This window comes from Rattus rattus, chromosome 7 (genome assembly GCF_011064425.1).
Source record: "Rattus rattus isolate New Zealand chromosome 7, Rrattus_CSIRO_v1, whole genome shotgun sequence".
In the NCBI taxonomy this organism is placed as follows: Eukaryota; Metazoa; Chordata; class Mammalia; order Rodentia; family Muridae; genus Rattus; species Rattus rattus.
In genome coordinates, this window is record NC_046160.1 from 29,124,401 (window position 1) to 29,185,348 (window position 60,948).

The following is a 60,948-nucleotide window of genomic DNA, read 5'->3' on the forward strand; positions in this document are numbered from 1 at the left end:
ACTTTGCCGAATCGGTGTGACGCCGAGATTCTTTATACCTAGGATTATGGTGATGGAAGGGTCTGAGACAGCATACAAAGATGACACGTAGGAACTGCCTTCCGTCAACAATGATAACCGATTTGTCGAATATCCATTCATTTCTGGGCACTACCAAAGGTCACGTGTACATACTGGTTTATTTGATGGTCGTCACTGTGAGTTAAGACATCCCAGTGGGAGCTGGCAGAGCTCAGGGGGTAAAGACACTTGCCAAGCCTGGGGACCCGAGTTTGATTCTCAGGAGCCACATGGAGACATGAGAGGGCTGTGAGTTGTCCTTTGTCTTCTACGTATGCACTGTGGGGTATGCATCACACAGAGAGAGAGAGAGAGAGAGAGAGAGAGAGAGAGAGAGAGAGAGAGAGAGGAAATTTTTATTTATTTAATCACTTGTGACCCCCATTTTACAGAGCGGGAACCCGGCGATGTTAAATCACTTTCTCTAGATTACACAACTAACAAAAGCAGAGATGGAATTTGAACCCAGGAAGTTTATCCACTGTGCCACACTGACTCTGGGTAAACGTTTAACTCTTGAGTTATGGGTGCTCATGGCACGAGTGCTCAGCCCAGCCCGTCCCTGAGGAGACCGAGTGGATAAACCAACAAGAATGGAACCGGTGGTTGCTAGCTCTGAAACAGGCTGATAAGAAAAGAGGATGGGGCCGAGCTTGCTGGCCTAGGGGCAGTGGGCAGTGGAGCAGGGCGGACCTCTGAGGAAGATGATTCCTTGCAGTATCAGGATAGAGGCCCTCGTCTGGTGGTCTAAGTCAGCCTGGGCAGAGGTAGACATGTGGTGTTACTAGATGGCAAGACACTTGACATTAACCCCTGATCTTTTCCTGATCCCCAGTGAGTCATCTGCCTTCATCCCTAAAATGCTAATAACATGGGCAACTCCTATATAAGAACACACAGAGAGTATTTGGGGAACCAGAAATAAATGCTTTAGTTAAGTTTTCCAGTTGACAAAGGGTTTATTATTTTGTTTCCTTTAGATAATTTTGTAGAGAGACATTTATTTACAAAGATTAAATTACTTCTCCTTTTTTAAAAAAATGTTTACTTATTTGTTTAGTGTATGTATGTATGTATGTATGTGGGTACATGTGTGCCATTGTGCATGTGTGGAGGTCAGAGGACAACTTTCGGGACCAGGCAGGTCTCAGAGAACAAATCGGGTTGTCAGGCTTGGTGCCAGGTACCTTGATTCTCTGGCCCTTCTTTCTCCTCCTCATATCTTTTTTAAGGATTTATTTATTTTATATATGTGAGTACACTGTCACTCTCTTCAGACACACCAGAAGAGGGCATCAAATCCCATTACAGATGGTTGTGAGCCACCACGTGGTTGCTGAGAATTGAACTCAGGACCTCCGGAAGAGCAGTCAGTGCTCTTAACCTCTGAGCCATGATATGGGGCTGGCATTTACCTCTGTTTCATTCTCTATTCTATTGGCTTGCAAAACGATGACAGATTTCAAAGCTCTGCCCTGTCGAGGTGTGGCCCTTGTCCCCATGTGGGACAGCTACTGAGATTTTCGGGTCCTCGGTATAGGGCTGCAGAGATCAGCAGTCCCATCTACCACTAAGGAGGGCGACTGTCACCTGTAGGGTGCTCTCGGGTCATTGGCTTCAAGGAGTTGAACACCACCTTGGTTTGTCTCTCTAGTCTACTTCAGACTTACAATGCAGATGTAGTATTTGTAGTGTTTGCAAAGGCAGGAATTCCTGAGTCTGAAACAGGGGACTGTGGCTTGGGTGAAATGCCTGGTGTTTGTGACATCTGTAGATGGCTCCCTCTGCTGGCTTCAATGACTCCGGATGAGAGGGACATGGTGGAGGTGAGTGGCCCGTAAGATCTCTCTTCTTTTGCTTATGTTTTTACATATCTGTTTCTCTCCCTTCCTACTCCTGGCATTTGTTGCCTTCCCAAAACCTCTGGTGTTCCGAAACTGTAGTCCAGCTCTCGAGAAGTGGAGACCAGAGGGACATGAATTCGAGGCCAGCCTGGGCTACAAGAGACTTGTCTCAAAACCACGACACTATTCTAGAGAGAGGGCTCAGAGGTTAAAAGCACTTGTTACTCTTGCAGAGGCGCTGAGGTCAATTCCCAGTACCTACCCTGTGATTCGCAACCACCTATAACCTTAATTTTAGGAGGTCTGATGCCCTCTTCTGACTTCTGTGGGCATCAAGTATGCATATAGGGCACACACATATGTGCAGGCAATGTGTGTGTGTGTGTGTGTGTGTAAAATAAATAAATCTAATAAAAATTGTAAAACCCCAAAGCTAAAACAAACACCCATCCCCATCCCCCAAATTCCAATAAACTCATTACCAGCTCAGGTCATTGTCAAACACTGCCACTTCTGTCCCTTCAGCCTCACAGCCTCTGCCCACATTTTCCTCCCCATCCTGAGGCTACACTGGCAAGCATTCTCCAAGTGTTCCTGAGAGCCCAGCAAATGGCCAGGCTCTCAATGAGGACAGTTAGAACACAAGCTGAAGCCAAGGTCAGAGTCTGGCCACATGGCCGAGGAAGTGAGGCCAATATATAGAACCAGTTAAGGACACAGCCAGGGTGACAAGGCATAGACAGTTTGGTGTGAGCTGTGTTTCAGTTTAAAACAAAACACTGGTAGTTGTGAGGCCAGACTCTCCTGAGAGTAATGAGGCTGAAGAACATGGCTGGAGGCCTAAGGCTGATGGAGAAATCTTGGGTCCCTTTAAAAGACTTGGAGATGTCTACGCGGCAGGGAGAAGAACACAAGGGAAAAAACATTGGGCAGAAGATGAATCCAGGAGGGGGCGGACCCTTAAGAGCAAGCAGGTCCTGGGAAAGCAGTGGAGATTCTCCTAAGGGTGAAGGGAGTTGTCACTTGGGGGTGGTAACGACCACAACCGAACCCTCAGTATCCCTGAGGGGCTGCCTAGGCTGTTGGCAAAGAAGGCCTATTCCGAGCTCTCCAGCAGACACCCAGGCTCCCCAGGGGTTCTGACCTAAGGGTCCTGGAAACCGTTGAAAAGCGCAATTAACAAAGTAAAGGGTAAACAGAAACCGGAAGCCTTTTCACTCAATCACCTTGAAGTGGTTTCCAGCATATTAACTAGGAACATACACTCCCTGGCTGGCCTCAGGAACACACCATGCCACAAAAGGAAGTTTCCTTTGCAAATTTGCAAGGGGCGGGGAAGCATGGCAGGCACAGAAACTGTAGTCCAGTGACTATATTCTCACCAAGCAAGCTGGTATGAATGCAGATGCACTCCAGGAAACAGGGCCCTGAAGAGTGTGGGGAGCCCCCTCCCAACGGCCCCCCTCCTGCCCTTAACCCTGACATTGTTAAACCAGAATCTGGGCATAGCCCACACCCGTCCTTGCACTGCTCCAGCACGCCTGGTGTCCCTGCTCTGAAGACTCACAAAGAAGCAACTGCGCTGGCAGGGTTGGGTTCCAAAGAGTAATAATGACAGGGGCAGGAACAGTGTGGGACTCTGGTCTTTGGCCCAGAGGCCCCAGGAATTGGAGTAGGGTGACTGCGTAACTAGCATACCGCTTGAACACTAGCATCTACATTTAGTACAGCTAGTTGGCCAAGGTCCCAGAGCTGGTGACAGCAAAGCAGGGGTTCCTTGCAGTTTTTAGGCCTGTTCAAAATGACCTAGGGAGGAGCCTGGGGTAAGGGGTCAGAGGATGGCGATGGTGGTTCTCACTATTTTGTCATGCAGAGAGACCCCGTGCCTGGAAACCACCCACAAGACTTGAGCACCTCTGGTCAGCTGATATGTTGATCCTGTGAACCGCTCCTCCAGCTGGGTCCCAGCCTGGAAGGACCCTCAATTTAGGGACTCTGCTTCCTCGCTGCGTCCCATTCAGTCCGGCAGGCCCCTCCTCAAAGCTCAGTGTCAGGGTATACAGGACAGTGTTGTTGAGAGGTGGGTGACCTGGGATTCAGCCAGGGCTGGGGTAGGTGACCAGTATCTCAGAGGCAAAGCTGGAGCTGACCTCGTGGCTCGCAGCACATGGCGGGATCAGGACTGTGGAAGTAGGTGCTTTACAACACCTCTGGACCCCAGGGGTCAGAAGACTCCAGCGAGTGTGCCTTTGAGCATCATCGGGATTAGACAATCAACCTCCTTTCCCACTGAGTATCCTCTACCAGGACACAAGGCAGGAAGGAGTTAAGAGACCAAATGAGTGATGGAGGCCAAATGGGGCAGTGGCAAGGGTGTACGAGAAGGAAGACATCAGAGCATGTGATACTGGGACTTCCCGGAAGAGATGAGCAAGGATGTATTGAGATTGGATGGACGGATGAAGTTCCAAGGGTTCGGGGTCCTGTGATGGAGAGCAGTTACAATGCCCCCTAAAGAGCTGAGACCTCCCCTGGAGGATAATCTTTCTCAAACAGAGAGGGACAATGAAGGAAAAATGGCGCCCCTCTTCCCAGAGGTATTTGAGATGTGCAAAGAAATCCCCAAATACAAGTGGGCGTTAGTGGGCTCTAAGACTACCTCACTGAAGATGAGGCTTAATCGTTTTTTTTCAAGACAGGGTTTCTCTGTGTGGCCCTGTCTGTCCTAGAACTTGCTCTTAAAACCAGGCTGGTCTCAAACTCACAGAGATCCTCCTGCCTCTGCCTTCCAAGTGCTAGGATTAAAGGCCTGTGCCACAGCCACTTGGTGAGGCTTGATACCAAGGTTTAAAGTTGGATATATCGTGGGAACTAAAATGCAAAATCTCCTTGCATGTTTCAGTTCACACAGGAGTGTTCTCTCTCAGTTAAGGCCAGTAGCTGCTTCAGACTGTGTCCACACACCGAGGGCCGCCGGTCCCCTGCCATATCCAGCAAGGCCTGGAAAGAGCTTTGATGGCAACAGATAGAGTTAGTGGCATTCTATAGAAGTCACTCAAGCTGCTCCAATGGAGGCTAGGGGCCAGGAAGGAAACGAAATGATCTGGAGACTGCTGTCACCCTTACGAAGAGAGCAGTTAGTGTGAGACCTGAGCGCTCAACTTGGGCTCCCTTGGGAGTCTACTGCTCAGCCCGGCACCCACCCCCAAGGAATCTCAGACGACTGGAGTGGAGCAGCAGTTCCTGGACGTGACAGAACTCATGGACCCCCAGCAGCTGTGGCTGCCTGTACAAGACCTGCACAAAACCACACCATTCAGCAGTAAATGGAGCAGAAGGGGTTTGCGAGCCCCCACACCTGATGCTGGGGATGGGGAGATGGCTCAGCAGTTAAGAGTACTTGTTGCTCTTGCAGATGACCTGGATGTGGTTCCTAGTATAGACATGGCGGTTCACAACCCTCCACAACTCCAGTTTTAGGGGATCAGTGTCTTCTGCTGAACTCCATGAGCAGCAGGACACCCACACAGGCAAACATTCTCATACATTAAAAAAAAAAAAAAGTAAGTGATGGCTGCTGACTTGGGCCAAGGTGGCAGAGAACAGAGGCATGGCATGACTGAAACAGAGTCTGGGTATGTCAAGAAGTCAATGTCTAGCTATGAGGACTGTGCCCAGGTCGCAGCTGACTGTGGGGAACAAGTTATCCTCAGGTGAAGCTTGCGGATGGCAGGCAATGCCCAGTGCAGTTCACAGGGCCAGGGAGCTGGTGGCCAGGCCCTCAGGCCCTCGCAGAGGTGTTCTGGGGACTGGGTTGGGAACAAGATTGCTTCTGGGTACAGTGCAGACACCAGCCTCCATGTGTTAGCAGGGAGAACTGCTGTCCCAGCTTCTGCTGATGGGTCAAAAAGATCTCTAATCTGCATCAGAGCTGAGGGACCAGGTGCATGGAACAGAACAGTGGGTGAGGGAAGTTCTGGAAGGCTGAAAGGTAGTTGGCCAGCAAGAGGTGGCTGAGATGCGGCCCATGAACAGTACCCTCTGCCTGCGATGGACACCAAGGGACAGAGAGTGGTTGCTTATGGAATCCCCCCCGCCCCCCGAGCATAGACTAGCACAGGATCGGTGTATATCTTGTCCTTCTTCAGAGTCCGATAGCTTCTTTGGTTGGGGAAAGACATGAGACTTCAAACACCAAGACAGTCACTTAAAAAATATTTTTAAGGCTGTGCAAATGGCACTGCTCATCGGGTTAAGGGCCTGCAATGCAAGTCAAGGGTCCAAGTTTGGGTCTGCAGCTCCCAAATAAAAAAGTCAGGGTGTGGCCATTTGTGCCTGCAATTCTAGCACTTGGAGCATAAGACAGAAAGATCTAGGTGAATGGGGTGGCTCACCAGCCAGACTGTCTAGTCAGTCGATATGCTCCAGTTTCAGTGGAAGAGCCGGCCTCTAAATAATCTTAAATAAAATAAATATGGAAAGCAATAGAGGATGATAATGGACAGTGACCTCTGACCCACACATACTCATGCAATTGCTCCTGCATCAGTGAGCTAGCGCTCTCTCTCTCTCTCTCTCTCTCTCTCTCTCTCTCTCTCTCTCTCTCTCTCTCTTGCTATTAGACTAGACTGGCTAACCAGCAAGCGCCCCCTGGGGGGTCCTCCTGACTCTGCCTTATCAGCATTGGGATTACAAGTAAGCAACATTTCACAGGGGTACTGGGGATTCAACTCAGCTAGGTCCTCACACACGCACAGCAGGCACATTACCCACAAAGTTGTCATCCTCCAGACACTCCCCCGTGTGTCTACATCCTTAATTAGCAGTTCTCAAAACAATCTGCCCCCATCCCCCTCAGTTTCCCAAGACCATCTCAGGGGAATCCCAAGGTCAAAATGTCTCCATAATAACATGTAGTCTTTGCTTGCCCCTTTCACTCTCGCTGTCAGCACAGAGTTTCCCAGAGGCTATGTGACCTAATATGGCAAGGGATTAGGGGCAGAAGCGAACGTGAGAATCAGCTGTCTTCTGTTAATCCAGACACTAAAGAGAGATTTGCAAACACATAAAATAATGCTGGCTTTGTGATGAATGTACTTACTTTAGGAAATTAAGCGCTCTCTCTCTCTCTCTCTCTCTCTCTGTGTCTCTCTCTGTGTGTGTGTGTGTGTGTGTGTGTGTGTGTGTGTGTGTGTGTGTAGAGGTCTGAAAGCAATCTGGAGAGTTACCCTCAGGAACATTGATCATCTCCTTTGAAACAGAACCCAGAGCTCACTGATAAGGTTAGGCTGGCTGGCCAGGGAGCCTCAGGGAGTCTCCTGTCTCTATTTCTCCAGCACTGAGATTGCAAGCGTGCATTTGCCATGTACAGCATTTTCATGCGGTTTCTGCGGATCAAGCTCAGACCATATCCTCTCAGTCTCAAGGCAAATGCTTTACCAACTAAGTCATCCTTACAGTACCCCCCCCCATTTTCATAAAAATGTTTTGCTGTTACAAAATGCTATTTTAAGTATATTAAGTGAATAAGCAATTTTCAAAAATAGTTTCAGTGCTAGATCCTAACGCGGGATTAATCTACAGATAGGAGCCACGTAAACACATTGGGATCGCCAGTCATTTATAAGACTGTAACTGTGCAATGCTGAGGTCAGAAACCCCCTGATGCTAGTCCTCCAAAGGGCTGGCTGAAGCCTCATGGTTAAGAGTCTTCAAAGTTCTGACAGGTTTGCTTGATGAAAAATGATGAGAGAGGAAGCCTGTTTTGAAGCCAACTCAAGTGAACATTCCTCCACTCGGACACAGGAGGGCGCTCCTACCAACCAGCTGATTTCTTGCCGCACTTGAAACAACGTTGCTGACAGGCCCTTTAGTTTTATTTACTACATTAACAAAGAAAGATGTATCTCTTGTCCACGGTGATGTATTTTCAATTTCTCCGTGTCCATCTATTATTAATCAATCCCATGCAGGCCTCCTGGTCTGAGGTCCTCCATTCCTTAGTCACAACTTAATGGTCCCTTAGGTGATGCCCCGTAGGAAGGGCAGGGCATGAAGCACTTATCGCTGTTTCTGGAGGTGGCTGCTGACCTTGGATTCTGTAGACTGACGAGGACAGAGGGATCTTTCTTTTCATTAGGTGCAGTAGTCTAGTTAACCACCCCCAGCTCTGGCGCATGGCACACTTGTCTGTGATAGTTTGCAAAACTGTCTAGAAGGTGGCTTTTTCTTTCTGTCCCATCACTAGAGTTCCTTATATCTATGTCATCCACAGGAAATAACCATATCTAGTGTTCAGTGGGAGAGTTAGGGCAGGGGTAGCAGCTGGGGGCACTGGCTGGGTTGGTGCCTAGCTTTTATTAATGGTCTTTTCCAAAACATCACACCATGTTTTTACCTCTGGGAGACACATCTTTTTATGTTTTGAAGGGAGTTCTTCATGGTCACTCAGCTGCTACGGACTAAGGAGGCCCTGGCCATGGCATGACTATAGTCAGCTATGACACTAGAGTCTGAGTACCTATGGAAGGTTCTTCTTTTCTACTTTGGGATTAAAGACTGGGTGAATTACAGGTTTGTAATAGGTGCAGTCTGTTGTATGCCTTATGGTGGTTCTCCAACTTCCTTACGCCGCAGCCCTTGAATACAGTTCCTCATGTTGGGGTGACCACCAACCATAAAATGTTTTTGATGCTCCATTACTGTAATTTTCCTACTGTTATGAATTGTGATGTTCCTCAAGGCGGCACAAGGTCTGTGTCCAGGAGCCCCAGAGGGCCGTTGCTGTGGCATCAGTGGCTCCAGCTGGCACTTCAGCGACTGAAGTCTCCTAACCTGGGACTGACACATTTTCCCATGATCAGAGGTCCCTTAACTATGCTAATCAGCCTAAGTAGGCAGACACAAGCTTACAGGCCCTACTGTATTCTTTTATAAGTCATTTTTCTTTTCTTTGATTTTTTTTTTTTTGAGACAGGGTTTCTCTGTGTAGCCCTGGCTCTCCTGGTTCTCACTCTGTAGACCAGGCTGGCCTTGAACTCACAGAGCCCTGCCAGCCTCTCCCTCCTGAGTGCCGAGATTAAATGTGTGTGCTGCCACCACCACCACCTATTACATGTCATTTTTAATATTGACATAAATAGAGTTTTGGAACGTAAGAGCTCATAGAGGCTTTGAAATGAGGGTCTCTTTTCTCATCTTCTACAAGGTCAGTTTAGTGAACCACACTGATAGTGGAGAGATCTCAGAGCATAGCGGCACATACCTGTAATCCCAGCACTCCGGATGCTAAGGCAGGAGGATCATGAGTTTGAGGCCATCTTCGTCTACATTATAAGCCCTTGGTAATAGGAAAATTTACCAATACTGTGAATGTGCTACTTAGAGACCATTACGCAAACAAGTTGGTACTAAAATACTGATATGAGTGCCTATAGAAACTCAATCCCCAGGCTGTGACTGCCCTGACTGACTTTCTCCTGACCCTCAAGACCAGGCAAGCTCCCCTCACTCCCAGCATTCCGCAAGTGTGCTAGTTCTAAGAAGCCTCTGCCATTGGCTAGTCCCAACAGTGTCACATCCAGGTTCATACCCAGACTCCAGGCACTCCTTAAAAGGCAAGCTAGTTCTGGACTCAGATTTCCTGGAAAGGCGGTGTCCTTATTAATTTGATGTCACCTTGACCCAAACTAGAGTCATCTGAAAGAGGGAAGCTCAGTTGAGAAAACGTCTCCCTAAGATCTAGCTGGAGGCATTTTCTTATTTGGTGATTGATGGGGGAGGCACAGCCCATCCCTGGGCTGGTGGTCCTGGGTTCTATCAATAAGCAGCCTGAGCAAGCCACGAGGAGCAAGTCGGTCAGCAACACCCCTCCATGATCTGTGCATCAGCTCCTACCTTCGGGTTTCTGTACTGTTTGAATTGCTGTCCTGGCTTCCTTCAGTGATAGCTTGCAATGTGGAATTGTAAGCCAGATAAACCCTTTCCTGCCAAGTTACTTTCTGGTCATGGTATTTCATAGTAGCAATAGGAACCTTAACTAAGACAGCGGAGTGATAGTTAATTGAGATGTTACTGTGTCTTCTAGTGTTTTTTTCTTCCCACAGTGGACAGGTAGCCAGCCCTCAGCTTGTTTTGCAAAGCAGGCGTGGTTTCTCTAATAAACACCCAGGTTCACTGGAGAGAGGGTATTAACATCCAGCACTGTTGAGAGGGGCGCGGTGAGATGTTTTTCTTTTCCCTGACTGGAAAGGAGAATGCTGGAAGCTTGTCAGCCAATGGCATACTGGTGAGGCCCCAGGGCCACTTGGAACCTCGGTCTCAGAGCCAGGCTTGCTAGATGATTCTGTACAAGGAGTGCCACACAAGAGCATAGACCCTCCTGGCCTGAAGGACACGAGTAAAGCCACCTCCACCAGCAGGTACTCAAACAGCAAATGAACGGAGAAGGAGGAGATGGGACCCACAACCTTAAAGTTATTTTTGTTGCTACTTTGTAACTGTAATTTTGCTACTGTTATGAATTATACATAACTGTGTTTTGGATGGTTTTATGTGACCCCCTGTGGAAGGATTGTTTGATCCTCAAAGGGGTTGAGAACCACTGGTTGAGAACCACTGTTCTAGATGCTTCCAGCTAAACTTAAGTTGACAGAGGAATACAGGCTGAGAGTCAGCTAAGCGTTGGCATGTAATGGTTCTCAGAACCCACAGTACCTACAGCCATGTATGGTGCTGGGCCATGTGCTGACCTTCTATCAAGGGAGAGAAAGGCCCAAAGGGGTCAGGGGTCAACCTCAAGGCTCTTACCCCTCCCTTTTTTTTAAAAACGTTTGTGCATTTACTTAGAGAAAGCGTGTTTGTTTACTTATTTACATATGAGCACATGTTAGGTGGTTAGAGACTAGCTGACTCGTGGGAGTTCTTCTCTCCTACGATATGGGTCCTGGGGAACAAACGGAGGTTACTAAACTGAAGGGTTACCTCCCGGGACCGTCTCCCGCCTTGGCTGTGAGATAGATGTTCATTTATACTCAACTCACTTTTTTATTGCAAGTCTCGATAGCCAAACAAACTGGGGCCCTTCCCAGTTACTGGAGCCAGCTGCTCCCTTACTGGGCTGCAGCCTGCACCTGCGAGGACCTGAGGTATCATTTACAAGAAAAGCTCTGCTTCTTCTGCAGCCCAGACTTGAGAATGGGTTTTCCTTTTCTCTTCCTGAGAGTCAGTAGGTAAGATTTCCCTGGCTCTCAGCTGCTGGGACTCCTCCAAGCTCTAGATAAACGATTTAAAAGTCACTCTTTCGAGACTATTTCTTGACACCCTTCTCTGTCCCATCCATAGGCTCAGGGGGGAAAATCATGGTCGAAAAAGATTTAAAAAAATGCCTTGAAGGCTCCCTTTACACAGTCTACACGGGCCAGCTCCACTAATCCCTGCAGCTGTCCCTTCTCAAGAGAGCCAGGCCTCCCTTTGGCCCTGCCTACCCTGAGATTTTCAGCTGCTCCCTTCTCTATCCACACGGGTCCATCTTAGGTTTTCTTTCCTGTGGCCCCTCCCAGTAGTGGCCCTTCACATACACCTCCTGCCCTTGCTTTAAAGGATGTACAACCCCTGATAGAAAGCAATTGCCGTGGGTCTGGACTGGGATGTCAGCTAAAGCTTCAAGGATCTGAAGGTTGTAAGAGGTAGAAGATATGGTCCTGGGGGACAAACTGAGGTTGCTAACCTGGGGGTAACCTCCCAAGAGGCTGTTTTAGGTTCCATTGGTAGCATTAAGCCAACAAGGATGGAAAGGCCAGTTTAACTCTATAATGCTTCACCACATCCAAATACCACAAACAGGCAAACCTCACAGCCTGCATGTTCTTGCCTGCACGGAAGGGCTCAACCTCAAGCTGAACCCTAAGAACTAAACAGGAGAGAGGGTACAATTTCTGACCCCAGCCACAAATGCTTCAATTCCCTGAAGAGGAGATTTTCCTTCCTTTCATCTTTTTCCCTTTTCCCTTCCTCCGACCCTTCCTGCCTCTCTCTTTCATCACCAGAAAGGACACTAGAGAACCACGGTATAATGGAACCATTGTTCTTGGGGTAAACGGTAACTCATTAAGTATAAAGAATTATGTTCAAATGCGTCTGAACTGTGTCTCCAGAGTTAATGGGATTTTTAAGGGCTTGGGGCACAGGGTAGGAAGTGCCTGGAAGTAATAGGGTAGAATGATGATCCTATGCCTTAAGTATTGCTTTCCCTGGGGTAGCTGGTAATTACTGGGAAAGCATGTTGCTCTGAGCGACCATGTGCTCAAGAACTCAGTGAATTGTCTTATGGTTTAGACGTGAAATGTCCCCAGAGGCTCATACGCATGAACCTTTCGTCCCCTGTTGATCATGCCTTTTGGAGACATTTGGGAAAGGAAGGGTAGCTGGTAGGGGCCAATGGGGCTGGCTTTTGAGGATTACAGCCCAGCCCCACTTCCTGCCTATACTCTCTCTGCTTCCAAATCCTCTGTGATATAACAAGCACACCCTATGCTCCCACTGTCACCGTGCCTTCCTACCACAATGGACCGGAACCCCTGAACCAAGAGCCAAAATAAACTCTTCTTTCCGTGCTTCCGTTAGGCATGTGGTTAGAGCAATAAGAAAATTAACCAATACAGGCCCCTTTTAGGAGACTCCCAGTAAAAGAGTTGATAAATCAAATCCGTAGTCCATGGGGACCTTATGTGGGCACTGACTTCAGGGTCCTCCCTTTTCATGCATATGTGTGTGGTGTATGTGCACATGAGCTTAATGTGCTTATGTTTGTGGAGGCCCAAGACTGATGTTAGGAATCTTATTCAATCTTCTTTGTTCTTTGATAAGCATAGTGTGCCTCAGTCAGATCTAGAGTTCCCCAATATAGCTAGGTTCACTAGCGATCTTGTTCCTGGGATCTCCTGTCTCTGCCTTCCAATGTGGGAATTACAGGCTAGTTGACACATCCACCTAGCATTTACATGGATCCTGGGGATTTGAACTCTGGTCTTTTTGCTTATTGCTGAAAACACTTTAACCCCTGAGCCATTTCCCCAGGTCCCAGAGGAATCTTTATAATAGTCTGTGTTGCTAAAAATAGGAGACGGCATGCATGTTTTATAACATGCACATATATATATATATATGTGCATCATATATATATATATATGTGCATCACTAAACACACATAGGAAATGCCTCTCACAATTATGAATGAACAAAATCTTTTCTGGGTTCCATGGTCCATGGGGACCCTAAGGTTCTGTCTTGGTTCCACAGATACCAGCAAAGAGAGGCTGCCTGCTGTGGGGAAAAGCCATTTATTGAGGGTGCTTCAGCTCTGCCCCCAGCACATGAACTAATCAGGATACATATCTACATAAAGTAGTAAAAGGTCCCAGGTGTCCAGAGATCCCAGTCCCCACATTCCTTAGGGTGGTCAGAGACCTACCCTCAGGCCAGGCACAGGAGTGGGAGTCTAGTGTCTTTGCTCATCGAACTGTACAAGGAGAGCTATCTCTCAGTGAGGTGATGAGGCCAGTGCTCTCAGTTCTCCTAGCCTAGATGTCTGTTTGACCTGGGCCATTGGTAGTAGGATAGTTGGTAAAACATTCTGGATACTAATTTGAAGGAGCTTTTGAGGCCAACATGATGGCAAGTGCTTTTCATCCCAGCACTTGGAAGGCAGAAGCAGGCTGATCTCTGTGAGTTCAAGTACAGCCAGAGCTCTGTAAACAGAGGCTGTCTCAAACAAACAAACAAACAAACACCGCAGTGGAGTTTTTTGGGGGGGGCAAGACTTACTTTGAAATTAGTGGACTTGAAAAAAAGAACGCAGTTTTCCCACCATGGACTGTGTTCTGGAACTATCCTACTACCAATGGCCCTGTTCCACCTGAAGTCAGGAAGTAGGAAGAAATGACTGCTCTTGCTTTTTCCAAAAATAATTTTATCCTTATTATTAATGTATGTGTATGTGCATATGTCTGTGTGTTAGTATGTGCACGAGAATGCCTGAGGGGGCCAGATGAGAACATTGGATCCCCTGTAGCTGGACTTACAGCGAGTTGTGAGCCTTCTGAGGTAGGTGGTGAGGCCAAACTCAGGACCTCTGGAGGAGCAGAAAGATATGTTAGCTGCTGAGCTAGCCATATTTTCTTCTCTTAAAGCAATCCGGGATTGCAGCCTGTGGAATGGCGTTGCTCACTGTTAAGATCTCCCCAATTGAATTAACCTGATCTGGAAATAGAACACCCTCACCAGGCGTGCCCAGAGGCTTTGTCTATTAGTAGGTCCTGTCAAGTTGATAACATTAACGTTTACATCAGGTTTCATAATTGCATGGGCATGTACTTTTAAAGACGTCTCTTTATATATACATATCCTTTGGTTCCGTGTCACTGGAATACGCTGGGGTTTCTCCGATCCACCTATGTGCACTTCCATATCAGATCCAGACAGTGGGTTTCATAGTCAGCCATCAGGCGGAGGATGTGTGTAATCTCTCACTGTTAGGGGATGGTTGCATTTCAAAAAAGGGGCAGGGGGCAAGCCCAAATTTGCTTTATATGTCTTACATTGGCTAGAAAGCCTCTGCTTTTGTACTAGGTATTATAGTATTTCCCCCACATGTTTGAACAAGGCAGCATAGCCTGTGGAATTGTGGGGCACATCTCTGCTCCTTTACGACTTTAGGACATGACCTACCCTCAGATTCTTCAGCTGCTTTGAATTCCAGGGCTACGAAGACCAAAAATAGCTGCTTTGAATTCCAGGGCTACGAAGACCAAAAATAGCGCCAAGGAATCAGGACTGACTGAGCTAGGGAGGCGAGCGCTTACCTTTGGGTCATAATCAGTACAAATAATGACGGCAAGACAGAGCCAGACACAACGGTGGCAGGACTTCTCTACTCTACACCCAGCTCCATGGAGTTACAAAGCTCAGTGTCAACTCACAGCACCAGCTGAGGGAGGTGGAGCATGTGCCAATATACACGTATCCAGAGGGTGCCTCGTACTTGCTTGGGAGTTCAAGGCCTGCCACATTTCGGGAGCTATGACAGCTATCTATGTGAAACCTTCAACAGTAGGAGAAACTTCATCAGAGACTCAGACTACAGCAAGGAGAAGGCACTGATGGGCCCAGCTAGAGGGACCCAATATGCTCGACACTGATGTACTTCTTCTTTGAGGGTCAAGGTGAGGATCCCCGAGTCCGAAGACAGGTGACAGTCTAAACTGTAGAGCACATCATATTCATTTGGAGGGCTGACCGGAAAAATCAAGTTTCTGGGTCTTAGCTCAGGGTTTGTAAGCAAGGAGCTCTGAAGTAGATATGAAGAATGTTCCTGTGTAGAAAGTTCCAGGGTGGGGCTGATGCTACTTTTATTAGGTACTAACTAAATATCTCAACTTGAAAACAGAAATGGGCTGTTTGGGTTTCAGAAGTTTCAACTCATCGTCATTCGGCTCCATTGATTTGGGCCCTCTGTTGAGACACTGCATCATAGGGTGTGGGGGATGTGGGAAGAGGGTGCTCATTTCACCGTGAGTGGGAAGGGAGAGAGATAGAGGCTTGAGCCCTAACTGTCCCTCCAAGCACATACTCTCAATGATCTGCCTTCCACTAGGCCCGCCCCTTAAATGTTCTAATACCTTCTGATAATGTAACGAGCTGGAGGTCAGACCTTTACGACACAGACATTTACCACGTCCTTTAAAGACTACAGATTCTTGGGCTTCTCTACCAACACCTAAGACCAGTGCACTCTACATGGAGTCTGGCACCTCTGCTTTGAAATGCCTTTCAGGTTGCTTTGAGCTTTGATTTGAGAAACACATCCTAGATGTGTGGTTCTTCATGTTTAAATCTACACATTGGGGTATATGCATATGCATGAGTTTGTGTACATGTGTGTGCACACATATGTATGCACATGTGGAGACCAGGGATCAACATCAGGTGTCATCCTGGATCTCTCTCCACCTTATTTTAAAATGTTTACTTTATATGAATGAGCATTGTCTTAGTAAGGGTTTCTGTTGATGTGATAAACACTGTGACCGAAAAACAAACAACAACAACAACAACAAACAAAAACCACTGGGACCAAAAGCAAGTTGGGAAGGACAGGTTTTATTTGGCTTACACTTCCAGATCATAGTCCGTCATTGAAGCAAGGCAGGGCAGGAACCTGGAGGCAAGAGCTGATGCAGAAGTCACAGAGGGGGTGGGGGTGCTGTTTCCTGGCCTGCTCATCATGGCTTGCTCAGCCACCAAGCCTAGGGATGGCACTACTCACAATGGGCTGGGCCCTCCCCCATCAATCACTAATTAAGAAAATACCCTGCAGGCCTGCCTACAGCTTCATTGTATGGAAGTATTTTCTTTTTTTTTTTTATTTTTATTTTATTTATTTATTTATTTTTTTTTATTAACTTGAGTATTTCTTATATACATTTCGAGTGTTATTCCCTTTCCCGGTTCCGGGCAAACATCCCCCTCCCCCTCCCCTTCCTTATGGGTGGTCCCCTCCCAACCCTCCCCCCATTGCCACCCTCCCCCCAACAGTCTAGTTCACTGGGGGTTCAGTCTTGGCAGGGCCAAGGGCTTCCCCTTCCACTGGTGCTCTTACTAGGATATTCATTGCTACCTATGAGGTCAGAGTCCAGGGTCAGTCCATGTATAGTGGAAGTATTTTCTTAACTGAAGTTCCTTCCTCTCAGAGGACTTTAGCTTGGGTCAAGTTGACATAACACTAGCCAGCACAAGTGTTTTGCCTGCACGCATGTGTGCATACATGGGTGCCTGGTGTTCCCAGAAGTCAGTCAGAAGGAGGCACTGGGTTCTCTGGGGCCACAGTTACAGAGGGTTGTGGACTGCCATGTGCATGCTGGAAATCAAATCTTAGTCCTCATCCAGAGTCATTTCTCTAACTCCTTCTATCTCATTCTTGGGACAGGGTGTCTCAGTAAACCAGGAGCTCATGGGTTTGGCTAGACTGAACTGCAGGGGTCCTCCTGTCTCCTCCTCACCAGTGCTGGGATAACAGATGCAGCTGCCATGTCGGTCTGACTTGTTAAAAAGGTGGTAAGGAAGGATCTGAACTTAGGTCCCTCATGCTTGTGGAAGCACTTTATCACTCGAGATCTAGCTCTCTATTGAAAATCTGTGTGTGTGTGTGTGTGTGTGTGTGTGTGTGTGTGTGTGTGTGTGTGTACTCCCATAGCCAGGCAAGGCCTCCAGTGGAAGAAGGGGGACATCACAACCACCCACCCCCAATTCCTTCTATTCAAAATTTGTCCTGCCTATAAGATGTGCAGGGTTAAAGGGGGAAGAGATTGAATGAATGGCCAACCAATGACTGGTCCAACCTGAGACCCATCCCATGGGTGAGAGCCAAACCCTGACACTGTTAATAATACTGTGCTCTGCTTGCAGACGGGAGCCTAGCATAACTGTCTCCTGCTTGGCTTCATCCAGTATCAGATGGAAACAGATTTAGAGACTTACAGCCAGACATCAGGAAGAGCTCAAGTCTGATGGAAGAGTCAGGGAGAGGGATGAGTGAGCACAGGGGTCAAAGACACCACAAGACCTAAAGAGTCAAGTACGGACCCATGCAGGCTCACAGAGACTGAGCCACCAACTAAAGAGCATGCAGGGGCTGGACCTAGGCCCTACACTTTTGCAGTGGATTTGCAGCTTGGTCCTCTTGTGGGCTCCCTAACAACCGGAGCTGTCTCTGACTCTGTTGGCTGCTGTTGGGTCCCCATCATGGATCCTTTACATTTTTTGTAATAACTACTTGTCTTGCTTCTTTCTTAGAAGTGTCCAAACGAGTCTGATTAAAGAGTTCAAAGGCATCCTTCTGCATTCTCAGTAGACCAGTGAGCAGGGACAGCCTCAGTATGCAGAACGATGCCGGCGAGTTTGTGGCCCCGTACGTACTGCGGAAATGCTCTGAGAGCAACCGCATCACTGCCGCCAAGGACCACGCGTCCATCCAGATGAATGGTTGACAGGGGCCCAGCCCGGTTTAATAGCCGGTTTAAAATCTACAGCATCTGCAGGATGAGCGAGTCAGATGATTCCATTCTCCGATTGGCTAAGGCTGATGGAATTGTCTAAAGAACTTCTGAGGCAGAAGAAATCGGGAATAATTTGTTATAAATAAAAGTGGTAAGTTTTCTATGACAAAAAGAATAAAGAGTTCAGAGGCTTCTAGAACTTGAGCAGGGACCTCAGGTGGGGACCAACAAAGCTGAGAAAGATATGCTTGGTATCCCAATTTTAATGTAAAAATTAAGCTTTAGTGAGACGTCCTCATTCTGGTTCTAATGCTAATGAGGCCTAGAGGAAGACACTCAGTAGTTTAAACAACTGTCAGACATCTCCTCACTGTGGCAGAGCAGGTCCCTTGGCCCCCCAGTCTACTCACACACTTCCAGCCACAGAGATTTTTTTTTAACCGGAGTGAATCCAACAGAGGTTTTGTTTAATATGTAAACAGGCCCCGGCTGTTTCCAGAGACCGTGTACGTTTGCTCCGCCCCTGTTATACCACAAGTCTCAAGCTAGGCAGCTCTTTAATAACTATAATTAAATTGTTGAACTATAATCAACGGATGTAATTTCAAAACAAAATTGCTGCACTCAGATTCCCAGAACTGTGCTGAAGGGAAATCGAAGAGAAAGCACCTTGTATGCTGGCCAGGGAAGAGAGCTTGGTGAAGAACCAAGGGCAGTTTAGCTTCATGCTTCACACCCAAACACAGACCCAGAAGCCCTTGGTGGCTCCATGCTGAGCTGGACCTGGGACTTTCCAAGGAGGGGCCATCGGTTGAAGGAGTCTCTTGGATTGAATCCTTTCTCTTGCCAAGTCTGAGGTTCAGGTGCAGTCATAAGGGGTGAGAACAAATCTCCCAGAAGCCCCTCCAGTCCCACATCTCCAGGCCGTCCTGAAGAGCACCATAAGTATTGAGCTACAGTGAGTTTTATCCAGGAACCCTGTCTCCTAGGGGACAGTGACTGCATTCCAGGGACTTAGAGAGCAAAGACTCTTCTCATGCTGAGACTGTCAGACTTGCTGCGCAGTGGGAGCCACTGTAGACCCTGGAGGACAGAGGTAACCACATGCTGAGGGCCAAGTAAGGAGAAGACAGACCTCTGTAAGCTGGCTCTCCTGAACATTTTCTGCTTCTCTCTCTGCCTGGATCTACTGCCAAGGCCCCTCTCCCCTTGCTAAGGGAGGTCCCACAGGAGAGAAGGGGGTAAGAAGGTGAGATGTTTAGTGTTTCCTTGCTCATTTTCTTTCTGCCATGCTGAGCTGGATCTTTCCTCTGGGGAACTGAGGATCTACCACCTTCTGGTGGGCAGCGCCCAGTAACCACCCACCCTGGCTAACTTCCTACTGTAGCTAATTCTCATGAGTTGTTTCCCAGAAGAAAATACAGGCTGAATTTCAAATGATATAACTTTTTAGTATGACTATGTTTCAAATAGTATAGCTTTAAGAATAACTTAAAGGGAAAAAAAAGAATAAATTAAAAGGATATACCTTAGGGTGTTTATTTATTGTTTGTATGTAATACAAATTGAGCTTGGCATATGTCTGAGAACAAGATGAACCTCTCCTGACCTTCCCCATGGGCCTCGATGAGTGGGCAGAAACTCTCAGGGCGGACAGCAGAATATTCTCTCTGGAGGCAGCACATTGCTTCATCACGGGGCTGTTTTATGCTCTGGGCTCTGATATGCCCTGGTGGGTGGTGGCTTTGTCTGCTCTGAGGTTAAGTTTCTCAATCAGTAGCTGTAGATTATACTTGTTCCATGCCCCAAGTTTTGGAGCGGAATAGAGATAATCAGTGTAAAAATGTTACATGTGGACAACTGTCTCCTTTAAGGCTGAGCCCCGCCCCCACCCCCCAAGGCCAGGAAGACAGAAGTCTTTTCCGTATTATGACTTCAGAGGATCTGCTCCATGGGCTGGGCCTGGGGAGGTGCTCCTAAATGTCATTCAAGTGGAGCTAAACTGAGAGGAGCATCTGACAAAGGTCACAAAACCAGCAGAGGGATTGTCACTTCGTTGAGCTGCTGGGAAGAGAGAGCTGATGTAGAGGAGGCAGATTGAGTATCAAAGGTCCTACTAGAGCCCCGGAGCCTAAGGTCACATTTCAGAAGGCAAAGCATGACTCTCTTGATGAGGTTTTTAAACTATCCTTCCTAGCTTTCTCTATATAGGTAACCAAGCTTTGCTAGACCTTTAGATATGAGCGACGCCATTTGTTTTATGACCCTGCATGACAGCGGATGAAACTAGGGAATGTTTAGGGCAGTGACCTCCCTCCAGATGCCATTTCAGACCCATGCATGGCCTTCCACAGTTTCTGCCCCTTTGAAGCTGTGGGACTGCTTCTTCCATTGTTTTTCTTTGGGCCACGGCTCCGTCTCAGCTCTGAGTTGCCTTGGCCGGCAGCCCAGGGTTTTCGAGGTACATTGCAAAAGGGGGAGTCAAGAAGCTCATTTAGGAATCCTCAAGATACAGCTCATGCACACGTGTGTGTGCACACACACGTGCGCACACACACACTGACTCCCAGTTGACAAGGGCCTTCTAAGGCCCCCCAGGCCTGCCACTGAAGCTAGTTGCCTCTGGTTTGGTATAAGGCTCGGTGCAGCCTCTATTCGAGGCCACCCAGCCAGACAGACCTCATGTGGGTTTTGCAAAATAAACATAGTAGCACCTGGACACACAGAGGCCAGAGCCCTCCCCGGCCTCAGATCTCCAGAGCACCCCATGTTCCCAGGGCCTGGGAGTCAGAGGCTAGGATTCAGGCCAGGAGTGAGCACAGGGAGGACAGGGAGAGTGAGAACTGCCTTATAAATCCATGAGCTCACTGCCTTGAGGACACAAGCACCGCCCCCTTTCTCAGATGCTACTCTGTGGAGAGGCAGGAGGAGGATTTCAAAGGTGAGGTGAAGCCTGGATAACCTGTCAGCTGCTGAGCAGATTGTGCAGACAGCTCCAGGGGACAGCTTTCCTAAGTCACTGAGGTGGCCTTACATTTCGAGTTGCCGATGCTTCTGTAATCAACCCCAATAAGTTCGTCAGCTGAACTCCATAGAATTGTTTGTTTTGGTTTCGGTTTGGGGTGTTAGGTTTTTCATGACGTTTTCTCTTTTTAGCCTTGGCTGTCCTGTAAGTAGATATGTAGAACAGGTTGACAGACAACCGCCTGCCTCTGCCTCCCGAGTACTGGGATTAAAGGGGTGCCCCACCACTACCCAGCCCTTGGTTTGTTTTGATGTCCTATTTCAGGACAAACATATTTGAAAAGCATACAGTACCAGGGCCCCTGCTCCCTGAAGTCTGCCTTGCTTTTCACTTGGCAAAGTCATTCTAGAACCAGCTAAGTTCTCCTGTGTGGCTTCCTTCCTTTGGCAGAATTAATTGTGGATTGTGTTTTCTTGGGTTTGGGGAATATAGTACAGAGTCAGGGGTTCACCTGACAGACCCCGTCTTCATCTTCCTACCTCACTGCCAACGCTGACTAACAAGACTGGGGACCCCTCAGGAACAGAGACTGTGTTAAATGAAAGAAGTGACTGGGTGAGGAAGTAAATGTTTTCACTTTCTAGATGGAAAAAAACTAAGCCAAAGGTAGACTGGATCAGGCCCCTCAATGTTAGGGATTTTTTTTTTTATCACAAAACATAAAACATGCTTCAAATTGAATCAGTTAAGATCAAGGTGAGGCTAAACATTTGCTCAGTTACTTTCTATCTTTTGTTTATTGGAAATGGAGAGAAGGGCATTTGAGGCAAAAGAGAGGACAGAAATCACATAGAGCGATAGTTCTCAACCTGTGGGTCGCAACCCCTCTTTGGGAAGTGGTGGTGGAATGACCCTTTCACAGATCACCAAAAAGACACAGAGATTTACACTACAATCCATAGCAGTAGTAAAGTTGCAGTTTGGAAGTAGCAACAAAAATAGCTTTATGAATGGGGGGGGTGGTCACCACAACACAAGGAACTATATATTAAAGGACCACAACATTAGGAAGGTTGAGACCACTGTTTTAGTGGACTGGTGATTGGAGAATTTGCTTTCTTAACTTACCTCGGCAGGGTGATGAATGAGAAACACTAAATCAAAGACCCTGGAGGAAACCCAGGTTCTTAGGCTTGCTGCTAGGGAGAGCTCGGCCACTGACGTCAGTTTCATTTGCCAGAGGAACTAAACACTATAATGCAGAATATCTCTAATGGTGAAGAGCACATACCCAGGAGAAATCTGGGAAGAGGAACCCAGCTAAGTGCATCGTCTACCTGCTTGCTTTTCCGCCAAGTTTCAAAGCAACACTAAGCCCCTTACCGGAGGCTGGCACATGAGCTGAAGCTACTCTGCCTAAGGTACTTTTCCTTTAGAATGTACTAGTCTGTGGTGTTCTGTTATAAAAGAAGTCCTGTGATTGGTTGCGGACATGTTGTACCCAGTCCACCAATTTCATTGCTAATGTCTTCTGGGAAAACTTTTAGATCTATCCAGAAATAATTGTGAACCAGCTATCTGGGTCTCCTGTGGTCAAGTTGACCTGTCAAATCAATTATGGGAGGTCTGTGCTGATTGAGAAGTGTGCTCATTGTCTAGAGAACAGGCAACAGATCTTCCTCCTTAGACACACAGCCTGACTCAGACACCCCTCTTCGATGGAGTTATGGTAACAAGGATAGAACACCTCAAATCTTTTGTAGATTCACAGTACGTTTTCTCCCAGGAGATCCAACTTCAGTTTGCCGGGAATGTGCCTTTAGGAGTAGGACTGCGTTAGACAGTTCCCCAGAGGATCAAAGCCAATCGAATGGGGATGGAGCATAAAAGGCAATTTATTAGATTGTTCAGGAGAAGCCAACGATGGCTGCTGATGTGCTAAAGAGGGAGCCAGTCAACCTAGACTCCTCAGCGATTAAAATCTAAAGACTTAGAATTTCCCCGAGAGCTTCTTGTATCATGTCAATATTGAAAAACCAGAGAAGCTGGAGTCCGATGCTGGAAGACAATGGCAACTTCGAGAAACACCTTCACTCAGCTGGGGTCTTGCCAGTGCAAGCCTACTACTGCCTTCCTCCGATTTCATCCAAGATGTCAGCCCGTTGGAAGATTCTATCTAAATCCACACTGGGTCTCTCCCAGCTTGGTCATTGTGCAGTTATCAGTCTTTTCTGGAACACCCCTGCAGATACATAGGTATATTTCATCATTCCATCACTCTCTTAATCAAGTTGACAGCCAAGACTGGTGATTGCAGACCGGGACCTAACACACCTGAATTCTTTCTCTCTATGAATATTTGGATGGTGTGGGAAAAGAAAGAAAAAAAAAACTCGGTTTCATTTAAAAATAGATATAGAATGACAGTTAATCTTGAGTGTCAACTTCATCAGATTAAGAAATGACAAGGAGATTATAAAGTGCACCTTTGGGGTGTGTCTGCGATGGTGTTTTCAGAGGCAGAGCATGAGGGTGCCAAGCCATGGCAGGATTAATCTCTTGATGTAGTCACAATATGATGGCATTATTGGGAAGTGTCAGAAGCTAGGAGATGGGGTGTAGCTGGATGGAGTGGCTGATTAGTGCATTGTCTAGGGCTGTACCTTACCCATGCACCTTCTGCACTCCTCCTTGTTCTCCCCTGGCGTCCATGATGAAAACTGTTCTCTTCTGCCATGCCCCATCCCCAAACATGGCGAGACCTGTAGAACTGTGAACCCACATAAAGAATTCCTCCCTTTAAGCAGTTTTCAGGTAATTTTGGTGACAGTGTCACAAGGCTAAGGAAGAAAAGAACTAATCTAAGAGCCATTCGGCTTTTCTAGCTCTGGGAGCAAGCAATGAAGAAATGTCAGGATTTCGGAGTGTCCTTCAAACATGCACTAAGAATAGTTTAATTAGCCGGGTTGCTGCTGACTCTGTAGTCCGAGGCTCTTCACTATAGAAGCTTCCTTGAACAGTTGCCTAGTCTAGAGCAAAATCTATACTCACAAGGCGTGCAGAAACACAGAAGCCAACGGAAACCTGTCTACCAGGACTGGAGTGTATTAAATTCACCTTTGCCAATTTAAGTTTTTGCCATACATAACAGATTGATGTCAAAGGTTCTCGTAATTATTTTGGTTTCACTATGTATATTCTCAAAGTTACTTAAATAACTTTTATGTAAGTTGATTGAACTATTTGCCCCTAACTGTGATTCTCTTAGTTCCTGGGAATGCTTTATTTTTAAAAAATGTATTTTGTCTGAGGTCAACTTGTACTGGTTACTGTTTGCCTAATTTATATCCTCCCATTTGATATTTTTTTCTAGGCGGTATCTCAGGTCAACAGAAGATTGTTGAGTTAAAAAAAAAAAGAAAGAAAGACTAAGTTAAAAAAGTATTTTTTGAGACAGGGTATCTTAGCCAGTGTTCTACTGCTGTGAAGAGATACCATGACCAAGGCAACTCTCAAAAGTTGAGGGCCGGCTTATAGTCTCAGAGGTTTAGTTCATTACCGTCATGGCAGGGAGCATGGTGGGAGCATGGAAATACTCATGATGTTGGAGCAGTAGCTGATACGCAGACTGAGGGAGATGCACGCAGAGGGGGGTGGAAGAGACCGGGCCTGACCTGGGCTTTCTAACCTCAAAGCCCACTCTCAGTGACACACCTCAAATAGTACCACTCCCTCCCTAGTGACTAAGCATTCAAATAGATGAGCCTGTAGTGGGTCCCCTGTTTCTGCCTCAGAAGAGCGGACATTAAAGGTGTGTGCTACAGTGTCCAACCAAGAGCCTTTATTAGGAAACTTAAGAAAAAAAAAAGATGACCAGCTCTGGGGGTTGGATGGATGGTTCAGTTGGTAGAGTATTTTCTTTGCAAATGTAAGGACCCAAGTTTGACTCCCAGTACCCATTTGAAAACTGGGTATGCCAATGTACCTGAAATCCAAATGCTGCAGATGCAGAGCCAAGAGGAGCCCTGGAGCTCACTACCCAGTCATCTTAGCTGACTGAGTGAGCCCCGGATCTCGGTGAGGAATCCTGTCTCAAACTACAAGGTACATGAACACCTGAGGACAACACCCAATGTGTACCTCTGGCCCCTTCACATGCATATGCACCCATATGTACACATTGTATACACATGCACCCACACATTAACATGCACATACACCTGCATATAATACACACCACTATATATAAGTACGAAAAAGAGAAAATGAAGAAATCTGTGAGCCAAGGTGCTAGATGAATTCCAGGTCCACCTGTCTCATCCATGCTAAAGGAGAGACAGACAAGTATATGATAAAGTTAATTCTGTAGGCGACTAAGTTCCATAAGTCAACTAAAGAGGATGTGACCTGGTTTAATTTCAGTTGCTGTGATAAGAATCATGACCACAAGCAACTTGGGGGAGTGTGGTGCTTCCAATGAAAATGGACTCCAGAGATTCATGTATTTGAATGCTTGGTCCCCAGTTGATGGAACTGTTTGAAAAGGATTAGGAGGCATGGCCTTGTTGGGAGGAGTATGTCACTTTAAAAGCCCATGCCATTATCAGTTAGTTCTTTCTCTGCCTTGTGCTTGGGATAAGGATATAAACTCCCAGGTACTGCTCCAGTACCATGGCTACTTGCCTGCTGCCATAATTCTGGCTGGCCCTGGTGGTCATAAATTCACCCTCTGAAACTATAAGCCTCCAATACACTTTCTTTACTATAAATTGCTCTTGGGATCTTAGTACAGCAATAGAAAAGTAACTAAGACAGGGATGAAAGGGTTTATTTGGTTTATAGGTTACAAGTCATTATTAAAGGAAACCAAGGCGGGAACTCAAGGCATGGATTGAGGTAAGAACTGAAACAGAGCCCACAGAGCAGTGGCTCTCAACCTTCTTAAACCTGTGACCCTTTAATACAGTTCCTCATGTTGTGGTGACCCCCCCAACCATAAAATTGTTTCATCATTTTGCTACTGTTATGAATCATAATGCAAATACATGTGTTTTTGGATGGTCTTAGGTAACCCAGTGAAAGGGTCATTTGACCCTCAAAGGGTTCGAGACTCACAGGTTAAGAACCACTGCCGTGGAGGAGGGCTGCTTACTGGCTTGCCTCCCCAATGCCTGCTCAGCTACCTTTCTTACACATCCTAGGTCCACGTGCCTTTGGAATGGTACTGCCCGCAGTGTGCCGGGCCTCCTCTACCAATTAGCAATCAAGAAAATATTCCACAGACATGGCCACAGGTCAGTCTGATGGTGATGATTCCTCAACTGAGGTTGAATTGACAACCAAGATTAGCTGTCACAGAGCGATGATACTGTTGGAAAGAGGCTCGAAAGCTACTTTAGGGAGGAAGGTAAGAGGTGGTTTATCTAAAATGAGACAGGGAGATGGTGGTGCTCTTGGGAAGGACTGGGAGAAAGAGCCGAAGGTCCCTGCAGAAGGAACCCCAGACCACAGTCCGAGACAGCTATAAACCTGGCCTGTTGGAGGCAGAGTAGCTGGGTGGGGAGGAATGGAGCAGAAGACCACACCAGGAAAACAAAGAGAGGAGGGGGATGGATCCCAAAGGTTTCAAGACTCTGATGAGGAATTTATATTTGAATAAAGAACATAGCATGATCTGAAATTTCAAAACTTTACCACTCTGTAAGCTGAACAACCTGTCCCAGATTGCTTAGAACTTTAATGTTAGCACCGAAAGTCGCATGTCACATTGGACACATGAGATAGGTAGTCACCATAAGTGTGTAACAGGTATGAATCTGGGCCTACTTTCCCCAGGAAATATCACTTTCTTCCCAGGAGCTCAGCCTAAATCTATCCTCAGAACCTCTCCTACCTAAAAGCTCACTCAAGACCGTGTCAGTCGTGGGTTCATCTCTATAACAAAACGCCTCACATAAGGGGAGGTAAGAGTTATTTTGGCTCAGGTCTCAGAGGTTTCAGGTCCCTTAGTCTTGGGTTCTTAGTCTATGTTGAAGCTCAGCATCATAGCAGCAAGAATGTGTGGCAAAGGCACAGAGGGGGAAACATTGGGAACCAGGGCTAGCCGTGAATGGTGCCTCTCCGGAGATTTAACTCCTTCAGCTAGGCCACGCCTCTTAAATGCTCCATCACCTTCCATAATAACACCACCATCTGGGGAACCAGCAGGTCAATGCATAGGCCTGTAAGAGAAATTTCACATTCCAACGGAAACAGAGACCCTCTTTTCTTTAAAGATCACACAGGATTTGGAACTCAGAAAACAGCAAGAAGAACCTCAAGTTGGCACAGTTACCATGGGTGCCCTGATTGGTCAAGACTATCCCATTCCCACTATGGCTGCCCTCCACTGCAAGTGACACCCCCTTCCATTGCTCCATAGCTAGCCCTCTCTCTAATCTACACACTCCCAAGGCCCCCTTTTTAAGACCTGGGCTGGGCTCCTCAGTGCTCTCAGGAATTGCAGCACTCCCCTTTCCCAGGCTGGGGAGGCAGAGGCAGATTCCCCGGGCTTGGTAGCCAGCTAGCCTAGGTCAGTGAGAGACCTAGCCTCACATGGGCATTTGTGCATACAGGACACATACTCACATACAGACACACGCACACAGTTTTTTAGAATACCATCCTGACCTAACGTCTGCAAATGCAGAGACACCATAAAGCTGATTTATGGTATGTCTATAACTCAGGAATTAGTTGTTCCTGAGTTAAAATAATGACAGAAAATATGACTTATTTAAAAAAAATGAGAAAAGGGAAGGGGGTTTGAAGAAAGGATCTGACACAAAATAATTGCCCTCAAGAATAAACTTTATTAGGAGAGAGATCCTCACGACCTTGGACAGGCAGGATCCAGCCATGATTGGGTTTTAAAGCTGGAGAGTGAGTGTTAGGAGAGATGGCCACCGTACATAAGGTCCTGAGGGGAGAGTCAGAGCTCTCAGTTCTAGGGAACAAGAGGATTCTCATAACTGTTCAGGGGATGGACAAGTCCACGCTATGCCATCTAGTCTGCCCTGGCTTGGCCTGGCCCACATGTTAGGAGACAGGAAGGCACTGATAAAGGTAGTTCTTGGTCTAAATATCAGGGGGACCTGAGCTTGCTCTCAGACACGAAAGTGAGAGGGGGAGAGCTAGCTGTACAGAATGTTTTCTCAACAGTCTGCCCCAGAGGGAGAGCAGCACAGGAATGAGGCCTGCTTTGTGGGAGAGATAGGCAGCTAGAGTCTGTGTTCTAACAGTAAGGCCGACCTTCCTGCCTGAGAAATGACTTGTGAGGAGGAAGTGAACCCCGGGAGGAAGAACAGAGACCCTTTCAACAAACGTTTCTGCCATGAGCAAGAGCAAAGGATGGGTAGTAGAAAATGGTGCCCTGAGTCAGACCGCAGACAGCACTGGAGATGGAGATGGAGAGGCAGGACACTTGTGGAACATTCATTGGAGGTGATGAGTGCCGACCGAGGGAGGCCCGAGCAACAGACATAGGAATACCTATGAAGGCCTTGCCTTGTGCTCACACACCAGACAGGACTGAGGAGGCACACTTGCCTTGGACGAGAAAGTTTTGATGAGATTTGGAATTGAATCACCCATCTAACCCAGAGGTTCCCAACCTTCCTAATCCTGTGACCCTTTAATTCAGTTCCTTGTAGGGTACTGACCCACAACCATAAAATTATTTTGTTTCTACTTCATGACTGTAACATTGCTACTGTTATAAACTGTAATATAAATGTCTGATATGCAGGATAGCTGATATGTGACCTTTCCCCCCAAAGGGGTCATGATCCATAGGTTGAGAACTGTTGGTCTAGGGGATCCCTCTGTGAGTTACTAGGTATAGAGTTGTGAGTCCTATGTCCACTCTGCCACAGGGCATGGCCGCTCAGTGCGGCGGGAAGTGGGAAGTTGACCGCGCTTACCCACACCGTTGTTACGACAGGGAAGCCCTGGGACACAGCTCTGGGTGTGGGGAAGCACAATCTGAGGCTTGGGACAACCGAAGCTGGTTTGGGGGTCCCCAGGCCTGTGATGAAGCTGGGGCCATCTGGTTCTCAGACTCTTGGACACCTAGGCACTGCTGGAAACCTCAGAAGAGCTGAGAACGGATTAGGGGCCCATGGGCTGGATCTAGCCCAGGGCCAGAGGGAAAAGGGGTGGGGGTAGGGTCCCACAGGGAAAGTCCTTGGCTTGACAGTGGTGGTGGGCTTGAGCTTGGTGGCAGTCCTGGCTGAAAGCACAAAGAGGCCTTCTACCAGAGATTAGACAGTGGCTCTCTAGGCAAAGGCCTTATCTGTGGCTCCCCACCGCAGATCCTGATGAAAAGAGGCACTCCATGGTTTTAAGGCATTTATTGTCATGGTGAAAAGCAGATATGTAGAACCATAGCCCACTTCTCAGGGTGGGCCTGAGATTAAATACCTTTTGCAGGGAAGGAAAGCTTATTGGCTAAGCCCTCTAGGCTTCTAATTATTTACTTATTATATATATTACTATCTTCAGACACACCAGAAGAGGGGATCAGATCCCATTACAGATGGTTGTGAGCCACCATGTAGTTGTTGGGAATTGAACTCAGGACCTCTGGAAGAGCAGTCAGTGTTCTTAACCACTGAGCCATCTCTCCAGCCCTGCCTCTAGGACTCTATGTACCTCATTAGCATAGAGATCTGTCTTGAGCTTACATTACCACAGCTCACGTCCTTTTCTTTATCTATGTGTGGAGGGGTGTTGCCCTTACATGACCAATGGCTACAAAGCTAAGGGGGGCTGTGACTAGTGACAGGGGCCTGGTGCCCTGGAGCAGGCAAAGCTCCTACTGTCCCTTCAAGTTCTCCAGGGCATCTAGCCTTAGCTCAACCAGGAACCAGGCTACCTTTCATGGTCCCACAACTAGGAAAACTGGGGTTCCTTTAGGGGGCCCATATTTTCATTAATAAAATAAAATCATCTTTTTAAGGGGCTTAAAAGAAAACTTAAGGATCCTCTTTATTAGAGTTTGGGATGGAGGAAAAAAAAAAACAGTCCTGAGGAACTGAAAACCCCAGCAGCCACGGGGGAGAGAAGACGGAGAAAAGGGCTTGCCTTTTAATTTAGCTATGGAGATCAGAGAAACAGAGAAAGCCCAGAGGGTCAGGAAAAGCATGCTTAGGAGAGCTGGGCCAGGGATCTCAGTTCCAAAGATGGCTAATTCTAGGCTCTTGTGCCCCAGGGCAGAGATTGCACAGGGACAAGGTGGCTAGAAGCAGAAGTAGAGATGTTTGCTAAGACAATTAGACTCACGAATGGAGTGGGGTGAAGAAACAAACAAGCACTAAAACATCTATTCCAGCTGTGTATAGACTTTCCACACAACCTTTCTGGTCCCCGCCTCTTCCTTTTGTATTGCTTGTTATCCACAGGTAAGGGAGGGCTTCTAGTCTTCCTCTGCAAACTGGTTTCATACGTTATCGCTTCAGTTCAGTCCCTGTTGTGCCACAAGAGCATCCCTCACACCATCTGAGGATGGGGCCAGGAAGAAGCCCAAAGGAAGGATGGTCAGCTCTAACATCTGTTAGTGGGGCTGGCTTGGCTGGAGTGCATGGGTGTGCTGCAGCGTGGCTCCCTCCTGAAGGTCAGTGAGAGGGAGGGAGGCTCCACCCAGGGATGGCTGCTACCAGGGGTCAGAACGTGAAGTTTACAGTAAGGGTTAAAGAATGTGGGCTCTGGGCCAGAACCTGTTCAATGTTTTAAGCAACAGCCTAATGGTCTTTATCAGTGCCTGGGAATGTTCAAGGCCCCGGATTAGGCCTGAGTCTGCTGGGAGCAGCCTGCACTGGCTAGTCACGGAACAGTCAGAGCACTCTGATTTTTTTTTTCCTTTCTTTCTTTCTTTTGCCTGGGATACAGGAAGAAAAAGAAACAGGGGCAACCAGGGGACACTGCACTTGTCACATGAGTCGGGCTTGCACACAACCACTGGCATTTTCATATTTTGGAGGCATAGAGGTTTTGGTGGCATTTATCTTCCAGAATGTGGTTTATATTGACATTGTGGGAACAAAGGAAGATACAAACTGTGCTTTCTCACAACTACACGAAAATGTGCTTAAGCTCCTGAAAAGGGGACAGGAAATGAACAAGAATGGAGTTTTTGGTTACAATGAAGAAAAAAAAAAGGGGGGCTGTTACATTTTTCAAGTCAATAATTCCCACGGGACAAACTTTCATTAACTTTTTTCTTTTGTATTAACCCGGAATCAGTGGCTGATTCTTTACTGGGTCCTGAACCATGAAGCGGCCTTCCAAAAGGAAAAGGGAAATAGATGAATTCCCCACCCTCCGGATGATAAACTTCAACAAAGCACACAGAAATCTAAAGGCCTCCTTAAAAGTGAGCCCTGGGATGAGAGAGGGAGAGGCATTTGGCCTTGGCTTTGGACACAGCCATCCAAGCGTGGGCAGGCATCAAGGCCAGGTTGGCATGGGGGAGGGCCAGCCTGGAGCTTGGGGAAAGTGAGGGGAAGAGGGAGAAGGCAGGAGGGCGGTAGAACTTGGAGGAGGACAGAGGGCTGCAGGAATTTGGAATTATATAGTAGATGTACCGCATCTCCTAACTACTACCATATGTGAGCCTGAACTGCATCCTGTGCTGCCCCCTTTTCTCCTCCTAAAGCAAATCCCTATTACTGTGTAATCAGAACCTTAAAGACTTGAGAAGCAGCAGGAGTTCAACCGTCTGTCCCCCACATCGTAAACTCCACTGCAGGAACCCTCTAGCTCCCAGGTTGGAAGAAGTCCCTGGACACAGATCTGTAAATCCCTAAGGTCAAAGCAAAGAGTAGTCCCTGGGGCCAAAGAGGTTTCGGTCGGGGAGACGTAGGGCCTGGGAATCTATGCCATTCTTCCCTCCCCAGCCCAGGGGCCAGCAGCCGGAACTTAACTGAGGAGCAAAGGGCACTGGATGGCTTTGCCTCACCCCGGCTCACTCAGCTCTCTTCCTCAGTCCTCTCTGACAGAAGGATGTGTCGTGTGTGGCTCCTACACAGGTCACTCTAGAGCACATCTCCAGCCTCCCTCTCTCCCAGACCCCAATCACTGCCTCCCTTGCTACGGACGGTTGTTTCCATCCGGCAGCATTTGGGAGCAGAGACTGGGACACGCCTCTTAGGTATGGATGCCAAACAGAGGCTATGTGCTCATGCCTGCTCCCGGCCTCTCACTTTGTCTTTTTTTGAAGCAAGTTTCTCCTCCTCCACAGCAATTCAACACAACCAAGGTGACCACATATATTATTTTTAAAATGTGTGTGTGTGTGTGTGTGTGTGTGTTTTTTTACACTGACAGCATATGCCCTATGTTGTCTTATATCTGGCTTTTTTCCTACTCACTGTATCTTGGGTCATCTCAGTAAATCCACACTCGTCTTTCGTTAGATGGTTGCCTAGTATTCCATACATAAACCGGATGGTTAATTCTGTACCATCTTGGCTGGGCTACTAGATGCGTGGATACTGTGTTCGCTCAAGTTCTATTATGGAAGCGCCTATGTAGGTATCCTGGGTGGGGTTTACATTTAAGACGGTAAACTTTAAGTAAGCAGATTGTCTTCCATATTGTGGAGGCACCTCATTCAATCACTTTAAAGCCAGAATAGAACAAAAAAGAAGTTGCATTCTTTTGTCCAAGAGAGAATTCTGCCAGCAGATAACCTACAAACCTGAAAGCAACATTACCAGGCTCGTGGATATACAGAGGGAATATCTTTGGCTCTGAATTGCAATTCTTTCCTTAGGGTCCAACCTGCTGGCTAACCTATCAGATTTAAGGCTGCCAAATATGAACAGGAGAGCATTCCTTATAATACCCGCACATATAAACATATACACATGCATGCATATCCTATGTATATGTAACTGTGGTACCATAATCTATTTACCTAGGAGTACATTAGTGGACACTTGTGTTTTCATCTTTCTGCTCTTACGGGGGTACAACGAGTTAATCCTTCAAACCTGGCATCATGCACGTGGCATGGCCATGTTCAACCCCCTATGCGATTCTGCTTCATTTAAGAAAATTGTCTATCCAAGCCGCAGCCAGACTGTTGTGGGTATGTCTCTCTTTAAGTCCCATTTTGAAAGTCACAAGTCACTAGAGAAGTACAAAATGTGATTTTCCTATCCATTTTCCAAACTGGCTGAAACTATACCTCGGCCATAGGAAGTGAGGACAGGAGGTGAAGCTTTTAGAACTTGAATGCCTGGCTGATGGGAGTGTTAAATGGCAGTCCATCTTTGTAAAACAGTTTGGCACCTCCTTACAAACAAACAAATGAATCTAGGCTGTGAGCCAGGCATCATCGCATTCGTAAAGCTGGAAACCGAAGTGTAAGTCCACACAAAGGATGCTTTGCCCTGGTCCATGGCGGCTTTATTTGTAATAGTCAATAAAGCAATGAGCAAAAGTTCATTGGCTGACCAGTAACCTGTGCTCCTATGCGTATTGCACTCCTGCAGGACAAAGCTGAGTCTCAAATTGATTATACGCAGTCAAAATGAATAATTAGAAAAGCCACGTTATACTATAAGATATATACCAGCTTAGAAAATGCACATTTATGTACAGTGACCAAAAGCTTATTAGGGTTGCCTGGGAACCATGGTGAGTGAGTGTGTGTGTGTGTGTGTGTGTGTGTGTGTGTGTGTGTGTGCATGCGTGCGTGTTGAAGGGGGTCAAGGAAAATTTTGGGAATGACAGGTGTGTTAACCGTCTTGATTTTCGCGGTCATTTCACAGACATGTAACCTGACCCAAATTCATCAGATTGTAAACTTTACTGCATCTCCATTATAAATTAACGAAGCTATAAAACTCTTACTTCGAATGTACGGAGGTAAATTTTGATGCTTTCTTTTTGAAGTCTTTCTAGAACGGTCTTGATCTTCATGTAAACGAAACTGTCGTGCAGATTTCAGAGACCGATGTCACACTCTAGAGCAAAAGCATAGTAATGTTTTCTGAGGATTATCACCCAGTTGCAAGCTTATATCTGTATAGGACCCTAACTTTCCTTTGCCTTTACCTCAGTTTCCAGTGCTTCTTTTCAAGCAGTCAGCTAGGCTGCCCCATACAGAACTATCAGTTTTCCAGACACACCAGCCTGTTACCATGAGACCAGTTGCAACGGCTCTAGCATGGGCTCCCCTCCCTGCCCAGAGTCCAGCTTGCCTGGCCTAAGTGAGGAGGCAAAAGATGAGTGTGTAGCAGTGTGCACAGCAGAGCGCCAAGGGAGAGGCCAGACACTCCTCGTCTTTGAGCAGCCCGAGCAGATGCCATCCAACATGCCCAGACAGAACCTTGGCAACTGCCCAGGGCCTGGGACTGAGTGCTGAGGTGGCCAGTGGGAAGCTCCTTTATGAAGCCGCTGGTGCCTGGTATTGTGAGCACTGGTCAGAGGCCAGAAGAGGGGTGGACCGATGGAAGAAGCTGCTGCACCCTACAGGCTGAGGCTGAGTCAGCCTTCCTTCCTGGCTGTAGACCAGCGATGCTGGCCCTTTCCACATTTTTATATTAACTAGAACTCTGACCCTCAGGCCTGGTACTCTCCAGAACAAAGTCCTAGGTAAACTCTGACATCTTCCATGTCCTTTTTACAGACACCCACTCTTTCTCATTCCAGCCCACTTGCTCCTCATTTCCCTGCTCCCGGGGTCCCAGCAGAAGGAGCTCCACATGCTTGCATCAAGATGAGATTATTTTTCATCCAGACAAACAGAGATGGAACAGATCCTGCCCCTCCCCTGCTTACCCAGTGGGAACAAAGCTTCATGTGACCCGCAGTATTTATTATTTTTAAGAATTAGAGTCCAGATGTTTGGCAAGTCTGTATTTGTAGAGGGACGAGAGAGGTGCTTTAAAGCTGAAATCTTTAAAAACAAAAAGGCAAGTGATTCTGTGTTCTTTGATTTCACTTGCCCAAAAGTCACACACCGTTAATTTGCAGGCTTGAGTTAGCTCAGGACACAGGGTCTTCCTGTTCATGGACGGTGTCTACAGCTCATTAAACCTTGCTGTTTGTTTTGATTTTAGATACTCAACAATAATGTAAAATGAACGTTGATTTTGGTGAGCTGTTTCATTCTCATTAAGATGTACTTAGAAGGGGAAGTGGTAGAGCACTTGCCTAGCAAGCGCAAGGCCCTGGGTTTGGTCCCCAGCTCTGAAAAAAAGAAAAGAAAAAAAAAAGATGTACTTAGAAGATTCCAGCATTATAAACAGCACCAAATACGCTAGATGTACAAAGAAACCCTAAATGGAGGTTGTGTGCAGTACTAAAACAAAACAAAAAACCTTCAGTTAAGTGTATCCTGGAGCTTCCTTTTCAAAGTAGGAGCAAATTTATCCTCCCCAATTAAAAAAATATTTGACTCCCTGTTGTCTGGGTCATGAAGACACGGACTAGAGAAGCAGAGGGTGGCATGTTTAATATTTTCTGCTAATGCCTTGTAGAGTATATATCATGTGAGGAGTTAGGTACCTACGTCTAACAGTTAAAATTCCAAAAGAGATAGAACCAGAAGTGGGGTTGTATATTAAGAGATGATTTGGGCTGGTGAGCTGGCTCAGCGGTTTAGAACACTGACTGCTCTTCCGGAGTTCAATTCCCAGTAACCACATGGTGGCCGGATCTGATGCCCTCTTCTGGTGTGTCTGAAGAGAATGACAGTGTACCCACATACATGAAATAAATAAATCCTTTTTAAAAAGAGAGATGATTATGAGGAACTGGCCTGCAGTGGTGTGGACTGGCTGGGTGAATGTGAATCCTCAGGCAGCTGTCAGGAAGAGGAGGATGGAAAGGTACAGCACGGAGTTGAAGGTGCTGTCCCAGGAAGGGTATTCTCCTCCTCAGAGGGAGCCTCTGCTTTGACATTTCAACTGGCAGAATCAGACCCACCCTGATAACCTAGAACAAACAATCTTATTTAAAGTCAGAGCTTTACGAGGTTTTAATCCCATCCACAAAACACCCACAAAGCAGCACCCAGGTTAGTGTTTAAACACGAGAACTATCTGGTCACTTGACACATAAAAAAGCCATTACAACAGATTCTCCCGTGGCTTCTGAGAAGGCTGGTAGGTCTCTGGTGAGGTCGTAGCTGCGCAATTGAGGGACAAGTCTCCTAGGATGGTGAAGGGAAGAGCCCTGACTGAGATCACCCAGCACCACTTAGTTGTCTTGTAGGCAGGGCTTTATACCACACATATCTCGGAAGGCCAGGCCATCAGAGCGGATGAGCTGCTAGGTGCACTTTGTTAAAACTCTATATTGAAGAAATGTGTGGCAGATCAATGACCAGCCAAGCAAGGCCAGCTAGAAACAAAGTTGTAGTCGCAATCTTCAAGAATGGAGAGGAACCAGAGAATTGAGAGGAAGGAAAAAGACTTGTTAGGATGTACCCTCAAAGCTCAGATCTGGAAGGAACTCTAGGCCCTTCGAGACACCCTCTTCCTGCAGACTTAGAAAAACTGTAACTTTAGTAGAGGCTAGAATCAACAGGCTCAAGGGTCATTCTGTGGAGAGAGGATGAGTTTGAACTTCTCCCAGTCCCAACCTCTTGGGGAAAGCAGTATGGGCCTCCCACAGCCAATGGGGCCCTCTTGCTCACCCACTTCAGGAGCTGGGTATGGTAAAGGCTTCCTATACCCCTCCACCCCCAGGTTTTGAAGTTTGGTCTGTACTTCAGCTCTCTCAGAAGAATCAAGAGCACCTATCTTTTTGGCTTCTCTTAGCCACTCTGGATAAAGCCACACACTGGATCATTAATCCAAAAATCAAAAGGACTTGAAGACTATGCCATTAGAATGATTCTAATCTCAGACTCTAGCTTGGGCTCATGGACTATACTGGTGTTGGGCCATTTTTTATTGCTATAACAAAATATGTGTGACTGGTGACTTGGAACCGGCACAGTTCTGGAAGTCCAAGAGCATGGCACCAGTCTTGCCTGGTTCCGGTAAGGACCTTTAGCAGGGACATTGCAATGGCAGGGATAAGATTGATCATATGATGAAATGGGAAACCAGTGAGCATCTTTTCTAACAATTCTCTCTCAGGAACTAATCAGCGTCCCATAAAACCAATATCTTTCAATGGCAGTCCTTCCAACGACTCAGTAGGTCACATCTCTTATAAGTACTATTACACCTTGACATTGCCACACTGGGAACCAAATGTCTGGGACATGAACCTTTGGGGAGACACATAAGCCATACTGTAGCACATTGATTGTCCATGCCTACAGCACTGAGAATGGCTAAGGCTCTGAACACACCACTCCTGTCCCACCCTCTAGATTCCCAACCTAGGGGAAGAGACATGGATCAAGACAGGGATCTTGTGGATGGCAGGGGCAGGACACCCCCTTTTTTCTCTTATGTGTTTTAGAAGGGACAAGTTGAGCATGGAGAAACAGTCTGCTCATAGCCATCTTACTAGCTTCTGGTAGTAAGTTCAGTCCTTCATTTTCAAGCCTTTTGCTTGTGAGTTGTTTCCATTGTTTTGTTGGGAGGTCTTTGCATTCATGTTAAAGTTGCTTCCAGCAGGGAGCTTAGTACATAGGTAACTCTGTCCCAAGAGTCATTCTTGGTTATTGGTGACTGTTTGGAAGGTAGACAGGTTTGTGAGGATCCTGCCTATAATTCAGCTATTTAAAACCTTACATTAAAGAAGCCTTCCAAGTATAGGCTTCAGATATTAATGCTTAAAATATTTCAGAGAACACCAGGGCCTCTGGGAGACATCCAGGTAAACCTGGGTGGCTCTGAGGCTACGTAAACAGTGCTCAGTCATGACCATGACTAATCCAACTGTAGGCTTTACAGACTCATTCGGTGCTTGTGGCTCTTGAAATCCCCTCATTACCAAACTCCTTGAGGGCAAAGCTGACCCGGGAGCAGATGCACAGATACTGGACGTCTTGTCATGTAGCTGGAAGAGACATTTTGTGTCACAGAAGGTCACATTTTTAAACGGTCAGTGTTAGCACCAAATACATAAGCCAAGCAGAGTCAGGCATGGGGAACTCTATAAAATAAATGCTATGATGAGTCTGAATGGTCCATTTGTTTTTCTGTCACTCAGGGCTACTGACCCCATTTCTGGATTGCCCATCCATCAGCAACTATTTATCAAGTGGGTCTTAGGTCTAAGTGGTCTGTTAAATAAAAAGATGTACAAACATGTCCATTTCATCCAGAAGTTTTCTCTAGATAGGCAGGAAGGCAGCTCAAACAAACACCGAGCAAAACCAGCCTCGGTTGCTAGTGACAAGCCATAGATGTGAACTGTGTCCATACGTGGAGTGCCACCTGAAGGATGCCCATTGTGAAGCACTAACTTTGCATTTATAGAGGGCATTTCCATTAAAATGCCGTAGTGTAGAAACAGTTGGACCTGGAGATACAGCTCAATTGGTAGAGTGCTCGACGAACATGCATAAAGCCCTGAGTTTTATCCACAACCCCAAACCTGACCCTAACATAGCACTCTATAAAAATGGGCATATAACACAGGCCTGTATGTGAGAAGTGTAGGTGAGGGGATTAGAAGGTCAAGGTATTCCTTGACATTAAGTTAAAGATACCGTCCCTGCATGTGATTCTGTCTCACCTCGGTCCCTAAGATGATAGATAGATAGATAGATAGATAGATAGATAGATAGATAGATAGATAGATAGATAGAACCAATGTAGATGATGGGTGAATAGGTATACAAATGGATGGAAAGAGAGATGGATGGACCCACAAATAATAAGTCACGGTCTGTTAGGGATTTGACCTGTGTATCAATTCAACATCTCATTCTGCTCTGTAAATTTTAGATTTTAAAACGTGTATGTGTGTGGTGGTTTGAATAAGAACCCCCCCATAGGCTCATATACTTGAATGCTTTGTTATGAGGGAGTGTAACTCTGATAGAATTACAAGGATTAGGAGGTGTGGCCTTGTTGGGGTAGGCTTTGAGGTTTCAAAACCTCATTCCAGGCTGGTCTCTCTCTCTCTCTCTCTCTCTCTCTCTCTCTATATATATATATATATATATATATATATATATATATATATATGTGTGTGTGTGTGTGTGTATGTGTATATATATATATATATATGGTGTATCAGGAATATATATATATATATGTATATATATATATATATGATCAGGATGTATCTCTCAGCTACTTCTCCAGCACCATGCCTAGCTGCTACCATGCTCCCTGTCATAATGATAATGGACTAAGCCTCTGAAACTGTAAGCCAGCCCCAATGAGATGTTTTCTTTTAGAGTTGCCTCGGTCACGGTGTGTCGTCACAGCAATGGAATAGTGACTAAGACAATATGTGTGTTTGTGTGAATGTATGAATATGTGCTTGTCCTCTGACTTTCACATAACCTGTGGCATGTGCATGCTGAAACTTTTATGAAGAGATACCCACATATATAAACATACAGATTGAAGTGGAGGGGTATGTGTGTAGCTAGATTGCTTAACAGGTAGAAGTACTTGTTCCTCGATCCTCAGAGCTCACAGTAGAAGAAGAGAACCAACTCCCACATGCTGTCCTCCGACTTCCACATACACGTCTGCACTCACTCATACATCACACACACAATGTCTATAATGGTAATAAGAACAATATGGAAGTGTATAAAGTTTAAAGGGAAAAGCTGGATGTGTTGCATTAGCCGTTGCTTAGTGATAAGCCACTTAGAAACTCTGGGCTTCAAATAATGTTTATTTATTTATTTTTCTCATAACCAGATAAACTGGACATCTGTTCTGGTTTGAATCAGTTCAGTTGAATTCTGTGGTCAGCCGGTAAACTGACCTGAGAATGATGGTCTAGAATATGTACACATCTGGTCGTGGGTTTGGTGTTCCTGGAGACAGCTCATCCTGTTTCTCCCTCACTGTGTAATAAGCTACCACAGGCTCTTCCAGAGTTTCTGTGGGTTTTGTAAAAGGACGGAAATGGCAAGGCCAAGGCACTACCGTTTCCCAGTGCTTGGTTTGTTGTTCCACATTAGTGGAAATAGTGAAAGGGATTAAAGGGATGAGAACCTGGGTTCTTTCTTCCTTGTGGGAACTACGGAGGCTCATAGGAAAGACAAATGCAAAGATGGGAAGAATGGTTGGCCGTAAGCATCAGAGGTAGCCTTGAAATAAAGGAAGTACACAAGGGCCTGTGGGGTGGCAGGCAAGATAAATAAGGGGGCCCGAGAAGGTAGCCTTATGGACACAGCCTGTACGCTGTGATAAGCCTGTCAGAATGAAGAGGATGAGGTGATGGATAGATTCTCAGGAGGATATGACAAAGGTTGGGTATGGCAAAGCTCAACCTCGTGAGGCTTTCAGGGTTATTAGGCTAGGTTTAACAGAGCGATGGCATGGGGGAGTGGTAGATTAAAGGGGAAACTAAGAAAGGTAGGAACCAAGCATAAATATTTTTTAAACAAGTAATGATTGTTAAATGCTGGAGAGGTAGCTCAGTGCCATGTTTACCTAGCATGTACAGATCCCTGAGTTTGTGGCAGAGGTAGGGGGATCAGGAGACAGAAGCAAGGGGGTCAGAACTGAAGCTCATCCTAAGCTCCATAGTGAGTGGAGGCTAGTTGGGGATCATGTCACAAAACAAAAATAGAAAGGGAAAGAGAAAGAACGGGAAGAGAAAGTGGGGCTATAAATTAAAGAGGGGCTGGGGAGATAACTCAGTTAAGAACATTTGAGGATCTGGTTCCCTAGTGCCAACATGGAGGCTCACAACCATCCATAACTACAGTTCCAGGGGATCCAGAACCCTTTTCTTGTCCCCAAGCACTTTACCTTCTGAGTCATCTCCTTATGCCCAGTCCATAGTCTTAACAGATATATATCTATATATATAGATATACATATATATCTCTATATATATAGTATATTTTCATTAATAAACTTCTAGCATTGTCAACTGGCTTCCATTATGGTAGGCAAAGCACTCATATACATAAAATACAATCTTAAAACCCCAAGGCAAGTGTTTTCTGTTCTTTTGGATGCCTAGAGTTCAGTTCCCACGACCCACATCAGGCAGCCTGCAATTCCAGTTCCAGGGGGATCTGATGTATTCTTCTGCCTTCCTCTAGCAACTGCTACACATGTGGCATTTGCTCACACACATATCTTAGGAGTCTTAAAAACCAACAAATCCTGCATTCCCCTTATTTGCTTCCTCATACACTAGGATAACTGACCAGTGAGCTTCCAAGGATGTCTCCTCACTCAGACATCTGTCTGGCTCTAACAGCTGGGTTTTATAAAAAGGTACAGTGCCTGCCTTTGGGTTCTCAAAATTGTTTGGCAAGCACTTTACCCAGAGCCATCTCTTCATGCCTGGCCCATATACAGTATATTTTCATTAATAAACAACTAGCATTATCCCATATACACCCCACCAAACCCAGACAGTATTGGGGATACCAAGAAGTGCATGCTGACAGGAGCCTGATATAGCTGTCTGCTGAGAGGCTCTGCCAGAGCCTTACAAATACAGAGGCAGATGCTAGCAGTCAACCATTGGACTGAGTATGAGGACCCCAATGGATGAGTTAAAGAAGGGACTGAGTAGCTGAAGGGGTTTGCAACCCCATAAGAAGAACAACAATATCAACCAACCAGACCGACCAGAGCTTCCAGGGACTAAACCACCATCCAAAGAGTATATACACAAGGAGGGACCCATGACTCTAGCTGCATATGTAGCAGAGGATGGCTTTGTTGGGCATCAATGGGAGGAGAGGCCCTTGGTCCTGTCAAGGCTCGATGCCCCAGTGTAGGGGAATATCAGGGCAGGGAGGTGGGAGGGAGTGGGTGGGTGGGTGAGGGAGCACCCTCAGAGAAGCCAGGTGGGATGGGGTGGGGTGGGATGGGGTATCGGGGGAAACTGGGAAATGGGATAACATTTAAAATGTAAAGAAAAAATTCAATTAAAAAATAAACAACTAGCATTGTCTACTGGCTTAAATTATGGTAGGTAAAGATATGGGTTTGGATAATGTCATCTCTTCTTTTTCTCTTTACAAAATACTTTTGAGGTTTGGAAATTAATATTCAGTGCTTATTTGATTATGCCTATCCACAGCTGCACACTGTGGTACACTGTTACAGGCCTTAAACAAATACAAAATTAATTCAGTCAAAAAACTTGACTCAGTTAATGAGGATCCTAAGGTGCTAGAAGGAATTATAGAGTGAAGCACCCATTGTTGAAGTAAAAGTGACAGATGAATTACCCAATCTACATCAAACGGCTTTCTCTGAGAAGAGGTAAGATTCAGTGAGTCTGGTGAACGTGCTTTAGGGATGTCCAGCATTCCACAAAAAGCTGGGGTTCACTCTGGAATCAGCAAGCAGAAAAGTGTGGCTGGTTTCTCACTTAAGATACCCTATTTTGTTTTGCTCGTTTTTCTGTCGTATTTCAATGTACCTTATAATCTTTCTCTTCAAAAGAAAAATCACTATTATCTGTATAAACCCAACAGCTAAGCGGTTTTTCCACTTTATCGTGCTGTCATTTTCCCTAATCCCTTGGCCTTTGGCAGAGTCCAGTGGTATTTCTTGGCTCCCTCCAAGTAGGCTTCAGAGAGAAGGGGGAAGGGCAGAAACCCAATCCTTTATCCTACGGCGAGCCCTCCTTTCTAGTGGAGCCTAGAGGACCAAGCCAGAAGGGTAGCCACGCCCCTTCCCCTCAGGCACGCCCGGACAGGCCCAACAATAGAGCACGAATACGTCACGTGGGCATCGCAGTGACAAAGACAACGTGGCAGAAGACAGCGCCAAATATCTCCGTGCCCACTGCCTGCCACCAACCCCATCTTGTTTCTCCCTTCTCTGATTAAAAGTCTCGTTGCCGAGCTCGTCTCGGGTAGGGTAAACTACGGAGTTAGCCTCAATCCATACAGCCCCAGACAGCGAGTCTAGCCACGCGCACCGCGTCCAAACAGCACCAGAGAGAGTTGAACTTTTGATTGGGCGTGAGCTATTTCAATCTCCACATATTCTCCAATCAGAAGCCAGGTAACCCGGCTTTCTGCGCTTCATTGGTCTGTATGTGCCAGAAGGCGGAGGGAGAGAGCCCGAGTCGAGGTCCCGCGAGAGCGGCGCCCAGCGCTCAGAGCGCAGGCGCACAGGAGTTGGCAGGGGCCCGGGCCGAGGGCGGGCCAGAAGACGCGTCGTTTGGCTTTGGACAGCGTCGCAGAGTCGTCTGGGTTGAACCGCTGGGCCGAAAGCTTTTGTCAGGGGCCTGGGCGAGAGCGAGGCCCACGAGGTTCCCGATGGTGTCCATGACTTTCAAACGGAGCCGCAGCGACCGGTTCTACAGCACCCGGTGCTGCGGCTGTTGCCATGTCCGCACCGGGACGATCATCCTGGGGACCTGGTACATGGTAAGGGATGGCTGGTAGGGCCGCTCCACAGGCCAGTGCGCCTGCGCGACAAGTGAGCCTGGGGGGCAGGGGGCGGGGACGTGAAAGTTATTGGGGCGCTACTTTTTGGGGTGCTTTTAACTGTGAACTGAGGCCGGGGACTTTACGAGACGGGGCTCACCAGGATTTGGGAGGGGACGGGAATAGGATCATTATTTCGGGTTCGGGAAGTGCACAACCCTCACCCCACCTCCTCCATCATTGTCCTGAGTTATGCAGCCGGTTCGGACATTGTTTTGTCCGAATGGAAAGCGAAATCCAGTTCCGATGATTTCTAGAGTTTTTGCTGAGGCGTTTGGTGATGTAGCCAGAGAGGGCTCTGTTTTGAGTCTAGACGTTAGCCAGGATTTACACTGGGTCAGATTTTCCACAATACACCCCTCTCCCTGCCTGTCAGGTGTTTTTTCATCCCAAGGCCGCCTTGGTTTGGAAGAGCTGTTTATTGAAAGCCTACTATGTTCCTACTGACATTTTCTGGGCTCCAGGATCTGTGTGATTCTGTCACAGCAGATGGACGGGCTTGTTGGCTCCTGATTCGGTAGAAAGTCTTTTTGAGATTGTTTTTTTTTAATTAGTTCCCAGTATCTGTTTGTATTGTACTTAATTTGTTGCGATTCCCAAAACCGTGATTTCTTTTAAAGGTAGTTTTAGGCAATTAAACTGTGCCGAAGCTTTGAGGAACTTAGTGTATTGTCTGTGTGACCACTTGGATGACTATGAGATTTCGTCGTGGGGTGGGGTGTGAGGGTAGGAAGTGCGCTAGAGATACTGTGCAGTTTCTGATACTTATGTGAAGAGCAGAGGAGGGAGAGGTTTAGCCCGTCCTCTCTTCCTCCTCTTACTCTTCCCCGCCCAGTGTCTTGAAGTCATTAGCAACTTTGGCAGAACACCAGATGAAAATCTTCCTCCGGCAGATGGTTTCACAGTCCACCCCAGGGGACTATCAGACCTCAGCAGGATTGCTGCTTTTGTCAGTCTTTATCCTTAGTGTACATTAGAAAAGAGCACCGGGACAGCCTGAATGTGGGTTGGTTTGCTTGTGCTGAGGTTATGTTCAGGTTTTGGTACTCAGAAAGTCACCCTACTGCTTCTGTAGCATTACTTACATCACATTTTCTTTAAGAAACTGCTGTATTCCTGGACCTGGATTAGTTAATGGCAGTCAGCTGGGTTGTCTATCTAGCTTTCCCTCACTTGTTTTCCTTTTTGCTAAGAGTGTGGATTTTTCATTTCTTTTTTCCTTCAATGTCTTCCATTCTCTTAAATGATTAATTCCCGTCTTACCTACACCCTCCCTGCTTTCTCCCAGAAAATGACCTCTCCTTGAACTTAGCTAAGAAAATAGGATTAGAGTCTGGGATTCTTGCCTGAAAACTTCTTCTTCCTGTTTCTTCTTCAATCTCTCCACTTAAAAGGGCTTCAGACCCTTTGAAGAAGAAAACCAAAAAACAAAAACCAAAATACCACCCCTTCAGCCATTCAGATCTATTGGCAGCATTTCTCTACACTCTTTGTTAGGCGGAGTTTTTGATGCTGTAGCTTTTGTTTATAAAAATGAACAGGGAACTGAAAATGCAGAGCGAAAAACTATACCAAGGACTTTTTCCTTTTTTAATTTTTTGTTTATTTTTATTTCACTGTGTGGGTGTTTTGTCTACATGTTTGTCTGTGGTAACTTAGTGTTTATGGAGGCCACCAGGGGCTAGATTCTCCTAGGACTGGAGTTCCAGATGGGCGTTAGTGGTGAAGGTGCTGGGAATTGCACTCAGGACAGCAACCAGTGTTCCTAGCTACTAAGTGCACTCCCTCCCCTCCCTCCCCCTCCCCATCCCCCTCATTCCTGTGTCACCCCCCTCACCCAAAGGACAGTTTTTGTTTTTTGTTTCTTAACAAAGTAGGGATTGAGGGGTCTAAATCTGTAGCACAACTGAAGTTCTTGGTGTGAAAAACACCCCCCCCCCTTTGAAAAGATGCTGTTTTGCATCAACTTTCAGGTTAGAATATTGTAAACTGCTTCAGTTGATTTGTTTTAATTCATGTAAGAGATTTGAGGAACATACAAAGGGGATAGATCACCCACATTGTATGACTTCTGTATTCCTAGTACTTGCTGCGTGATAGATTCTAGTTCTGCTTACTTTGGTCGTGACATCATCCCTTAATGGTGATGGTGCTACAAAGAACATTGGAACACAGCCAGGAAATGGGACTTACAGTCACAAAGGAGAAAGGTACACAGTGATGCAGATTCTAATCAGATTAAGGGGAGGAAAAGAACATTTGTTTTGCTTAGTACATTATTGTTGGTGACTTTAAAAAGTGTACAAGCGTTAGTTGTACAGTAGTTTGAAGACATACTTTCTGCTAGTTGGGGTGCACTTAGGAGATGAAAACAATATAATGTATAATGCCCCCAAATGAAGAGGTCTTGTCCAAATTATGCATTCTACCGCCATAGCAGAGACACAAGATGACTACAGCTAGAATGACCTTTCCTCCTTATTTCCGCCTTGCCATTGTTCCCTTCCTAAACACTTTGTCATGAGCACTGCTGCTTGATTCTAGTACGTCTCAGTCTGTGGGAGAATGATGATGAGCCAGCTTGTCTGCATTTATCATTCTTTCTGTGGTGTTTGAAACTTGGAGGCACAACCCTTCCTTCTGCTGGGCCCGGACACATGACTGACAATGATATCATTGATTTCTTGAATTAACATTGATTTTTTTTTTGTTTTTGTTTTTGTATGCCATCATGTATGCCAAAGGATTAATTGAGTGGTGAGTATGAGGTGGTATCAGGAGAATCAGTTCAAACTCAGCCTTGGCCACATAGGATGCTAGCTCTAAAGCCAAACCAAACCCTAAAGTGCTAATGGTTGGTACTCAACAATAGTTCTGTGGGACACAAAACCAGAATCAGTTATATGTACCGAAGATACCAAACCTGAAGAGTTTGCTGATGGTTTAAATGTGAAAGACGTGCTTAAGGAATATGTGACTTGAGAATGAGTTCAGGCTTCAATTTCTATATTCCTCAAGTTGACTTCATTATCATTTGAAGCCAGATTATTATTATTTAATTCTTAGGAGATAGGAACTCAGTACGTACTAAATCATGAATATAGCATTAAAAAGCCTGTTTCAGGAAATAGCCTTCATGATACAAATGTCTATTTTTGTTCTGTACTTTTTTCTTTCTTCTGAGATAAGGTTTCTCTGTGTAACCCTGAGATGTCCTGGAGCTTGCTCTGTCGCTCTGTAGACCAGAGGTGGACTTTCTCATGGATGTTTTAGCCTTAAGTAACCTAGTGATAGGAAGAAGTGAAGACAGATTGCTCATGCCAGGGGCCGTTCACCCATTAGTCCTGGCTCTTTAAATAACTAGAGCTGACAGTTCGTGTCTTCCCCACATTGTTTTGTGATTTCAGTGCTATGTCTTCCCTCTGTAGTGTTGTTCTGCACTTTGATTCACTTAAAAATTCTTTTTAAAATGTACTATTACTATATGCATTCTTGTACGGTGTGTGCACAGGTGGACAGGGTGGAGAGTAGGACAGCTTTGTGGAGCTTCTTTTCTTCTGCCTCTGTCAGTTCTGAAGGTTGAACTCGGGTCACCTGGCCTGGGTTGCAAGTGTTTTTATCCACCCCCCCCCCGAGCTAATTTGTGGGCCAATAATTTCACATTTTAAATTAAATAATCTATTAAGGGAAATCTTCATATTTACAAAAGTAGTGGAACAATGCTAAAACAATCATTGTTCAGCTATTAACGTTTCGCCAATTCCAGGCAACTCTTTATTGGTTAAGGCATGTGTTTGCATGGTAAGGCGCTCTTTACATCACAGCTCATGGATGGCTTTCTTTAGTGTGGGTGTCTGCACTGTGTACTCACTGTATATGGGTGTGGTTATCTTTTTCCTTATTTTTCTTCCACCGCAAGTGTCCTTTGGGGCTGAGGATATAGGTCAGTATAGAGTACTCATCTAGGGGCTAGAGATGTTACAGAGCTCAGTTGATAGAATGTTTTTTAGCATGCATAAAACACCGGGTTTCATCTACCATGCCACATAAACTCGACATGGTGGCATGTAACCTGAAATCCTAACACTTGGAAGGTGGAAGCAGGAGAATCAGAAGTTCATGGTCATTCTCCACTAAATAGAGTGCTGATCAGGTATGTACAAGAATCTGACTTTAATCCCTGTGGCACAAAAAAAACAAAAACAAAAACAAAAACAAAACAAAACCCTTATGTGTAGGGGTGCTCATTGATGAGGAGGAGGATGGAGCAGTCTTAGTCTGTAAAATGCATCTAGACGCTAACTTATTACCAACTGAACATTTGAGGTATTCAGTAGACACTTGTGGAATGAATTATCTCTTACAAAATAATAGAGATAAATCAGTTGATAAATTAAACATAGTAAACAACAGTAAAAAAATTCTTTTCTGAAGATGATCATTTGACAATTATGTGCTTAGTTTTGTAGACTAGTTCACCAGGAAGGGACTCTATCCTAAAGCAGACACACAGTTAGTAATAGTCTCAAAAGATACTGGGCTGGGGCAAAATATATTGTGAGAAGATTAAGGGGTAATGATTAGAAAAAAATTTAAAGAGTTGACACTAGAGAGGTGACTCAGTGGTTGAGTCCTGGCTGCTTTTTTCAGAAGTCCTGGGTTCTATTTCCAGCATCCACATGGCTACTCATAACCATCAATCACTTGTGTTCCTGGGGAGCCAATGAGTTCTGGCCTTTGAGAGCACCAGGTATGCAAATGGCGAACACACATATATGCAGGCCAAACACTCATTCACATAAAATAAAAAAAAAAATTTAGTTTTTTTTCCCCTCAAGTCTGTCTTTGGGGTAATTGGTATAAGATTTAGGTTTAAGTGTGTTGTTGTGCTGAGTGTGTGGACTAGGTAGAGTTCTTGCCTTCTGTTAATCTTTTCTGCCAGGTTGCCTACTCCAGGATAGTTAGTCTGTGAGCTTAGGGTGATCCTCCATTCTGTATATCCTGTCTCACACACAGTAGGAGTGCTAGGATTGCAGATAGGTATCACTGGATAGGCTTGCTTTATTTATTTTTTTCTGGGTGTAGACTGTCTGGCTGGTCTGTATTTGACCAGGCTGGCCTCAATTCTCAGAGATCTACCTCTTTCTGCCCTCTGAGTACTGATACTAAAGGTGTGGACGGCTACATCCAGCTCTATTGGCTTTCATTGTAGGTTCCAGGGATGGAGTTTCCATTCTACAGAATAGCTATTCTGTATAGGCTACAAATCAAGTTAGGCAGTTTTTTCAGAACTGAAATCATACAGTCACTTTCCTGATCGTATAGTGGTGTCAAAACCTGGAAATGAAACTGCAGTTATCCAATTAATGGACAAAGAAGAGATTAAAAGGACGAATTCAAACTTTTTTGAAACAAGTGAAAGTAAAAGCAGTGTTTGAGACCGAGGGACACAGCAAAATCAGTGAGGAAGTTCACAGCCCCAGGGTACCTACGTCAGAAGTAGAGAGGTAGAAACCCAATGATACTTTTTAACTAGGAAAACAAGAATTAAGCCCAAAGTCAATAGGAGGAGAGAAGAGATTAAAAAAATAAGAGCAGAAATAAAAAGTGTTTAGTTTTTGTTTTGTTCATTTGGTCTTCTGCAGAGCTCACTTTGTAACCCTGGCTGGCTGCAGACTCAACGCTCCTCCCATCTTGGCCTTCTATGTGCCAGGATATAGGCATGGGCCACATTGCCTGGTGAGAGTCTGAAAACTTTTCAAACCTTTAGCTAGGCTAAAATGAAAAAAACAATCAGCGTTGGAGATGAGGAAGGTAATGATACAGCCGATAGTACAGTAAGAGGAGTTTCAGAGATTAGTACAAAGAACTGCCTGCTGATAAATGGAAACCGTAAGCTTATCAAAGATGGCCCATAAGGAGACTAGAATAAGTAATGTGATTGGATCAGTAGTAAGACTTTCCCAGCGAGGAAGTTTGGGGTCTGATTATTTCACCAGTGGATTCTACAATATATTCAAAAGAGCCACTACTATCTTTCCAAATATTTTCCATAGAGCAAACAAACAATAATAATAATTTTAACCTCTTAAACAAAATACTTTTGGCCAGTATCTGATGAACAGTACAGAAATTCTCAATAAACAGAACTCAACATCATATTATAAAGTAAGTCCTCAGGATCAAGTGGGTTTCCTCCCAAGGATTTAAGGATGGTTCAACCCATGCAAATCAGTACAGGTAGTATATACATAGAATAGAGAACCAGATCCTTATGACCATTTCAGTAGCTGCAGTTAGTTTTGATACATTTTACCATCATCTCAACTAAAAAAAATGACTGAAGAGGTGACCCTATGGCTAAGAGTTCAATTGCCAACACCCACATGGTGACTCACAACTTCATAAGTGCAGTTCCAGGGATCAGGGATCAGATAACATCTAGCTTCTTCCATGCATCGGGTGTGCAAGTGGCACACTAGCAGACATGCAGGCAAAACATCCACATACTTTATAGTTGAAAATACTTACTCTTAAAGTGGATATACAACACAATAAAAGCCATATAATACTGACAGCTAACACCATACCAAATTACCTCTTCTCTAAGATCAGAAATGGAGTTAATGGTGCTTCCTTTTAACACTTCTGTTCAACATAGTATTGAAAGTCCTAGCCAGAGCAGTTTGATGAGAGAAACAGATGAAGAGCTTAGAGATAGGAAAAGAGGAAGTCAAGGCTATGTTTGCAGATGACACAATCAGATTTATAGAAAATCCAGAAAATTGAAAAGAAAACTCAGAATTAATAAATTTAAATGGTAGTAAAACAACTTTAAAAATATGAAAGATAAATTAGGAAAGTAAATGTGTCATAGTTTAAAAAAGCAAAGCAAGCGAAACAAACACTCCTAAGAGTAACTTTAATCAGGAGGTGAAAGAATCTATATACAACGAGAATAGAACGTCCACCAAGGTCACAAATAATGGAAGATCCGGTAGACATGAATTGTAATCTAGTATTGTTAGGTGCTGTTGTATCCAGAGAGATCTGTAAGTGTAATGTAGTACCTGTTTTGTTGTCCTCCACTTACTAGGAGAAAACAGTTCCTAAAAGTTGAGTGGAACCACTCAAGGCTTGCCAAAGAAGTCTTGAGCAAAAAGACCAAAGCTGGAAGTGTCACTGTCCACTTTTAAAATGTAGAGCTGTCATAACCAACCAGCCTAGGCCTGGTACAAAAATAGAAATGGAGACCAGTGGAAAAGAATAGAGAACCCAAAAATAAACCCACACTCCCTACAGCCAAGTGATTCTCAACAGAAGTGCCAGAGATTACATCTGGGCAAGCACATTTTCTTTAGTGAATACTGCTAGGAAAATGGCATGAACTTGACCCTGCTGTCATAATGAAAGCCAAAAGTACTTGAGTATAAAATTGAGACTAACCTACTAGGAGAAAATAGAGGGAAGCACTGACATAGGTCTGTGTTCTAAGATTCCTATCGCCGTGAAGCAACTAAAAGCATTCGTCCAAAGCTGGAAGGATCTCTGTCCAGTTTCAAAATGCAAAGCTGTCATAGCCAGCACAGCCTACTTCTGGTACAATAGATATGGACTATTTTGCTTACAGTTCCACATAACAAGTTCATAATAAAGGGGAAGTCAGGGCAGGAACCTAGACTGGAGCAGAGGCTGCGGAGAAGCTCTGCTTAATGGTTTGTTCACCTAGCTTTCTTTCTTTTTTTAAAGAATTGTTTCTTTTATGTATATGAGTATACTGTTCAGACACACAAGAAGAGGGCATTGGATCCCATTACAGATGGTTGTGAGCCACCCTGTGGTTGCTGGGAGTTGAACTCAGGACCTCTGGAAGAGCAGTCAGTGCTCTTAACCTCCGAACCATCTCCCCAGCCCTCAGCCTGCTTTCTTAAGCCATCTAGGACCAGCTGTCTCGTAACACCATCTCCAGTGAGCTGCCACCCTCCTCTCCCACACCAACTGTTATTCAAGAAAAATGAACTACAAACTTGACAGCATTTTCCCAAGTGAGTGTCCCTCTTCCCAGGTGACTAGCTTGTGCCAAATTGACTAAAAGGGAAAACACACACGCGCGCGCGCGTGCGCAGCTAGAATAATCTGAAATTGTTATTGAATGTAAATGCACAGGCAACAAAAGAAAACACACACATAAAGGATTGCATCAAACTGAACCGCTATTTTATTGCCAAAGAATCAGAACAGTGAGCAACAACCTGTAGAAATGGCAGAATGACTTTTCAAACCTTATCATAAGAGATTAGTACCTTAAATATATCAAGAACTCAACAGCAAAAACAAACAGTTAAATTTAAAAGGGGGCAGCTAAGTAGACATTCTCAAAGAAGAGAAGCTGGACTAACACATGCACTAACAACTCTGACTGTCATGAGAGTGGATCTCATCCAGTGAGTGAGTGCCAGCCAGCCAGACCAAACATAACATGTTAGAGAAGAGCACGGTCTGCACCGTGTGGGGTGTAGTGTAGACACTTGGAAAAACTGTGGAGCTCCTCAGGGTAGAAGAACTGTCCTAGAACCCAGAAGTCCAGTAGTGGGTATTTACCCACAGAAAACGACATCACTATATCAAAGAGATCTATTGCAGCCATGTCTAATGCAGTACTGTTGACAGTAGACGAGCTAGGGAGTGAGCTGAGGTGTCCATGATAGCAGTGGATAAGGAAAAAGGTCTGTGCTCACAGCGGGTACTGTTAGTAGTTAGTAATGGACCAAATTGACATTTGCAGCAACAGGACTAAAGATACAACTGAGATAATCAAGCTACAGGAGACAAATACATGATCTTACTTTCAAATTACAAAGTAGTTTAATTTATGTACAGGATAGTGGCCACCACAGACTGAAAGGCCAGAGGAGGGGCCGGTAAGCATTGGGATAGGAGTACAAGGCATGTTTTGCACAGAGGGTGATTACAGCTGTCAAAGTTACATTAAAAAAAATCTGAAGTACTAAGCAGGGTGAGTCTGTTTTCACCACAGACTGAAATGTTTAAGGTTATGGCACATATATTTGACCAGTATATGCTGAATACGTGTACTAAAACATAACACTGTATTCCATAAATATGTACAAATATTAAAGAAAAAACAAGGGAGAAATTGCTTGCCTGGGTCTGAATGTTTCCCTGGACTTGAACTTGTTCCTTTCTATCAAATAAGAGAGTCTACATTGTTTTCTTACTGCTTACTTAATATGATGTGTACAGAAGGCTTTTAAAGTCTTTCTCAAGCAATAGGTCTTTGCCTCTGTTGTTGACACATGCTGTGTTCTACCTGGCCTTGGCACTAGGTTTACAAGCCCTAGTTTCAAACTTCCTTTCCTGAGTACAGTAGAAAAGAGTCATAAATATTTTGGAATAGTTTGTCTATAGTAGAATATCTTAAAGACTTTAAACTATAGAGTTACAGTTTTAATTTCTTGAAAAATTCAACAGGGAGTCTAGTAGGATCACGAGTACTTTTTTTTTAACAGTTACTGTCATATTCAAAGTACTGACCCACAGTGAAATGAACTTGGAAATGTTACTAATAATACTAGGCAAGGACAGTGGAAAACTCAATGATGTTTCTATAGAAGACAAAAATGGCTTTTTAAAAACTCATATGTGATAAAAATATTTTAAATTTGTGGACTATGTATAAACTACATATACACATGTGTAAATATATATAAATATATATTTATATGTATAGTATATATTCAACAACCCTCTCCCCAAGTAGTTTTGGTACTTCATTTCCTTCATTTGGTAGTTGGTTTTGCATGTTTTTCTTAGCATGAATATTTTTCTGTGCCATGCAAGGCTTTTTTACTAGAATGATAATTTACTCTGCAAGAGTTTGCTGAATGGATTTCAAACTTAATTTCCCACCACAAGATAACACGCCTAACTTGAAAATAAAATGTGCCCTGTTTCTCTACTGAGTATTTGGAGTCTTGGCCTGCTATAAGAAAATACCTTTCTTGGTTGTTATCATTTATCCTTCATTTAGGGTGGACAGGAAAGAGTAGTTTCAGTTATTGTTGATAGAACATTGGGAGTGTCAAATGTTTGAACTTCCACAGCAAGGAGGAGGTGAACAGATTTGAGGACTGAATGTCACTACAGTGTTTGGAAGCTACTTTTGGGTATTAGATGAGTACATTGACTCAAAAGGTAGAATTAAGACCAATGGAGGGAGAGGGAAGGGACTTTTAAACTTGAGCAAAGCGAATGGGGGTGCTTTGAAGGAGCGGCAGGCATCTGCATGTGGGAAGTGAACTGACAGGTGTCTGATGGGTGTGTGAGGAAATATGTGTGTGCCTCTGAACACAAACAGACTGGAACGAGTTCCCGATTTTACTTTGTGCGCATTTCATTCTGGTTGGTTGGCATTAGCACAGGCTAGGCATCTTTGTACATGCCATGACTTTTCAACTGTTCTCACAGTGATAATACATGGTTTATCTCAGTGTCTCCTCTAGTTCATAACCTTGTTACTGCAAGTGAAATAATATTAAATATAACAACATCCCGAGAGTCTGTGAAGATTGTTCTCTGGTAGGAGTTAATGTAAAGTTTTCTTTCTCAGGTGGTCAACCTATTGATGGCAATTTTGCTGACTGTGGAGGTGACTCATCCAAATTCCATGCCAGCTGTCAACATTCAGTATGAGGTCATTGGTAATTACTATTCATCTGAGAGAATGGCTGGTAAGTTTTTACTTTAAAAGATAATCACTGCCAAGTTTTTATTTATAAAGCCATTTGTTGTCTATATATGAATGTTAGAGGACAGTTGACAGAATTGAACTTGAGTTATTCTTCAAATGGTTAAATACTTTGCATAGTAGGGTATCAAGTTAAAACTGTTACTTAAACTGTTTGTTGAGACTGTAAAGTGTTGCGATGACTGTCCCCAGAGGAGGTCAGCAAGAGCTGCAGTGGAGCATTGCTAGACAAGACGTGTAGTGGACAGTCGACAGTAGGCTGTCTTTATGCTTTGACTCTACAGACCAGACAGGGAAATGGGAAATAAAAATGGTTCGAGACTTTCAAGAGCTTTGTATGATGTGTAGCCAGGGTCAGAAATTGGTGTGTAGATCAGATGGATTCTTACAGTAGAGTATAAAATACTTGTTTATGTGGAAAGAAAGAGACTTATCGCTACTATTAAAAATGGAGTAACCCTACAACATTCATAGAAATTGTCATTTTAAACTGATTTATTCCCTGAAAGCAATTATTTTTTATTACCAGTTTTCTCTTTAAAATGCAGGTATAAAATGATTCCAGTTGAGTTTATATTATTATAATTATATCATAAATTTAATAGTTAAACAGGAAATTATATCTCAGAGTTTAGAATACAATTTTTACATGCTTAGTTTTAAATTTTCAGTTTAGAAAAGTGTTCCCAGGTCACAAGTGTGTTTATAATACTGTAGATCTTAATTCCCAGGATTTTAGATTTTATTAGCTTTTAATAGGAAGTTTTGAACTTCTTTATATTTGTGGCTACCTGCGATCCAAGGATGAAGATTTGTGTCTTCCTTTTTAAAGATTGTTTTGTTTTATGTGTGAGTGCTTTGCCTGAATGTATGTTTGTGTGCACTGTTTATATGTATATGTGTGTGCAGTGCCTACTGAGGCCGAAGAGGGAGGGCAGTGTGAACTGCAGTTTGTCTGTCGCCCTGTGGGTGCCCAGAACCAACCCTGGTTTCTCTGTAACAACCATGACCTTAACTGCTGCTCTCTCTCCAGCCCTGATTTGTGTCTTTCTTTTTTCTTTCTTTCTTTTGCTTTGTTTTCTTTCTTTCCTTTCTGTCTTTCTTTTTGTTAAATAATTTTTTGTCTTTATGGATAACTTAATTTTTCAGGAGCCAGAAAGAATTCTGTGGCTATAATACAGAATATAATGAAAACAACTGATGGGCATTTATAATTTGTTGTTTGTAGTGAAAAGTTTTCTGATCCTTTTTAAATATATCCTCGTGATTTTGACTCTGAGGGGAGTGACATAACTTTTGGCATATTTTTCATGAATAGTTTCTTTTTATTTGAACCTCCTTCCCAAATAATAATAAACCAAATTTTAGAGTCTTATTAGTACCTTCCTCCATTTTTTGAGACAGGGTCTGTCTTTATATCATAATCCTTCAGTAGGAAGAACTTTTAAATCCTTAACAATGGAGGTACTCTGATATGATACAGTAACTAATGTTAAATACTGGTTGTGTTTATAATGCTCAGTGATCTGATTATTTGTATAAATATCTGATATCTACATTTTTGGTGCCCTTATTTAAATTTTCAGTTATATGTATGTATAGGATTATGTGGTGTGAGTGCAGGAGCCTGGAAGCCAGAGGCGTGCACTTTTCTGCAACAGGAGTTAAGGCAGTTGTGAGCAGCCTGACATGGGTATGGGGAACCGTGCTCTGCAAGCTGTAAGCTGAGCCAGCTGCCCACATCCCCATCTCCTTTTAGTTTATTAATGTCTGTCGGGATCACAGGATCAACTGTAGGTTATGAAGATACTCACCCAGTCAAGTATGGACTGATACTGTTTGGGATTATTTGGGTGGGTTCTGAAGAGAATGGTGAACATGGGTTGACACACCGAGGAGAAGTTAGAAGAATAGCTGTGTGTTGGGCAGAGAGGGCAAACTGAAGGAAGCCGTGGGTTAAAGGTGTGAGACCAGGGTGGGATTAATGGAGAACTGTGAGTTTCAGGTTGTAATCTTTATCAAAGCAAGAGGTAGATCTGTGGTTCTCTGTGTGTATTTCATCTGTCCTAAGCAAACAGCAACTTCTCTTACCAGTTAAGCCCTCATCTCACAAAACCCAACTTGTGTGAACTCTTTCCTAGTTTTTGATTGGGTCTGTATGTGTTGCAGCTTGCCTGTTAGATTTGTCTCTTTGCACGTAGACATGTAGAGGCACAGGGGCCTGTTTCCTGTGTTTGCACGGCTCTGGTTCCGTCCTCACAGAGTCAGTGAGTTGTTGGACGTGGAAAGGCATGCGTAAGCTTCTCAGAATTTCTTACTGTCAGGCTCAGGTGCTTTTCTTGGTCTTAGATCTAACGAGGCCCAATTTTGAAAACAATTACAGTTAATTTACACAGAAACATTTTAAAGCGTCATTTTGTCAAGAATTTAGTTTCTTTCATTGCATATGTTGCTTAATTAGATTTCTGTTTTGTTTTGTTTTCTTAGATAATGCCTGCGTTCTTTTTGCCGTCTCTGTTCTTATGTTTATAATCAGTTCAATGCTGGTTTATGGAGCCATTTCTGTAAGTCTGCCATGTTTTCCTCTCTCATTTGACCTTTAGCAAGTAGTGACTTTGTACATACACTAATGTTACTCTCCTTCTACAGTATCAAGTGGGCTGGCTGATTCCTTTCTTCTGCTACCGACTTTTTGACTTCGTTCTCAGTTGTCTGGTAGCCATCAGTTCTCTCACTTACTTGCCAAGAATCAAAGAATATCTGGATCAGTTGGTAAGAGTGTATGCTATTTAACATTTCCACTTAAGTAAAACATTTTAATTGAAATCTAAAGGTAGCCTTGGTACTATTTTTAACTCTCTTTGCTTTGTACAGTATCTTAAAAATCACGCCTATGTTAAGACCTGTAAGATAGAAATAAATGATTGTTGTACTATACCATTTGGACAGCAGAGTACAGAAATCCGTAAAGATAGTGTAGAAGAGATAGTTGAGTTAATTGTGTTTTAATAAAATATTCAACTGTATTTGAGATTCCTAAGGGATTGGTGTTTGATCTTTAACAGAATGCTAGCCTGTATCTGTATGCCTGCTGTAGCCTAGCCCTGTGTTGGTGTGCCTGCTGTAGCCTAGCCCTGTGTCTGTGCCCACTGTACCCTAGCACCGTGTGTGTGCCCACTCTGTTCTAGTCCTACCATGTTGTTGAGGTGCCTGCTGTATCCTAGCCCTGTGTAGGAAATGTTAGCTGTTTAGGAAAGCCTGCTCTCTTACAGACTCTGGTGGTTTTTTCCCCTCTGTTTGATTGGTGTTCTTTCCATTAGAAGGTATTTCTTCTGCTGCCCAGTTTTAAACACTCCCTTCCCTTCTAATGCCTTTCTCCTGACTTGTCCAGAGTCAGATGAGTGCAGCCAATCCTTTCCAGCACAGTGAGTCTGTCAGCAGTAAATTATGTCCTTCTACCTGGCTTGTAGACAGTGGCATGCGTTCTTTTTAACCATCATCTAATGAAGAGTTGAGATCAACATTTGACTCCTAGAAAAGTTGCTTTTCTTTGTGGAAGACTATGGTCCTGGAAACTTGAGCAATCTCAGTTCCTCCTGACTTTCTGAACCAGGACAGGGTTGGGGTGCTGCACAAGTGATTATATTTTGTCAAAAGCACAGAGATGAAAAATATTAGCCAGCAAAATGAATATTAGCTCTATTCAGTCCTTCTAGTTATCTCAGTTATTAAACAAGCAGACGGGAGTGTTAGTCTGTTGATGATAAGGGTCTTGGATGTGCTGCATTCTTTGTGTGAATTTGCAGTAGCCTTTCTCTCTTGACTGTTGCCCTTTGTTGTATTCTTAAAATGCTCCCCAGATTTTCAGAAGCAGAGGCTGTGGTGTAATTGTCAGTGCTTTTGTGTTTTAACAGCCTGATTTCCCCTACAAAGATGACCTCCTGGCATTGGACTCCAGCTGCCTCCTGTTCATTGTACTTGTGTTCTTTGTGGTATTCATCATTTTTAAGGTAAGGAGTTTCCAATTCACTCTTGGGGCCTGGTGAAACTGCTCAGTCAACCTTTTTCCAGTCTTGTCTCTGTATGGATCATAGTTGATGGAGGATTTGTAGTGACGGTGTCACTGCATTTAAGGGGTGGGTCCCCTCTGTGTTTTCAAAAGTGGCTCATGGTTTATAGGGAAATCCATTAAAATTCCTAACATTTGAGCACAGGATTTCCTTCACAGCCTGTTGGTTAGCAGACCTGAATCTCCAGCTAGAGTCTCTGTGAGAAACTTGTGATGTTTAAATGAGAGCCAGTCAGGAGTGAGCCTGGCTTGACTAGGTTCCTTTTCTACAGACAGTGCGGAAGAGATGATGGTCCTCTGTTCCCAGAGCAACCTGCTGAACTGTTTCTCCTTTCAGGCTTACCTAATCAATTGTGTTTGGAACTGCTACAAATACATCAACAACAGAAATGTGCCAGAGATTGCCGTGTATCCTGCCTTTGAAGCACCTCCACAGGTTAGCTGCTGTTCACTCACCAAACTGTCACTCCTACTGCTGCCTCCAGAAGTGAATGTGGGGCTTGACTTTCCAGTCGTTGCTATAACTGTGGTTTGGAATTTGAATAGTTTGAACCCACAAATGTATAAGATTTAGCATTTTCCAGGAATCTTGTGCACACAGGTCTAGAGCTCTCTGCACTGTTTGCTCAGATTGACTGTGGTCCCCACAAGTGTTTCTGGACAGATACAAGCTAGGAATATCAATAATTGGCTTGTGAGAATTCTAAGGGATGGGGGCTAATGGGTGTGTGTGTGTGTGTGTGTGTGTGTGTGTGTGTGTGTGTGTGTGTGCACCTGTAAGATGAAAGCCTGGGCCTTGGGGAGATGATTGTGATGGCCTCTGAGTGCCGAGCCCTTCTCTTAGAACCCTGTTTGCTGCTTTGCTATCTTCGCAGATTTTCAGCATATAGAGTAAATATGGCCCGTGAGCCAGCCTGTCACTTGGAGGATAGGACCTTAGGCTAGAGTGAGCTTTAAAAAGGCTTTCTATTATCCCAAAGAGCAGGATAAAAGGTCATTGTCCTTTCAGTACATATTATTATGAAACTACAGACACTGGCAGCTTTCTCTAGAGCAGTTAGTGGGGCCTTTCCCCCTAGATCCTCAGCTCTTGAAATATTAGCACTGGAACTTTATTGATTGGCTGTCAAGAGAGAAACCCTTTGTATTTTTTAAATATATGTGGGTTAGTGTGTTAGTTTATCTTCCAGGTTAGTTCAGAGGAAGAATTCTAATTCTGTCTTATATCCATCACACTCATCTATTCATCCATTCCCATCTGCCACCCATTCCCATTTATCCATCCATCCATCTATCCATCCATCTGTCCATCTGTCCATCTGCCTGTCTGTCCCATCCATCCCTCATCCATCTACTCATCTGCCCATCCATCCATCCGTCTGTCTGTCCGTCTGTACTGAGAGCTACATCCTGATCACAAGCAGAGAGGGGATGGGCCAGGCAGACAGACAGACACCCACCTCCAGCAAGGCTATTTCTCCTAGTTTTTCTAATCCTACCAAAGAGTTCCATTCCCTGGCGATTAAGCATTCAAGTATATGAGTTTATGGGGGTGGGTCTTCTTATTCAAACCACCACACATCCCATCCATCCATCCATCCATCCATCCATCCTCCCACCCACCCACCTAGCCATACAGTTGTGGCGATCTTGATCTTGAGTTAGGGTGTCACTGAGTTGAAGCTGCTCAATTGTCTGTTGTCTCAGTAACTGTTGATCTAACTTCATCTTTCTTCGGGTTGTGTGCTCCCAGTTAGGGCATAGAGTCTGAAAGCTGATTATTGTAGAAGTGAATTTAAAGTGACATTGTCTGACATGATTCTCTTCTCTCTTCAGTACGTTTTGCCAACCTATGAAATGGCTGTGAAGATTCCTGAGAAAGAGCCACCACCTCCTTACCTGCCTGCCTGAGGACATTCTGCCCTGTCAATAAAGCCTATGCCAGCTTCTTGTCTTGTTTATTTTACAGAAAGCTGCAGTGCAGGGCTCTCAGACTCGTTTGTTGTAAAGTGCACTGTCTTGTCTGAGCATTTATTTTCAAACACTAAGGAGCTTTTGGACATTATTAAAAACTTTGTTAAAAATCACATTGTAGAAACTTTTGAAGACAATCTAGGTTAAGCAAGAGCAAAGTGCCATTGTTAGCCTTTAACTGAGGGTAGGGAGGGGAAGGGTCTCCATGTTTTCTTTTTTAACTTTGCACTTTCTTTGTATAATGGTTTATGTTTTGGCTGTCTGATGCCCTGAATAGTTTCCGGAGAGTGAGTTGGTCGAAGATCCGCAGTCTCCAGCTCTGTGAAACAGGAGAGAGAGAGCATTTTGACTTGACCTGGAAGATGACGGTTGCATGCTTCTCATTTGTATGTTTTCATCTTTGTGATAAAATGCTTTAATAAAGCTCTTAAATTTTACCATTGTCCTTAAATGTGCCTAGTGTTTGTGCCACAACTTACAGTGATCCTGTCCCCGTGACAGGGATGTGTTTGGAGAAGTGTTGCTGGGTAGTTTCCTCATTTCAGGAATTTTCCTTGTTATTTCTTATGTGATGGAAGTCTGTTACTGGTTTCTGCATAGAGGGTGATGGAGGAATAAACGAGAGGAGTCAGGGAGACATGAGGCGGGAGCCCCTCAC

General features: G+C 44.9%; 1 protein-coding gene and 1 pseudogene across 1 annotated transcript; both read left to right on the forward strand.

Moving 5' to 3' along the window:
* The first annotated feature begins 17,836 nt into the window (after positions 1-17,836).
* Positions 17,837-18,056, forward strand: LOC116905885 (annotated as a pseudogene).
* Positions 18,057-42,833: 24,777 nt separating this feature from the next.
* On the forward strand, positions 42,834-60,733 carry Laptm4a (lysosomal protein transmembrane 4 alpha). Its single transcript, XM_032907453.1, has 7 exons — positions 42,834-43,419; positions 54,110-54,230; positions 56,735-56,811; positions 56,897-57,019; positions 58,162-58,257; positions 58,654-58,752; positions 60,153-60,733. Exons 1-7 carry the CDS (start codon positions 43,084-43,086, stop codon positions 60,225-60,227), a joined length of 927 nt encoding a protein of 308 aa, XP_032763344.1. The 5' UTR covers positions 42,834-43,083; the 3' UTR covers positions 60,228-60,733.
* Positions 60,734-60,948: the final 215 nt, after the last annotated feature.

Coding starts and splice junctions, on each gene's coding strand:
- Laptm4a (XM_032907453.1), top strand. CDS start 43,084: ATGTGCCAGAAGGCGGAGGGAGAGAGCCCGAGTCGAGGTCCCGCGAGA. Junction 56,812..56,896: donor TGGTTTATGGAGCCATTTCT/GTAAGTCTGCCA, acceptor CTCCTTCTACAG/TATCAAGTGGGCTGGCTGAT. Junction 58,258..58,653: donor TGGTATTCATCATTTTTAAG/GTAAGGAGTTTC, acceptor TTCTCCTTTCAG/GCTTACCTAATCAATTGTGT.